Source organism: Xiphophorus couchianus, chromosome 21, assembly GCF_001444195.1.
Source record: "Xiphophorus couchianus chromosome 21, X_couchianus-1.0, whole genome shotgun sequence".
Lineage (NCBI taxonomy): Eukaryota > Metazoa > Chordata > Actinopteri > Cyprinodontiformes > Poeciliidae > Xiphophorus > Xiphophorus couchianus.
In genome coordinates this window covers 10,767,899-10,835,050 of record NC_040248.1, presented here as the reverse complement: position 1 = coordinate 10,835,050, position 67,152 = coordinate 10,767,899, and the positions used below count along the sequence as shown (strand labels likewise).

Below are 67,152 nucleotides of genomic sequence, written 5' to 3'. Positions count from 1 at the left end.
GTGAAGGTTCATTTCTGCAGTTTTTGAACCCAGATTTTCCATTCCAAAAACAAGTTTGTTCATAAAATGAATTATGCACAGAACAGCAACTACATTACTTTAGTTGTTGACGAACTGTTTCCTGTCTTACTATATATTTTGGGGTATCATAAAATGTGTTTATGTGGGTCTGAATATGATAAAATGAAAGGCTTGGGATGGAACATCAGGTTTTGTCATCCCTGTGAAGTTTGTGCGCTGATGATGCACTCTTGTTCTGAACAATGCATGTGTATCAGGATCAAAGGTGTGGATTTTACTGTTCTGCTGCGTCAGGATAGCGTATGTTACTTTTGCTGTAATGTCACCCTATCAGGGTTTTTTGTTGTTATTTTTGTTTTAATCCCCTGAAGAATCAGTTGTCCAGCTCGGGATGAGTTGAAAGCTCTAAACATAGCCTGAGGTTTTCCAAGTTATTAAATATATGTATAAATAGGATTAATTTAAAAGTAGTAACATTTTATTCTGCAAACAGTTGAAGCCACTTCAATCATTCGGTACGCTAACGTGATTGAATCTTATGAGTTTGTATAGAATGTCAGAATAATATAGCATGAGACCAATAAAAGTTAATGTCAGATAGTTGCTGCATAATTGTGTATGTGCAGCAATTTTGCATATGTGCAATATTAATATATGGACTTTCAGAGTTGTGACACTTAAGTCCAGAAATGTTTCAACACGTCCAAAAAAAATCCATCGCAGCTTGGATCAGAGATCAAATCCTGCATGCTACAGTATCAGATGCTTAGACAAACAAAACCAGAGTGTTTTTTTCTTTCTTTTTTTTCCCCATCTACAATACCAGCTCCTCCTACGTCAATAAAATGCAAGCCTATCTGGAGCTACATAAAGGTGAGGCTATATGGAGCTTAGCCAATTTTCACCTTTGCGTAAGCTTTCCAGTTGCTTTAGTTAGCAGGTTTGAGTGGCATTGAGCAAATCATAAGACTGAAAGCTTTAAGTGGAATAAGAATTAACCCCATAAAATTTCAGTGTCATAATTGGCAAGTGTCTGAGTTCAGTTAGTGCACTCCTACTCACTTTATCTATATGCTGTAGTCTTAGTGTTGCTTCCCCCTGTATGTACTGTTCAGATGTGGACGTACATGGTTTTTCTTTTTTTATGTTTACACAGAGAGAGCTGAATGTGTTTTCAGGTCGGTACGACGGAAAGACAATTTTTTAATGTTTTCTGCCTGTGTTAATTTTTAAAAAATTCAAAAACAAAACTGAGTCCTTTTGGTAAAATATCACATCAGCCCAAGATTTGTGTCTTTCATAAGCCAACATGAGGAACATATTTGGACATTATCTAAATAATGGTACTTTTTGAAAATCTTCCTACATACTCATCCATTTTTTTGTTGGTTTTTTGCATTTTGATTTATTTATTTTGTACAGGGTCTAGTCTAAGATTGCCCCTTGAAAATTAGAGCGTCCATATTGTAATTTAACTCAAATTATATTCTGGCTGTAATAAGATCCAGTTCAACCTTAGTGGACAATTAGCTTGAATTTTGCAAAAAGGCAAAACATCTATCAGTTTAAAAGTTGAAATGAACTTTCCTGTCTTTGAAGATAATTAGAAATAGAAAAAAAAAAGTTTTCTTCTTAAAACTAAAAGTCACTTAAAATGTCTATATTCATGTCGACTACCAAGCATTCAGTAGGAAAATAAATTGCATAAGCTTTAGAGTTATACATCTTAATATGTACTGTGTCTTGTAAAAGTATCCATAGTCCATGGGCCTATATTTATTTTGTCATGTTACAACCACGGACTTCTGCATTTAAATAGGAATTTACTTTGCTAATAGATCGACATGTAAGCCAAAAACTTCAAATTCAGTCACAACTGACTTTAGCACCTTGTTTCATGTTCACTGCTTTCATGGCATGTGACGAGCTGCAAACTGAACTGTTTATGGCTTTCTTTCAGCAATGTTTATTCTTGCTCATCAGACTGGTGAAGTGCATGACTAGTGCTGTCAATAGATTCCTCAAACTGAGCTGTCGATCTCTGCAGCTTCACCACGGTTACCATGGGTCTTCTCTGATTAATACTTTAATCACAGAAAAGCTTTATTTATATTACGGTAAAATTGGTTGAACTGGATTTTGTCTAGAGGTTTCAGAATAAAGGGGTCAGATTGCAAATACACACACCACACTATGACATAAAATCAAAATAAAGGTATTGAAGTTTTTGGTTGTAACATGACAAAATGTGAAAAATATTTGGAGTTTATACGAATGCGGAGCAGCATTTTGTGGCCTCTGACTGTTAAGAACTGGTTCTCTGTTGTTGCTGTTTATTACATCACAATCTGTCTGCAGATTTTACTAAGATCTTCTGAAAGCTGAGAGCATTCTCTTGTTTCTGCTATAGAAGCACTATCGCAAGAGACATTACTGACATTACTGTTTGTGTATTTGCCTTACAAATGGTGGGATTTCCACGATTTTTGTGTTAAGCATAGGAGCTATAGCTGACAGATATATTGTGATGAACACTACTGATTTATGCACTTTGAATTCCTTTGCCATACTTGCCAACAAAGGGGGCATGTATGCAGACACAGGGTGAAAACAAGTTGCAGAAATTTGTAAAGATGGAAATACGTACATCCTTTGTAGTTTTTTTTTTTTAAAGTGTAGATACTTTTGATTTCTAAATGCACAAATGATAAATTGACACAAATGAGTATTAAAGCCTCAAAAATCACAAACAATTGTATGTTACTTGTTGGAGTGTTATGCCTAGTTTAATATTTGTGATGTTGCCATCCAACAAGGTAAAAAGTAAGAAGAGTTCAGTTCAGTTAAGATGATTGGTTAGTTTATTTTTATTATCAATGAAAATAACCTGATAAGATAATACCTTAAGATAAAAAAAAGCCTAAACATGAGTTTATTTTTATGTAAGTTGCCTAATTGAGTAATGGGAATTATATTAATTCTAACAGCACTTTATTTTCTTCTTCAGCTCCATAGAGTTTTAAAGCTGACATAGTAGCACTTATTCCACATAAAAAAAGCTGATACAGTGTGTGTGTGCGTGCACATATGTGTCTGTATACCAAAAGATTATAGGAAATAAGAAAAATTCTTCTTGAATTAAATGTGTCCTTGGCAGGTTCCTCAGACACTACATTTTAACAAAACTGGTTTTGAAGTACATCCCACTATACTTACATGGAATGGGATCATAAAATGAGATCGGAGTAATTAAAAACCTCTTGAAATAATATAAATCCATCAAACTGCATTCTATCTTTCATGTTGTAAGTGAATGATATAATGTGAGAGCAGTTTTATGGCCTAGTTGGAAAATGTGTTGGGAAAACTGTGGAGAAAGGCTAAAATGTCTTTTTTTTAATATTTTAATCTCGTCCTGGACAGAGTGAGCAAATTATATTGCTGTAGACGACAACATTTGTTGGTTATTTTTATTTCTTGTTAATTTAAGAAGCTACTCTTCCCTAAAGCCATTTAGGGAAGAGTATCTGTTAAAAATTGAAGTAATCATTTACGCAATTCTATCTGTTCCTTATTCTCTACTTGTAACCTATGATGAAGATTTCCAAAGTATGAAGGAAAACGAAATATTTTCATATTTTAGATTTTTTTTTTAAGTCGTCACCTTTTGCTTTGATGACATTTTTTCACACTGCAATTTCTCAATTCATTAAGTATTCTCCTGAACTGGTTTTATATCAGAAATCATTCAACTAAGTAAAGAGAAACTATTGTCCGTCGCTACTTGAAGACACGAACGTCAGAAAATCGGAAAAATGTCAAGTATTGTTGCACAGACCATCAAACACTGATGAAACTTGTTCTCAAAAGAAATCCTTGTGAGGAATGGAAGATAAATAGTTGCCTTTATCCAGGGGTTGACTCCTATATGCATGGTTTACACTGTAAACCATCATGGTGGAGGAGATACTGTGATGGCTGGGGTGCTTTACTGGTAATTTATTTAAAATCCAAAAGCAGATTTATTAGGATACCGTTCCATCCCATCTGGTTTCTGTTTAGTTGGACCATTGCTAGTTTTTCAAAGAAAAGAAGAAAGACCAAAGACACCTCCAGCCAATAGAAGGGCTATTCGGGGTTCCTATGCAGTCGGAAAAGTACAGAATTGGATTCCAATAATTGGCAAAAGCAAATATGGCTGCTAAAGACTGAGAAATCGGAAAAGTTGAGTGTGGAAAAGTCTGAAATTGTTGCATAGACCCTCACCCACAAAAAGAGTGGTTGATTCCAGGTACTTTTACAATAAGTTACTTACAAATGAATATACATTAATATCAAAGCTAAAAGCCAATAAGATCTCAGCACCTTTAGAAACAGCCCCAAGACTGTTGGAAAATCATCCCAGGTACCACAGGAAGCTGATTAAGAAAACACCAAACGTGTACAAACTGCTCATCAAAATCTAAAATAGAAAACACTTTGTTCACTACACAGATTTTCCTTCATAGTTTGGATCCTTTCTGTATTAATCCACAATGTAAAAAAAAAAGTGAGGAAGAACTATTTTGCTGGTTGTATGTTATCCTAGATATCTACTATTCTGCTGGTTTTAGATGCAACAATTGTCCAACACACCTGAATCAAATTAACGGCTCATTACCAGGTCACTGCTAAACATGATGACATGCTTAAGAGGTAATTTAAGAATTCGATTTAGGTGTTTGAGCAGGATTGCATCTAAAAAATACCGGATGGTCGAGCTCAAGGTTTAGGGTTGGAGACCCCTTTCCTAGAGCCATCAACTATGGAAAAGAAATCAAACAAATACTTCTTGCTCTTTTACTGTTTGTTCTTTTAGTGGTTCAACATTAGTTCAAAACAACCTGTGATATAAATGCATCATCGAACTTGATGTGTTTGCAGTTTACTTTTGATATTTCTCTCACAAGAACATTAAAAGCAAACACAAATGCCAAAAATGTTTAGGAAATATTACGCAACTGTTACATCCTTTGTCAGAATGCAGGGTTTTTGCGTCCATTTATTTTTTGGGGGTGAATGCTGGGTTGAAGAGAAAAGGAGGCACATCTTAAATGTGTTTTAGGAAGGAGTTTGTCTTGTTTTGTGTTAAAACTACCCATGAAATGGGCTTTTTCTATGTGTTTTGGATTTTGCAGATCTGGGTCATTTTCCCCTTCCACTGATTTGTTCCTCCATTTTGTATGGTTTCCTATTTTCTGCCTGTAAACAAATTTGTTTGTACTCATGCACCTATACATCTCAGTTTATTTCTATGGGTATTTTAAAGAATTATGGAGGTAATTAGTCATAAAAATGTTTCACAGCACATTTTCGTAACATTTTGTTTTATATCCCATTTTACTGAATTTGATTCTGACCCGCAGATGGCCAAGGTAATGCCAATAAAATATGAAAAATAAAGACCAAAATAATTATGATTAACCTCTTAATGATGGATATTTTTCCTAGTAAATTCAAAAAATATCTTCTTCTTACATTAGACCGTAGAAAGAATTTAGAAAATGTTACCAAAGTTAATACAGGAACAAAATATCACCCCAGAGGATATAAATGCACATGGTTGGTATGATAGATCTCATGGCAGAGATAACACGTAACCCAGAAAATATGAACAAACAAAACTACTAAGCAACAAAGGGGAAAATGACCAGTGCCTTGGTCAGCTGCTAGAAATGTGTCCAAAAATATTTTGATTTTGTGGCCTTTCCTCTATTGCTTGGAAAAGGGCCACATCTAAAGTCATTACGAAAACTCTTGTTGGATGTTGAAGAAAAAGTATTGTATGAAAGAATTTAGTGGTATATTGTGGTCTGTTTCTGTCTTCTTTTCTTCTGTGTTTATCCCCATTTTTTGTTATTTTTTAAATGACCATTTCCTCCATATTTGTTCAAATATTTGGAGCCTCAAAACTGACTAAACTGAGTTGGCTATTGAATTAAGAAAGAGAACATAATTTGTATGTTTGCTGTTGGTATTTGTCTTTAGACCTTTTTATCTGCCTTAACCTATCATATTTACAGTTCTTATGTATAATCTAGAAATTAATCTTGTATTATAATTAAAATTATACTATTCAATTATAGTAGAAGAATGACTTCTATTATAATAAAATACATTTGGAAATAGATCAGTTAAGAGGCAAAATTATACATATTAAAATTACTTTAATACTACATGATAATGTAGATTAAAAGGGAAAAAATATGCAAAAATATTCGATTTCACATCATTTAGAATCACAATCAAAATTTGCTAATTATAATACATGTAATTTCTGTTGTAATTTCCTGACGATTGGTAGAAAAAAAGCTAAAATTAAGTAAATGGCAAAGTAATAAAAACAAAGCCTTAGTTTGAATGTGATTGTGCACTTAAATCTAGCTAAACACTCCTGAATGTCAGCAGTGGTAAATGCTAATTTTGTTCATTAGCTTGTTAGCTGAAATATTGCCAGCAATGCTAATGTTAGCACTGAGGCAGTCCAGAAGGATACAGCTGGACAGTACTTGTAGTATTTTAATAGCTTTTTATACTTTTATGACTTGTCATTAATTAGCTAGGACAAGATGAGACACTTTCATACTTTTTAATAGGCCTGACCAACCTCAAAATGCATGGCGGCATGATTTGGGGGATCATGTTCAAAAAGAGAGAAGAGATTTAGTTTTGTCAGCTTTGGAGCTCCTTTGACAACTACAATTTTTTTGTATGTTTTTAAAAAAAAAATGAGAACCTTTGATTAGCTGCTTTAAGATTGTATATCTCATCCAAACCCCTCATTGCCCCTCAGCCAATACCACCATATTTAAATCTATATATACCTTCAAGTGTATTTCCAGCACTTATTGCTACCACAGCATTGAGAAATCATGAAATGTATTATTAATCGCTGATTCTCTGCTCTATAATGGTAACAGTACAATATGTATTGGGTGATTCTGGTATTCACAACCCATGTGTAGACAGTAGTTGTCCCATTCAGCTATAATAACACAAAAACAGTACAAGGACATTAGAGTCTAGAGGTGCTAAAGACAGTAGGGTGTATTTTTTTGTTCTTTTTATTGTAATATTGACAAGTGTTAACTGTCTGTAACACAATAGAGCATTATGAAATCATTTCAATATTAAACAATATAGATATTATCTGCATGTCTTGTGTTTGTTTCTATGCATACTCTTCTGTTTGTGCATTGTGTTTTATAGCTTGTTGAAAGAAGCAGGGATTTTGACTTTGCTGCCCTCTATTGGGCAGTAAACATATGTGTAAAAGAAGGCTTTAGCTTGGTTTCATAATTTTATTCAGTTCAGTGAAACAATGTAGATTCTGTAGATATAAATGTTCAAATCACCGTCCATTACTTGCAGAAACGCATACAAAAATTTTATTGCAGAAAAAAAAAATCATTTTTATACCACAGTGCTAATTAGAAAAGCCCCAACTCTGTGTGAAAATCAAATGAACATGTTATTACCAATCTTTCATTAAATCCTAATGTCTTTGATAATTAATGTGCCCTGGAAAAGTGTAAAAATGGTGCAATTATTTCCAAGTCAATTTCCATTGAGATACAGGAAGTGTGCAGAGCTTCACATCTTGGTGAGACGCAGGGTGTTCAAGCGGACCCCCAGTACTGTGGCCCCAGAGGCATACTGAATTTCTCTGAGAATCCCGTTCCACTTCCTCTCCGTCTCATTATACCTGCGAAGGTTTTATAGAAGAGTCAAGTTGGGTTGAGTGACATCCTTAATTGCTTTTTTTTGGCTAAACAGTATCAGAACATACTTCTGATACTGTGCTCATCTTAGTTTCCAGATTTAATTTAAAGGCAGTTCTCAACTATTTTTGCAGGACAGAATAATTTAAGGAATTATACATTGAGAAAAGTTGTACCTCCAAATGTCATTCGTCTCTTTGGGAAGGATTTCATCACTGTCTTCTAAAGGCATCATGGCAAAACCTCCCACAGCGTAGAGAGAACCAGCCAAAGAGACAAGACTTGGAGAGCTTCGCTCCTGAGGAAATGGCTCGAAATCTGACCACCTGACCATTGAAAATAACAGGCATACATAAATAAACTCACAGTTAAAATGGCTGTTTTAGAAAGAAAAAACAGCTGTGATGAAATTGTTTTAGGTCAAATTGACTTAGAAGCTTTATATGTTTCCCCTTTGTTTTGGTGAAAATAGTCAGTTTATATTGAATCATATCTGCCACATTTCATACAGAAATATGTACTTAAGGTGGTGCCCATTAAAACTGATATAAGTTTTTATACAGAATCTTTTACAACTAATTTCAAGCCATTGATAAAATGTTTGTTTCTTTGTTTTCTCTAGATAAATGATTGAGTGAATGTGTGAATGGATAAATGACAGATTGTAGTGTAAATCACTTTAGAGTCCTCAGACTTGATAAGGCGCTAGCTGTACAAGTGTAGGCCATTTACCATAAGGACCCTTGCTAAACCAACATGCATACATAAATATTAATAATTTTGTCTTATTTGTTATCTTTAAGCAAAATTTAATTCAACATATTTTATAAACAGATATTTTATTTGTTTAAAGAGAAATAGGGCTGAAGTTCTCAAAATTATTAGTCTGCTGAAAATGAACCAATGGTCTATTTTAAATATCTGAATTGCAACCTGAAGAAATAAAAAAAAAAAAACAGGTTTCAAATAATGACTGCATCAGTCATTATTTGAAGGAGTTCTCCAAACCAATCTGGCCATCATGTAATTGGTCCCTAAGGTTACTCATCAGTACTGCCACCCATGGCAGCAGCAGCTGTCAACAATGTTTTATATTTTTATCATAAATTGTCTGCTTAAGGCTATCCAGCCGTTTCTTAGTTGGAAATTTGGACTCTGTGCAGAACTCACGTATTGGTAGCGATGTCGTACACCTCCACTGTGTCTGTCAGGCCGTCGTCGGTCACGCCTCCTGCTACATATATTTTGTCTTGATGAAGAGTGGCTCCGAATAAGGAGCGTGCCGTCTTCATTGGAGCAAGCTCTTTCCATTCAAACCTCTTGACATCATATGAACACATCCTCTTCAGGCAGTTCCTTTTTTTAACATATAATGGCACAGTAACTTTTAGGGTTTACTGTGTTACTTTTATATGGTGTGATTGTAACGTGCCGATTGCAACATATACTCACTTGTTGTCTCCCTTTCCTCCTATCACATACACAACATCTTTGTGTGATACGGCTGAATGTCCATAAACTGGGTAAGGAATTGACTCGGACTCACCCCATTTGAATGATCTGTGAATAATCAATCACAGAAGCAAGTGAAAACAGGTTGTTTTGAAAAATCAGAGCAAGAAATTATTTTAATTGTAACTTACTGCCTGTCATAGACCAAAACCGTGTCCAGTGTGCCCTCCTTGTCTTTCAGTTCCTTCCCTCCCAGAACGAAGATGGAGTTCTCACCTTCGGCCATCCCAAACAAGAACCTTGGAGTCGGGAGGGGAGGCATCCCGAGCCAGTCGGTACTGACAGGGTCATACTGCAGTCACAGAAATATTTACAAATTAGCTCTGTAGTTAAAGGTAGAAGTTGGTTGTTTTGCTTCTTGGCCACCTTGTACATTTCCTTTCCTTTCGATTGTTTTGTACTCAACTTTTTCTACTCTTATGCGACTCTAATAAATAACATCCACTATCAGGACCTCCGTCAGTTAGTTTGGTTTCATGTGGACTCAAAGTTTTTCATATTTCATGAGTCCTATTCCTCAAACAGACATCAGAAATAAAATAAAAATTGGATTTAATACAAAATTCTTAGAAAGTAAAAAACTTAAATTATACATGGGATTTGGGGATTTTTATAGATATTTATTTCCATAACTCATGAAAATACTTAGCTGCAAAGGTTAGTGAACTAATAATTTAAATGGATAGGAGTGAAAGAATTTGTTTACTGGTACAAAATGGAGGAGCCGCTAAAGGTGTAAACTGTAAACAAGCTTGTCTGCAGCATGTCTTGCATTTTATATGTAAACCTCTGAATTTTAAGTAGTAAAACTCTCATTGTTTTCCTAAAGAATAGAAATAACTTTAGCAATCCGAACTAATCTCTTACTGTCTTTTTATATTGTGTATGTTAATATCTGGTCTCAACTTTATGCTAAACCTCCATAATTTTATGATAACATTATTTAACGGTAAGATTTAAAATGTTTTTGTAATAGTAAAATAGTTTTTTTTTCTCAAATTAATCAGATTCCAGATGTTACCTACAGTATTTAGTAACTTTATAATGTCTCATATATTTTTAGAACAACTTTCATACCTGCAGGAAATAGGAGCACAGAGGGTCCTCCTTGTTCTCTTCATCAACAAATAATCCTCCAATCACAAAGATCTGGTTCTCCTTGGTGACCAGGCTGACATGGTTCTTGGGAACTTGCGTGGAAACCGACGCCATGAAGCAGTCGTTGCCTGACGGGTCGTACCCCACAGTGTCAGTGTCGTTCACCATCAGTATTAGGTCCTTGACAAACATCCCAAATCGCAGGTTGTCATTTAGAATAGCCGGTAGAAGATTTTCTTCATCCTCTTTGTCTTCAGTTTCTCCATCTTTCGCTGCCCCTCCCTCTTCCTTTTTGCTTTTTTTAATCTCCGGCATTTTCCCTCCTCGAGCGTCCTTGACCAGCTTCAGCTTCAGATGAAGCTCTGGATTAGCAGAGATGAGTTGGTGTTTCTCCACCTTTTCTTTCAGGTAATCGTCTGTGACAAGACGCAAACGAACGCAGTCCAGCAAATCTGGGAGTTCTTTCTCTCTGCTCTCGGTGTCCCGGCACACCCATCGCATCAGAGCCTCGAAAACAACCTCCTCCGTCTCCACGTTCAAGTTGTCATTCGTCAAAATGGCTGCCACCTCGGTCGCGTTAAGCTGGAGGAAGTCTTCGTCTTTGGAGATGAGCTGGAAACGCTCGCAGGCATAGTTCCGGGCGGAGACAGCCAGCCTGGGGCAGTCCAGCATCAAACCGAGCCTGAAGATAGCCAGGCAATTGCTGAGGCTGAGGCGCTTTTGTAAGAAAGACACGCAAACAGTGAAAATTGAAGGAATCTGGTACATGTTGGCAACGGCAAAGATGTCCTGGACGTTCTGCTCTGTGACATTGATCTTGGAGGTGTACAGGTACTTGAGGATCAGACCGATGACACCGGGCTCAACGTCCTCCAGCACGATTTCTCTCTTTTTGCTTTCATCCAGGTCAGACAAAAAAATGGACCGGAAGTATGAGCTGCAGGCACACAGCACCAGGCGGTGACAAGGAAACTCCTTGTCTTTGATCTTCAGGACACAGTCCACCAGCTTGTCGTTCTCCAGCAAATCATACAGGCCATCCTGGAGGAGAGTCTGCTGGTACACCCTGGGCTCATCCATGGGATTTATAGGCACAGCCATCTGAGAAGTCTTTAAGATGACACAGATAAAGTAGAATCAGATCCTCTTTATTGCACAGAATTTGGCTTTCCAGTCCAGAGTGGCTTTAGATGAACAGCGACCCTGCTCACCGGCTGAATCCTGGGACGGCTCGCTTTCTCAGCTGTCATGACCCTTCAACTGAGCTCCAACTGGAGGGTTATTTTTAGAGTGCTTGCTTGCTTTAGAGCTATGGGGGCTTTATTCTGGAACATTGCTGGAAATGCAATAACCCTGTCTCTGTCCGGCTTTCTTACCTCCCACTCACCCGCTCCCCTGGATAATCCGCCCACTCTCAAACAGCTGAGGCATATCTCATTGGAAGCATTTCCAATATAGCAAACCGTGATACTTCATGAGGCCTCTGTGACCAATTCAACCTAGCCATGTCGTCATTGAGGTTGAATCTTATCCCAGCTATCTCAACTGTGGTTGAAATTTAAGGCTAGATTTAAGTTGCCAAGAACAACAATTTAAGGGAAGGAAAGGTACCTTCTAAAGCTGCGTCCAAATTCAGAACTCTTGACGTCTTCAGTCCAAAGCTGATCTCTTGACAAATTAAATATTGTAAAACGAGTCCAGCAAACAAAATGTTCTGTATGTCAGACTTTATTCAGGTCATCTTTAATGATGCTGAAACTGGACCTGAACAACTGAAACGACCCCAGGTTTTACAAGGTCGCAAAAGATTTGGGACCTTGTCCCAGCATACCAGTCATTCTTGTACCAGAATGACTGGTATGAATTGGTGGAAGAGATCACCAATTCATCTCTATGCTCTCTTCCCTAAAATTCTGGAGAGTCTTGTGATTTTTGTTGGTTTTAGTTATCCGGAAAGGTTTTTTTCTGGAGTCACAGGAAGAGTCTACATTGCTTTAAGATGCCACTCATGGCATCTGTTATCACCTTAAAAAATAATTCATCCACTTACGTTTTGTGTTTGTTGTAGGATCTTTTTCAAATCAAATGCTATTTTTTTTATACCGCTAGTCCATTTTTGGTTTATGTTCTATAGAAGCCCAGAACCCTTGTCCCAGTCTCAATCTTTAACAGTCTTTACCTATGTGTGTGTTTCATTTAGCCGTTTCTATGGGCGTTGGTGGCAATGGCAGTATAGCAGTTCGTCCCATAACCGGGTGTTGCTGGTTTGAGCTTTGTCCGTCTCTGTGTCGTTGGACAAGACACTTCACTCGCTTTGCCTGCCTGGTAGTGGTCACAGAATGCTTTACCTCTGCCAGACTGCTACAGGGCAGCTGTGGCTGCAATGCAGAAGCTGTCACTATGGTGGGTGCTTTGGGGTCCTCTAGACTTTACAAAGTACTTTGCAAGTACATGCTACTTACCATTTCACATTTATATGAAACGTACTATTCTGCTGAACCTTTGCCCCAGTCTCAACTCTCTTAAAGCTTCCAGCACGTTTGTGTTTTGCATAAAGGCCAAAACATTTGATTTTGGTCTCATCTCACCTGAGCACCTTCTTACACATTTTTGCTGGATCCTCTACATGTCTTATGGCTAAATGGCGACTACAGAAGGTTTTTGTAGTCTGTACTTTTAATGTCAATGTCATTTTTGCTGCTTCACCTTATAACTCAGTTTCATGAAGTGCACAAATACATGTTGAAAATATTCTTCATGATCTGTGGATATCTGTTGCTCCCCCAGAAGCTTTCGGCCACTTCTCTGATTATTGCTCTGGCTCTGGCTAGTTTTCTTACTGACAAGGTATTGCAAAGTCAATGTGATTTCCTGAGTAGAAGTGAGGGTCGTTTGTGCAAAATCAGTTCAGTCTATAGTGAATTTTAGTAAAAGATGGTGATGTCAGCAGCATATGTTGAAAAACACAACCTCTTGCAAAAAAATCATTTTTTGTTATTAAAGAAACAACTTTTTAAAGGCCAGTAAAAGCATCGGATGTCACTGGTTTGTTGAAGCGTTTCCATCAAGTGCTTACGTATAAGAGTCATGTGGGATTAAAAAGAGTTTTATTAACTGGTACTCATTACAAGAAAAATCTTTTCATGTAGACATACAGTCACATATCACTTTTTTCATACAGTAAAGTAGTAATTATGAGTGTCAGGGAAGTCAGTGCTTTGTTAGTCAGTCAATTTTTATATCTCCAGGACTGTACAATATGTTACAATAAATATGACCTAATGTTTTCCACTATGTATAACCCCTGCCATATAAATACTCAATCTTATTTACAGCCTGTGACTTCCTAGAATCATTAAAGATTCATTTTACAAAAGCTAATTAGGACATAATGAAGCTTCCAATATTCTCGACTAGATGGTCTGTTAGTCTCTGAACCTTTTAGCCGAATGCCAAATTTCTACTCTGCTTTTTCTTTGCTGGAATCAGCAGCTGCCTGTGGAGCAGCAGTGGGAGGACAGGTGGGGGTGGCAGCATTAAGAGGGGGGGCAGGAGGAAGTGGATCAGGGTCATCGATGAGGGCCTGTCTTCTCTCTCGCTCCTTGATCACTTGAATTAGACAGTAGGTCACAAACATGACAATGACGGTAGTTATAGGGAAGCCTGGAGAAATGAGAAGTTATAAATTCAAAACCATACACAAAAAAAAATCACAACAATCTTTATGTTGCTAAAAGAAGAGATGGACCAAGAAATGAGCTGGTTAGTGAAATTGGCCTGAATGTCCTTAAATCACCTCTGATCAGGAAGTGACTATCAGAAAATCTAACAGGGAACACATAGCTAAGAAATATCAGATTGCATTGATTATGGATGTTGTTACTGCTGAACTCAAAGTTTTGCAGTCAAGCGTTTGAAAGTAAAGTCAGAGGAAACAAAGATTTAGGAAGTTTTTTTAAAGGAACATTTTTACTCTTTGGAGGCTTATTAGCCATTTATTCAGACTGGTACCAAAGAGCAAGATGTCAGAAAGTGCCGGTCAATTTGATCCTTTGCCATTTTGTGATTTTAGGCCTTTTTACCTATTTGTGAACAACCACTGTCAAATCAGCCTTTGACAAGAATTTCTGACTCAAAAATCAAACATTTTACCAAATTTGTGAATGTACCGTACCAGGTATACCAGTAGCACGCTTCTGTGTGGAAGTTATAACTGCTGGAAGAAGACTCATAGAGAGACATATTTTAGGATTAGTGGGATATTTAAAAAATGAAGACAGAGGAAACAGAAAATATGTAAGTGGACTCAACTCATCTTTTACCTAATGAATGCTGGAAATAGACAACTCTATGACTCTGTAAAGACACATATTTATGCTAGCAGCAGAGAGCAAGACTTTAAAAGGTGTTAGTTATTTTGCTCCTTTGATGCTTAATACTTTTGTTGTAATTTTGAAAATACCGTATATATCTCTGCTGTTATGAACAAAAGCAATACGCCTTAGGAAGTATTTTTACTCAGCTTGCAGATGCGCCATAAAAATTGCAAACTGACCTGGAGTTAATTTCCACAGATAGGATGGCAACAAAATTACAGGCTCTGGTTGTCATAAATCATGCCAGATTTGTAAAATGGGCAGCCATATTTTGTTTTTCCCCAAAAATGTATATTCTTGGGGAATAAAGGTTGTCATTTTACATTTAGTGAAGCTAATCAATCAAATATGGTGTAAATAGAAGTTTAAAATTCCCTAATCATAATCATTTTTGTCTTATTTTTGAAGCACTAAAGAATAAAGAATGTAGGAAAAATATATTAGGATGCTATCAATTATAGTTTTTATAGAGAAATTGGTATATGCTAATCCTTATTGACAGTTTAAAGCTTTACAAAAACTGGAAATTTGAAATCGGGCCTGAGCGGTGCATCTCCAAGTAAAACTCAAATTACCTTTCAGAAGCAGTCGCTTGGTGACCAACTTGACAAAATCCAAACTGTTCAGAGCCATAAGGTTGTACAGCACAATGCACCAAAAGTTGAACGTATTGAAGATTGCTCTGATGCGGCGGGACATTGCTTCTGACATAGCAGCCTGTCAAAAAAAAAAAAAGACATCAACACCTTCATATCTAAAAACAAGCAAACAAAAATATAGAATAAAACTGCAACAACACACCTCAAAGGATGCAAATGGCTCCATGGAGAAGACCTTAGCGGTCCACAGCTCAAAGTTGAGACCAAAACAGTTGAAGAAAGCCCAGAACAGGACGACCTCACAAGGGCCCAACCAGAGGATGGTGACGCCATAGGTGCAAAGCGTAGCCACCAGCTCCTCCACCACATTCTCATGCTTTCCACCAAGGTAATTATAAACATACCTGAGGACAAAAAAACCATCAGAACCTCCTGCATCGAGCTGGACTAACAAAATGAATATTCAATAAATCTTACTTGCACAACCAGTCATTAATTCCTCTGTCAAAATGCCTACAAAAAAGAAAACAAAGTTTTATGCCATCCGGTTTTCAGTTTTAACCAAAAGGAGGCGAGCTTTGTATGCAGAACTTACGTTTCAGAGAACACATAGAGCATAGTGATGCACTTTGGTGGTTTTGGTGGGTCCAGGTGATCCAGTGTGGACACTGTGTTGATGACTCCGAACATGACAGCTGCTTTTATCCAATCGTAGACGAGGTTGACGTAAGCCAGACCCACTGGAAACGTGCAGGTATATTAGTTTTGTTGCATTTTTGGGCGTGCAGAAAAATGTCTCCCCTCCATGATAGTAGATAAAGCTTTAACAATCACACAAATACTGTGGCACATACCCAAAGCCCAGTCAGAGAGGTGTTTCAGGAGCTTTATGTCAGTGGGGATGGTGAGGATGTACATGAAGTGGAAGAGGACATCCACTATGATAATGACTCCCAAATGGATCAAACCCTGCAGGCTGATGTTCCACATTTCCCTTTCTTTTCTGGTCAGGTCAGACTTATTGGCCTGCAGAGGGCAGCAAAGACATGACACCACTAGTCTTGTACAATACTGTAGATCAGATGTCCCGAACTCTGGTCCTCAGACACCACTGTCCTGCAAGTGTTTTTCTGCTGCTGCACATCCTTAAATGAATAGGCGATTAACAGATTTAACAGATTAACAGGTAATGCAATCATGTAAGTCAGCTTTGCTGGAGCAGGGGGACATCGAAAACATGTAGGACAGTGGGCTCTGAGGACCAGGGTGTGGGACCACTGAGATAGATGATTCTGACTCATGAAGTTAGTTGGATGCAGTGGATATTAGTTGTGTAAGTGAAAAAGGGGATGAATACTATTGCATGTCACGCTTTCTGATTTTTATTTTAAAACATAAGGAAGTCATGAGGCCATTTTTCCACTTTGCAATACTCTTTGCAGGACACTGTAAAAGTCTGAAAATACGATAGATAATATTCACTATAAACAAAAATATTAGTATGCTACGGAGCCCTCTAGGGGACATGGGGAATTTTTTTTCTTTTGCGTTACCTCGCAATACTTTTGCGTTACCTCGCAAAACTTTTGCGTTCCCTCGCAATACTTTTGCGTTACCTCGCAAAACTTTTGCGTTACCTCGCAATACTTTTGCGTTACCTCGCAAAACTTTTGCGTTACCTCGCAAAACTTTTGCGTTCCCTCGCAATACTGTACTGGTCAGTTATGCAGCATAATTGAATACTGCAAGCCTTTCCTACGGTGGGCGCCGTACTTTATGCTTTAATATAAGGTTATGTGAGGTTTTTCCATGAATGTTAGTATCTTTTTGTGAAATATCTGAAGTTTTATATCTTTCTTTAGGATAGAAAGGCACCACAAACCTACGATATAAACAGAAACCTTCCGTAAGTAGGAAAGAAATAAAAATACATTATAATTTGGACTATTTCTGAGTTATTATCGCGGGTAATAAATCATCTGACAGTTTTGATTGTGTCTCTGTTGTGTTAGTAACCTGAATGGTTTAAAGAGCTGCTTTCAGTGCCGCTCCATCTCAGCCTTAACAGACATAAACATGCAGTAATAAATCGATTTTCAATCAGTGTTTTGCACCAAACAGTTAATAATAATAAACAAGTTTTCACTGAGGCTCTGTAAGAGCCATATGAATGAAATAAGTAATTATTGATATGACAGGAGCAGGCGACTTTGACACTTGTGTGGTGGGTGTGTCGATGTGGGCGTGACGTCACCAGGTATGAATGGGAAGGATACTGGCTTTGTGTGTATTAGGAAGCGGTGAGCGGGGCGGTCAGTCCTTGCAAAGTTTGGAACCTGATCATCAAAATGGAATAAATCGATAATTGTGACAGAACAAAGAAAAGGTTTGGAGTTGATTGATAAACGGACAGATGAGATTCCCAGAGTTAACCCAGTGCGGTCCTTTACCATCATTAGTTTGTCGTGTTTTTAATAATAAAAACTTGTTAACAGTAAAAACTGTTTGGTGCAAAACACTGATTGAAAATCGATTTATTACTGCATGTTTATGTCTGTTAAGGCTGAGATGGAGCGGCACTGAAAGCAGCTCTTTAAACCATTCAGACTAGAACACAACGGAGACACAATCAAAACTGTCAGATGATTTATTACCCGCGATAATAACTCAGAAATAGTCCAAATTATAATGTATTTTTATTTCTTTCCTACTTACGGAAGGTTTCTGTTTATATCGTAGGTTTGTGGTGCCTTTCTATCCTAAAGAAAGATATAAAACTTCAGATATTTCACAAAAAGATATTAACATTCATGGAAAAACCTCACATAACCTTATATTAAAGCATAAAGTATGGCGCCCACCGTAAGAAAGGCTGGCAGTATTCAATTATACTGCATAACTGACCAGTACAGTTTTGCGAGGGAACGCAAAAGTTTTGCGAGGGAACGCAAAAGAAAAAAAATTCCCCATGTCCCCTAGAGGGCTCCGTAGTATGCAACCTGGACACAAAGAAGAAAAGAAACTGGTGCCATCTAGTGCATGAAAAAGGAAATCCTGAAATCCTTAAACAGTTGAATGATCAATGGTCAATTAAAAGAAACTCACTTGCACATAAAATTTATCAAATGTCATGATGGGTCCAAAGTAGAAGAAAGGGAGGTAAAAGTTGTACTTGAGCAGCTCCAGGATACTGTAGTTCCCATCTTTCCGTTCACAGTTTTCCAAAGCAAAACTCAAGCAGCGCATGATCGTGAACCCACAGCCTCCATAGAAGAGGACATGCCGCAGCTCAAAGTCTCCTTCCACAAAACCTGCCTGTGCGGAAAACTTACAGTGATTCTGCACACCGATAATCAAATGAGGGACTCAAAGTTTGCCAGCTGCTTCACCTGCCAGGACACAAAAGGTTCGCACTTGAACGTGGCGAGGGTGCAGAGACCAGCGACGAAGCAGAGCCAGCGGATTTTCACTAAGGAGATGCTGTAGAGCAGGATGCAGTGGGACAGCATGAGGGAGACATAGGTCCAACTCATGCTAGTCCATACCGCCAGCAGACCATACACCATATAAACCAAGGACCTGAACTGTAAGAGACATATTACACAGAAAGGCTAATTTGCATTGAAAAGGAGTAAATTTTAAGTCTACTTTCTGCTTCTTTTTCTTATTTAAAACTCACCAAATACAGGTTGAGATTAACTAATTAACATCACATCAAGACATCAATCAGTTTTCTTATCCTCTTAGCATTCATGCAGTTGTGATCTGCAGATGCTAACAGATTAAGAATGATCTAAAAAATAAAGTATGATTTATGGTAAAGTTTAAGCAACCTGAGGAGCCAGCATAGAGCAGATCTTTGCAAAGAGCACGTGACCAGAGAGGGCGAACAGGATGTGCTCTCTGAAGGTGGAAAACCACATCATCCACTCAAAATCTGCAGTGTCCTGTGGATAACAACGCAAATAATTAATACTATTCCAATGGTGTTAAATATCACATCATCACTTACCATTTTTCTCCCAAAGTATCCTGGTTTCACACTGGCTTTAAATGTCTTTCTGTTTACATTGGCTGAGAAGCATGGCAGCAGGATGGAAGTGAGAATAAAATATGTTAGTAATGACAAAAATAATGAATAATTGCAAATTTATAATTTAATGTCACAGAACTTGGGTTTATCAGGACAAATATATGTTCCAGTTGTTTTGAATCTATATGTGCTCTTATTAGACTTAAACAAAGGGTTCAACACAGAACAGTTTTCTTTTTGTCCTCTGTGGTATTAATAGCGACACCCGATCTACTGAGCATGCTCAGCATAACTCTGACTCTTTAGCGTCACACTGAAAAACTAACATATGGGTATACTGCAGATTCTGTTTTGTTTATATGTAAAGTTACTCCCCCATATTTAAAATTGACTTATTTTTGTATCATTTTTCGGAAGAAAAAAAATATATATATATTGTATTCAAAATCCCAAATTCTTTTTTTTTTTTCAAAACATTTATAATTTTCATCTTTTATATTATATGCTCATTCTATCTAATTTCAACATGCAACATATGTTATATGCATCATGAGAATATATTTTCAACTACTCAATTTCTTAAGTTCTTTATTATAGATTTCCTACCATTTTATCTTTACTATGTTTTAAACAGTGTTGGGCTTTTGGCCTAATTTTTTCCCTTTACCTTTAAAAGGGAAAACAAAAACAAAGCTGATAAAAAAAGTAAATAAATAGTCCAGTTAGTCCAGCTAGTTTATATTACATCAGCAGCAGTTTATGTCATTTGTTAAGCAAATATTAAGATTTGATTTCATAATATGTGAGAATTAAATACTAAAATAATCTAAAATTAGCACTGATTGGTGTGTATGTGCTTCCAGTTGTAGAAGAGCAAGAATGGCAAATAACATTCCGCTGTGTGGGAAATAATACCAGGATGTAACCTTTCAGTGCATTTTCAAAAAGGTACAAGTGTCACTTTTCATATTTTTGTAGTCCTTGATGTCTTTGCAAATAAAACCTAGCACCAGTTTCATTTAAAGTTTATAGTAATTAATAAGATGTGCCAATTAAATGTTAAATAAATATGTGCCAGTAAACACCAATAATATACTGGTGAGTTTTTACATTTTTGTGAAATTAAATGACCATATGCACAATTTTGACGCTTGTAACCACTGTGTGGGTCAGCATAGGATATCCTTCTCATTCTATCCTGTCTTTTGTTGGGTTATAAGAGCTCAGCAGCGTACTTACAGCTCGACACTTCAGAGATCCAGCTGGCTGCCCAGAACATGGCCAGACACAGCACGGTGTTGTAGAAGTAGATCTCGTACTTAGGAAGTGCAGCTTTGATCCCCATGATGACAATGAGTTTTGAAGGCTAATGAGAACAAGTCACAATCAATGCAGTGTGTTACATGTTTAGCTAAACATTATCTCAATTAATGATATACACAGAACCACGGGGTTTCCCCCAGTTGCCAAAACTGAAAAATAAAGGAATGACTACCAATCACTGCAGAGCTTTTAACAATTTCTTCTGCTTTCAAGCTTGTATGCCTGAACTAAATGTTTCAGATCAGTCAACAAATTTCTATAGTAGAGAAAGATTACCTGAGAAAATTTTAAAGAGCAGTTTTCTAATGCTCATTTTATGCATTAAAGAAGGGAAAGGGTATCCAAATCAAAATGGCCCCATGTGGAAAAATAACTGCACTCCCATGACTTCACAGTGTTTTTTGTTAGACTTCACTAACCACACCCGGGTCGAATTATTGCCAGACCTTTAAAATCATAATAACCTGAAAGGAACCTGTCAGACAGAATGAAGTAGGTCAAAAAGCTCGAAAACGCTGTATATTCCCTGATTGATCGCGGAATAACCACACACCCGACTTTGCAGTGCTTCAATCTGCCTATTTCACTGCAGACATTTTTGGGTAAATCAACAGGGAAATGCAAGTTGTGATAACCAGGGTTGAATTCCAGTTGCATGATTTTCAAGTTTTTCCACACGGTAACGACCGACCAGCACACAAGAGTGGAAGGGCTTTCTGCAGGTTCAAATGGAAAAACTGGTTTTATTCTGTTTTTGATTTACTCTGTAAGCAAAACTGTTTGTCCCAATAGACTAATATTTGTGTTTAATGTGGGAGCAAAGGTTCAACACACCTGAATCAAATGACTGAATCACCTCCTCAGTATGCAGTTAAGCTCTCCAGAGTTCTAACGACCTCATTATTTAACTCAGGTGTTTTGAAGCAGGGCCACATCTAAAGGTGGCAGGAGACCAGATATGGAGGCCTCGGTTTGAAGATCCCTGTTTAAATGTGTTTTCTCAAGACAAAAGTCAGAAAATGTTCATGCTTCCTCTTTGTGACAAACGTTATGAAGATGTTGGTGTCATTGTCCAGCAGAAATTGGCAATTGCTCCGACAAAGAATCTAGGAAGATGAGGGAAGTCAGACCCAACAATCCAGGCGAGCTGAAGACTTCCAATAAAGTAATTTGATAGAAGTTACTTTAACAGAGTAACTTCTATAGAGTAAGTTTTGGATTTAGTTAGCTGCAAGCCAACATTAGCATAAATATGTAATAAATCAACAATGTAAGCTTTTGGCTTTGAAATTACTCAAATAAATTAACTGCAGGGATTTTGTTATGTGCTATAGAGTTGCAGGAAATGTATTAATATTTTTTTTTTCTAAAAGTAGCACGAGGATAACATGGACTGAATACAATAGGGAGAGTGTAATGTGTCAACAAAGTGCAGCTGTCTGCTATTTTTAGCCAGACAACTCTACAGTTAATTCATGCACTCCAGCAGCAATATATGCTGGACAAAATGACACACTAAACTCATGCTTTGTATTAACCTGGACTTTCAGTTTTGATTTTCAGTGTCACAAAACATAAATGTAAAGTTAACCCTCTCCCCAGTTCAGTCCCCACATTGTCCTGTTAGACAGCCTGCTGTTCAAATGCCACACGGTCACACAGTTCAGTTTGTCCTCAGCACCTGTTGTGATACTGACCTTGAACGCAGCAGTCCCAAGAGGTTTCCCACCAGAGTTTAAGTTTGGACAGATGGATGAAAACTCGAGATAAAACGTGAAGAGAAAGAAAATGAAAGAAATGTCAACTTTGTGTGGTGGTCATCCACAGAGCGCAGGGTGGACAGTGGGTCCCTCTGGCTCCCTGAGAGGGAGCTGCCGCTGGTTAAAGGTGACATGATGTATTTATACTTTGACTATTGACAGCAGGGGCGGGACAAGACTTCTAAATCAGTGTAATAGACTGTAGGCCATGTGATAATACAAGACGGTTTGTCAACTGAGCAACAGATATTCAGCATTTCTCCATTTCTTGTATGTATGCAATTTGAGAAACTTATGTAGAAGGTCACCAAAATCATCTGGAGCATAACTGAAGCAGTGCACACTGTCAAAACTGTCTACAGTTATTGCATTAAATGAAAATGCATGTTTTCCATTTCCCTCACTGCCAAATCTGCTTTAGGAAGGTTTAACCCTGCTGCAATTTTGAGTTTCAGTCTCGATATGCATGTCTCAGATTCTGAAACTGTGAGCCTGTTATCCAGCAGGCAGTGCCGACTAGTGAGGTTTGGTGGTTTTAAGTACTGCAAAAGTATTCATTTTTTCCCCATAAACTTTAACATATCTTATTAGGATTTTCTGTGACCGATCAGCACACAGACATGTTCACTAAAGTATTGTGTAGATTTGTATTCGGTGTATTTAGTTCTGTATCCTGCTGACCCAGACCTGCAGACAGTTTAGGCTCAGGAGTTAAACTGATTAGGGTGTGACACCATGACTTTCCTGTATTTTATTTTTAGATGTACCAGTATTTAAAAATCTTACCAAAGTCAAATCTCATTTTCAATGTAGATACTTGTAGATAATATGCAAATATCTGATATTACTGATTTTATAAAAGGCTCTTATTAATCTGGGACCTTCTTGGTTTCAATTCACTTTATATTTACAGTTCTATGGGAGGGGGGGGGGGGGGGGGGGTTAATTGCAGAACTAACATTAAAACTTATGACTCCTAACTTTTAAACAACTTTACAGAAAACCCTTAAACCACAGGTGTCCAGGAAGTGCTGGCTGCTTTTAATTCAACTTGTTAAATATCGATCCATTCTGGCTGAAAAAGTGAGCAGTGAAAGTCTTCCACTGATACCCTGATTACATTTTTTTTCCCTTTTTAAAGAACAAACGGTCAAATACAGATGCAAAGTTGTTCACTGACGACGTCCTGTGTAGGTGTTGCCTCAACTCTTAGATAAACATTTTAGTGATTGAAGTGGGATTGGTCCACCTGTGTGGTTCATCACAACATAACTGCAGGATTCTTCTTGGTGGTGCGTTTGCATCGAGTCCGAAATATTTATGGGGATGCTTGCAAAGGAAATGCAAGCTCTACTCCTCAATTGTCTCCTTTTTACTCGTCTCCTGTCCCTCAAAGATGGGATACTCGCTTTCCACTTCTGCCCAGGTCAGGGTGCCGTTGGCCAAATCGCGAACAATAACCGGCAACTTGTTAACCTGAAGAGGAATGGGGGAGAAAGGCATTAATAGATAAAGCTATAATGATTTTGTAGGAAGTGTGTAGATCATATAGATGACAAAGATAATTTGAGCAATTACAAAAAAAGCAGTTTTCAAATGAACTACTTTGTAATGGGTGGAAAAACTATATAAACCCACATGATCTAACATGGTAACTAACCACCCCTAACTGCTTACCCAATGGTGCTATTGCTTTACACCAAATGTATTATGAACCAATTGAAGCTGAAGTTGACAGAAAAAAAAAAAAGGGAGCGGTTGCTGTACCTCAGCCCTGATCTGCCTCATTGAATCACGGTCCCTCAGTGTGGCCGTGTGAGGCGTCTTGTTCACCGTGTCAAAGTCAATGGTGATGCCGAATGCCACGCCGATCTCGTCTGTCCTAGCATAGCGCCTCCCGATGGATCCGGAGGAGTCGTCCACCTTGTGTGACACGCCGTTTTTGGTCATGGCCTCGGCTAATGTGGAAGAACATAGGAACAGTGGGTAAATATCCTGAAATACGTCAGTTCTTTAAGGGTGAAAATTAAAATAGTGGAAGGAACTTACATAGCTCCTTCACGAAAGGCATGAACTCTTGGTTTTGGCTCAGAGGTAAGACAGAACATTTGTATGGAGCTACAGTCGCAGGGAAGCTAAAGTACTATAAAAAAGAAACATATGATAAACACAAACAGAAAAGGCTCTGACTTTAAAGAACACATTTAAATATATAGTAAATATAGGTTTAAAAAAATAAATGCAATATTAGCCATTGAAAAATCCATGGTTGAAGAATGTATTTAACTGCTTCAAGAGTCCAAAAACTCACTTAAATGTTGTTTTAGCAAACCATTCCACAAACTCCACTGGAAGCCATAGTGAAACGCATAAAATAAGAATAATAAAAGCTTCTCAACTAGATCAGGGGTGTCCAAAGTCGGTCCTCGAGGGCCGGCATCCTGCATGCTTTAGTTCTCTCCCTGGTGGTAGTAACAACCTTTTCAGTTTGTCAATGTTCTTCTTAGGCCTTCTAACGAGCCATTATTGGATCCAGGTGCGTTAAACCGGGAAGAGAACTAAAACATGAAGGATGCCGGCCCTCGAGGACCCACTTTGGGCACCCCTGAACTAGATTGTTGTAGTCTGACAGCAGTATTTAAAACTAATGGAGAAATTAAAGTGTTACACAATTCCCCCACTCTGGTAACTTAACTAAACCTACCGTTCTCTGCTCATCGCCTTCTCTGATGTGGAATGTGTGTTCAAAGATGGTGTACATGATTCTACCGATTCCAAAGGAGGGTTCAATGACACTGGGAACAACTTCCTCCACTGCAGTTGAAGGGAAATGCAAGCTACAACATTTGATGACTGGTAAATAATCCTTTTTATTCCTCAAAAGACAATCTCACCATGCAAGGTCTTCTGGAATCTCTTTACTCCGACCATTTCCTTTGTGAGTTTAAAGGTCTTCCCTTCAGTCTCGATTGTGAACTCTCTGTAGAGCAGAAATACATTATTGAAACTATGTGAAAACTAATGTTCAACAGTCCTATAAACGTAAGAAATTCACTAACCCATTATCATTCAGCAGCTGTTCCTGCTCTGCAATGAAGCATTCGTCACACACCGCCAGATATTCCATTGCTAACTTAGCATCCTTTTTATAAGCCTTCCCAATTGCTCCTTTGTTGGGCTCAAACTGGACGACATTAACAGTTTTGTGCAGAGAGGTTAAAGGCAAATACAATTAACAGGACAAATACTAATACTAGTAGTATGTAAACCAGTAGTTTAAAGGATATAGGCTCTTTCAGAGGTTTCTCGGCAATTAGCGGGACCTTTGTGGCTCTTGCATGACACTTCAGATCGTAACAAGACCGGTCAGCACAGCCCACGATCTCAATCCAACCCTACAAAAAATTATATTTTAAGCAGCAGAACTAGAAAAACTTCATTAGTCTGAAGTTTGCGCTGTATTAGTGCTTACGTAGGAGGTCTTGGTTTCAGCATCCCAACAGTCACAGGCATAGTGAGCCATCTCGTTGTCCATGTGCTGTCGGAAACGCAGCTTATCTTTGGCAACACCAACTTTCGTAAGGTAGAGGTAAATCCTCCCAATAAAATATCCTAGGACAGAGTTATTAATCACTCCCTGAAGAAAACGATAAAAAAATTAATCAGTTTCCATTTTAGATTGCAAGTAATATCACGCTTCTACAACTGGGTAAGAATCACAGATATTTACTTGCTCCACAGCGTCTCCCAGCCTCATGATATGGGCTGACTGGCCACTTGTCTGTGCTTTGGATGAGTATAACATGATGTCCAGGTCTGCCACACTGGAGAATTTAGGATGGACCTTCTCATTTGGATCCACAAAGTGCTCGATCTCAGCCATGGTGAACTCCCTACACAGACAGGGTAGCAGGTACATTCCAGTTTGTTCTCTCCATCCAAATGCACAACCAACAGTGTTACCATGTTAAAATTTTATAGAGATCCAGACATAGGCCTAAGACAGATAGATAAATGCAACTTTTAAATAAGAGTGGATTAAAAATTGCCTGGAAATTAAGTTGTTTACTCTTGTCTTCTTTCATCATTATCCAGACCTGCAAAGATGCTTAAATCCAATTCCAGACTTTATTTTTTCCCCATCATACAACCCCAAAGAGGAATTCTGAGGACTGCTCACCTAACCCGAATGAGTCCAGAGCGAGGAGAGATTTCGTTCCTGAAAGAGTTTCCAATCTGAGCAGCAGCAAAGGGAAGTTTCCCCTGGTTGAACTCTAGGAGCCGCTTAAAGTTGAGGAAGATTCCCTGAGCAGTTTCAGGCCTCAGATAGCTGGAAATGTACGTCAGATTCAGAGATTTTACAAAAGAACAAAAAACATTACAAACTGTCCCCACAGTTTAAATGCTTTAACACACCCTGGCATATTCCCTCCTGGTCCGATGGATGTCTGAAACATCAGATTGAAGGAGATGGGAGCGGTGAGCTCATTTCCTGTGGTGGGAGACTTGACGTTGTATTTCACAAAAAGGTCCGTCAGCTCTTGTTGGGAGTAGTTGTCCAACTAAAAATGGTTTTAATAACATTAATAATCTGGTCAGAAACCATTTGCTCACCGAGAAAATTATATCTTTTTGTGGAACTGACCTGAGTGATGACACTGTCCATCTCTGCCTTTTTCTCAGCTGCACATTTCTTATCAGACATGAGCTTCTGGAGATGAGCTGCAGGTGAACAAATAAAGCAGTAAAGTTATGATTAAAGACAACTATTACTGACCAGTTTACAAGATGAAAAATGTTAAGCACAGTCAGTAAACCATTAAAAGAAGAATCTATAAGTTTTAATTCCTAATGAGTCAAGAGTCCACTTTTAAAAACTCATCTCTTAACCTTAAGTAGTGTTTTTACCTTTCAGAAGGTGGTCAGCCCTGAAGCATTCACCATTTTTCACATCTTTCACCATATAGTCTGCAAACTTTTCCACATGTCCAGATGTCCTGGAACAAAACACAGCAAGAATGAGCTTCAAGGAGGAAATTTAAACCAAAGTCAAATGTATCTGCAACCGGGCTATGGAGCGCTGCTGTAGCTGCAGGTTCCATGCATAAAATCGCAGAAGTTTGTATGCGCCCGTCAATAAAAACCTACAGCTCAGCACTTTTAGCCGACTCTAGGAACCACAAGGCGCCTTCAGCAGAGGCAGTGATTGAGTACAAAACAATAACATTTTCTGGCTTTAGTCACAGAAAAAAAGTCAAATAACCGATTTGGCTTTTTCAGTAGATTACATCAAGGGATAAGAGACGAAATGTTCGAATTTAAAATGATATATCTACACTTCAATTGAGCTTATTGAGACACATAAGTCAGATAGATGTGCAGACGTAATCGAAAACATTTCTGTTGCATGAACAAGGCTTCCAGCACTGCATCAGTGCACCTACTTGAGGACAGGCTCAGGAGTCAGCATGGTGCAATCGATCTCCAGGATCTGCTCCTCCTGGATGAAGTGCTGCCTCCACACCTGCAGGATGTTGTTCTTCAGGGCACAGCCAACAGGGCCAAAGTCATACAGGCCGCTCACACCTGAGGAACGGTTACCAATCAGAAACACAAATATAATCCTTTTTTGACCAGCTAACACCATTTCACTGAATTCTTTAACATTTAATTAGAAAATGTAACAGATTTCTAGACAAATTTTGTTTATTTTGTTTTATTTTTAGTTTGTTTATCTTCACTTAAAAATACAAACATCTCTAAGAATTTCTGCAGGCTAGCTTAGATTGAAAAACCAGCAAAAGCCAGACACTAACTGAAGGACACAAGGTATTGAAAGGAAGGACAGCATCAGTTAAAAGAAAGATCTCAAGGAAAAGAACGAAAAGTATGCAAACATCATTTAAAATCTTTCATCCCAATAAATGACAATTCTTATAATAATGATAAAAAAAAATCTCACAACTGCCCACTCTACTGGTAGTAGCTATGTAACACGTTACCTCCATAGATGGCAAAGGCCTGATCATAGAAGAACCGCCTCTTCAGGGTGTCCTCCATCTTGGTTCTGTCAACAATATCATCTTTGGGTTGCAGCGACAGCTCCTGTGAATGTTACATCACCTTTTCATGTCAGAGTGTTGCACACGTACAAATGCTAGGATGCAAGCTAGCTGCTTAGTAAAACAAAATGGATCAAAACAGTTTATATGTGAACCTAAAGTAGAATCAGTGTAAGACCAGGTCAAGCAACATGTTGCAGAAATCAGATGGCTGTTTAATAACTACTGTTTGGATCGTAGGCGATTCTATAAGAAACGTCTCTGGACTGACATTTGTGGTGAACTGGTTATAATTTCATATTTGAGCAAAGTGGAGATGATCATCCAGGTTTACTGAACGCACACTCAAAAGCCCAAAACTATTCATACTGTGCAACAGATTGCATGAGATTTGAAAGTGAATTTGTGAACATGGGAGTAATTCTGTTGAGTGCATTCTGATCAAAATCAAATGAAGATCACAAGTGATTTACCTTGGCCTCTAAAGTCCTCTTCCTTGCTTTCAATTCTGCGACGGCTTTGGTGACATCTACATCAGGAGCTCCTTCCTGTTTCATTTTGCGTACCAGGTCCCCCTGAGGAAAATAATTAGAGCAAACCCTTGAGACAACTACAGGCGCCACTGGGCTCCAGTTTGGGCCTGGTTTACAAAGCTAAAGGCCGATTATAGATGTGGAGTTTTGGCACCAGCAGATCAGCCTCCTTTCTGCACCCCACCCTGCAGCTAACCACTGTCTGAAGCTGCAGAAGCGGCTCAACGTGGCATACAGCACATGATTGTCAGCTAGCAGCAGCTAGCTTCTTGTGCACTGACAGTTTGTATCAGGCGGTATACACACAAGTGTTTTATTGTTAAAACTGAACCGTATGGGGCCCATTCTGTTAACTAATAGCGAATAAAAGCAAATAGATCAGCTGTACCTGTTCTTTGACTGCCTGCCTCAAAGGGGCGAGAATCTCCTCAAAGTTGCCGTCCCCCATGGTTTGTCCTTCCGTGAGCTGCAGCCAGAGGCTCCTCTGCTTCTTACTACACACAGAAACCGACGCTGAAAAAGGCCTTCTTCCGGGGGGATGGCGGAGCGACAACCGGACGAAGCGGGCAGTGACTAGCGGACAGAGGGAGGGAATCTCAGTGGTGGTCCTCAGCAGAGCTGATGCAGCGATGCGGAGAAGAAGCATGGACCGGTGAACTGCAACCACAGGAGAATGATGAAATCTCTGGAAACAAGTAAACACCGCCTGCAGCACGGGCTCGGCACTTTCGCTACAAATCACACCCAATAATAAGGAATCTATCTGCAGATTCGTTGAAAACTGGAATACTTTTTAAAATTATTATTATTTCTACTAAAATTACGGGGGAAAAAAATCTAGTAAAAATTAAATAAAAGTCTTCGGGGTTCAAGTCCAAAACCGATTGTGGAGTAACATGCATAAAAGTAACATGCTTAAAAGTAACATGCATAACAATATCAAAAATGTTTTGTAACAGGTGGAACCACCAGGTGTCGCACCCTCCACAGCCTGAGCTTCCATAAAAGGGAAGCTGGAAAGGTGGTGGCCGAGTGTCAATTTTCTGTGTGTGACCAGGTGTGTGTTGGACCCACGCGTTCCACTGTTTGCTGGCTGCGGCAGGTTTGGAGGAAAACTGTTTTAAATCGATGCTCTTAAATAAGTATGTGCTGACATGGTGTTTTATACAGGGCCACACTGTTAATGACGTTTCGGTGGTAGCGTTACCTGGGCGTGTGGTTGGTCGACGGCCCAGGTGTGTGGTTTGGCGAACTGGAGAGCTGATGGGTCACCCGGTTGGACAACTGTTTCACCCGCTACTGGTGCGTTCACACCAGTGATGTAATGATGACAAAACCGTCATGCAAACACGGTGTTTTAATACCGTCGATATCGGTATTCAGCTGTTCTTAGGTCGGCTGCAGGCATTTATCCGTCTTTCACATTTTTGCAGACTCCAGTTTTGAAAATGGAATAAAGTCCATTCCGCCATCTAAATGCTCTGTGTAAAGCTGCCTTCTGCATGTTCCCCACTGACAACCAAGGGCGTAGGAAGGAGTCTGTCGTTGTGGGTCGGGGGTGGGACCCATATCGGAAACCTGACAGATCAGTAAATAACTTGAGCAGAAATGTCATAAACAAGTGTGCCATCAACACGTCAGTAACGCGTTACTCTAATCTGACCCCTTGTTTCAGTAACAAGTAATGTTACTCCCCTCCCCCCCTTCTCCTCCCGGTTCCTACGACTATGCTGACAACTTTTAACATATTTTTTTTCCAGATTATATTCCACCAAATCTCTATGATTGCAGTGTATTTAATAGCAAACAATCATCAAATCTAGCCAGACCGCAGCGCATGGTAGACCCCAAAACCTTGTCCTCCAGGTAAGGGGTGTTTACTATTTACTTTGGGACAAATTGTGACAAACCCACTGAATTGATTGACAGGTGCCATCATATCAATTGAACAAGTGCGCACGCCTGACATTCAAAGTGCGTAACAGAGGTGACGAAACACCCAATGGTCCCCCCACCTCAAAAATGAAACACCGGCGCCTCTGTTTCCAGGTTATTTTGAAAACATGTTTTTGTGTAGGATATGCAGTAATTGCATTCAGTCACTAGAGGCCACTGAAAACAAACTCTGTGCTCAGGCTCACAGATCTGTAATAACAGCCTTTCCTGTCAGCGCTGCTGTAGACTTTTGAGGTGAAAGTTGAACTCGTACATTGCAATTTCTGGTGAAGTTTGGAGTAAAGTGAAGTAGAAATACTGAAAATTACTGGATCAAATTTACGGATTTAACTGGTTCGAATCCCAGACTCAAACTTGAAATGTACAATGCCTTCAAAGTACTATCTTCTCAAGTTACCTAATGAGTATATCGACTCCATCTGTTTGTAATTTGATCTTTTTTGATTTTTATACTTTTAAAAACCACCGTTATGTTCTGTTTGTGTAAGTCTATCACATCAAATCACTGTAAAATACATATTTATGTTATTGTTGTAACAAACTAAATGAGGAAAAGTACAAAATACATGAAATCTTGTCCAAGGACTCGTCAGTTTATCATTTCCAGTAAAAGTAATCTAATAACTTAAAATTATTTTCAAATGTAAGCAGAATATCTACGTTGTAGTTCTAGTAGTTCTTTACGTACCACTTTTCACAATAAAATAGTTGAATACCATCAGTGTGCGGTGCAATGCGGTGGTGCGGTGTTTACCTGATTATAAAATCTCAAACATTTCATTCCTTATTTATTGTGTCTGCAACCTGCATCATGCGGTGAAGTATGTCATCAGATTTCAATTATCTGTCTGGTCTGGGCAGACTCGGTAACCTGAGCTGGATGGAACGTGATTGTGCAAAGTAGCTGTGAGAGCTGTGTCGTGGTGTCAGTTGTACACATACGCCGTTGTGGGCCACCAGGACACAGCCACTGACCCACATTGAGAGCAACATGTCGGCAAGGAGATTACACACTAATTATGAGCAGCATCAGCAGATGACGGTCCGCACCTACCACTGTTTCCCTTCTGTCTGTACGCCATCATCAGACACTCATTTCCCAGGTGGGGTCCTATGAGGCGATGTGTTCCTGGGCTCCATTAAAGGGAACAGCTGATGTGACTAGGGAAGGCTTGTGAATGCGTCACCACTGGCAGTGGACCAGAAAACCACTTTATGTCCCCTGCTGTTATTCTACAGCCCATTGAGGCTGAAGCTGTGCGAGTCCTGCTTGTTTCATAGGGGATTAACAGGGTAAAGGTCTTAACATTGATTAACACTGATGTTGTACACTAATTTAGGAATAATTTCTGTTTGAAGACATGTTAGGAGGGTCTTTAATTTGAAACAGCATAGAAGCAAAAGACCAACGTCCAAAGAAATGCCAGTGATCAAAATTGATGGCTGCACACGCAAATCAAAAATCAAGTCTAGCATTCAGAATAAAACGGTATTTAGAATCTTATTTGAGGTCCAAGATAATGTGTGAGAAAAATAATTGCCTTTGAACAGATTTCTTATATTTCTACTATTTTCTTACACTTGACTGTTTCAGATCATAACGTAAAATCAAGGATCAGTATTTATGAAATGCAGTTTTAAAATTTATAATTTCATTTACTGATAAAGCAAGCTGTCCAACCTAATCTGACTCTATGTGAAAAAGTAATCACTCCCTCATCATGATAATTGAATGGGTCGCGCTGGGGGGTGAGAACTGGTTGCTCTAACCGTAAATAAACTTTTCATGCTTTGGGGACATTTTTGCCTTTTTCTTCTTTGCAGAAATGTTTTAATTCAGCCACTTAAGAGCAATTCATTGTTCCACTAATGACGGCAATTTATCATGTTTGACTGTGCCATAATGTTTTACAAAACTTCTGTTTCTTTTAAGTCATACGTAACAAGACACTTTTCTTTAGATGATGTCTTATTTCTTAAGACCTGTTAGCCTACTTAATGTTGTCAGACAGGTTCTCTAACTATTTTATCTTTCAGATCAGTCAGTAATCAGGTATGTGTGCGACAATTGAAATTGAATTAAGTTTTTAAAATAATGCAGACAATTCTTTAAGCTATGATTTAACAAGGAGTGATTACTTTTTTTTCACGAGGCTTGGTTGGTCCGGATAGCTCAGTTAAACTAATTTACACCGTCAATTTAGCTTTGGTTAATGTTTTTTTGTTTGTTTGTTTCTGGGGTTGAAATAATTTTAATTACATTGGTTCAGTAGTTATTTACCATCTTAAACAACTTCAAGGTTTTATGAATAATTTATTTTTTTGCCCTTCAGAGGGTTGTATGCGTGCATTTTTCAAAATTTTGCTTAAAATTCATTTGTGCTCATTTACAGAGCAGTTGAAGGAGAAAAAATATTTGTAGATTGTCCTGTTTGGTTATGCACTGTAATGTGAAATCCCTCAGACACTACAGTTAAACATCTGCAGTTTCAAAACCTCTTGAGACTCCAACAGGTTTTCTTCCTGGATGCTCTTTTCCAATAATTGTGCCCATCAAATCTGACCACCCTGTGGCTGCTGAAGAAACTTATTTGCTGATTGTATTTAGTTAAACTGCAAACAGAACTTATACCTTACTCCCACTGTTCCAAAAAGACTAGTTTTGTTGGGTAATTATAATTCCTGTATCAGCAATTAGGTGAACTCTGAAGGCAGCTGATCACAATAGATTCTGCTTATGCAGAGTAAAAGGTGGTAAATACAAATGCACGCCGCACTTTTCAGCTTTACATTTGTTAAAATAAATTAAAATATGAAAAACCTAGTAAAATTTCCCGTTTTCACCATTATACACTACTTTGTGTTAGTCTTTCACTTGCAGGAAAGCTCCAGTATACAATGAAGCTTCATGTTGTGCCTTGAAATGTTTGAGAAACCTCAGTGGTTATGGATACTTTTGAAGGGCACTGGAAGTATCTAAACATTATCTTTAAATATAAATGAATTAAAGTATTTATTATCTCTTTTTTTTTTGTCAAAAAATGTCACATTAAAAAAAGAGGGAAGTCGGACAAACGGGCTGTTATTCAGCATGCACTTTCCTGTATCATAGCCACGCTGGAGGCGCGTTGTTGTGGAGCGCAAGCCTGTGGCAGGCAGGAGGACGGTCGCCATCTCTGGGTAAACACTGTAACCATATTACGCAGTTGATATTGTAGTGTGTGGACTGAAGCCGGAGCGCACAGTAGCAGCAGCAGCAGCTACAGCCGCGGCAGAAGGCGGGGGCTATGCTGCCCGCAGCAGCAGCGACCACAGAGGACACATACGGCGGCTTCAGAGCAGGACTGACGCTTTTGTTTGTCTCCTGCACGTCGGAGCTGTCACTTCACGTCTGAAAGCGATCCTTGGTGCGCTTTCATCTTCCCGAACTGTTTTTTTTCCTCCCCCTCCAATGTTTTTGAGCGGATGGGACTTGCACGGTTCCAGTGAAATGGGATTTTAATGGTGCACGTAGCAGTAGCCTGTGCACAGCCGGGGGACCGTAGTTGTAGCAGCGCGCGGGGTGATGATCGCCGAAGAATAAAGCGGTGCAGCCCAAAGGTGCGCAACATCTCGTTTCCATGGACAACACGTCCATAATAACACAGGTTGCAAATCCGAAAGAGGAGGAGAGCATCTCATCGAGTCAAGATAAAGGTAAGCCCGTGCAGAAATGTTCATTGACACAATCTGTTCCTTTTTTTTGTTTGTTTTTATGGCGTTTGGTTATTTATTTCTGGATTCTGCTGTTTGCACGGCGACAATCGGTGCAGATCTGTTGCCCTCCGTGCAAAGAGGAATCTCCGGACCGCAATAGCAAAACAGTATCGACGTAAAATCCTCCATTGTTTGGGTGAAGCAGGGAAACATTACCAACCAAAACCTGCCTGTTTACCCCCAATTCGGCTGGGAGTGCGCTGTAACTTTGTGATGGCTTTATTTCGTTGCCACCACGCACACATTTAATTTAACTCAATTAAATCATGTGTATTTTTTTCCCCTCAAGTGTGAGAGTTTACTACAGGGGGGCGGGTACAACATTACCTTCTACTTTACACTGCTCACAAATAGATGCCAGCATCAACAGGAGCACAGATCTGCCACTACTATTGGGGAAACTAAGGCAATGAATTGATCGAAATTCACGGGAACATATTGTGCTATGCTACGCCTGTAACCAGGGACGCCCCTAGAAACCTTTCTAAGGGGTGGCCAGATGGTGACCGCTGATAATCTTGAGGCAGCATTGCAAAAGTCATGACAGATGCTATTTATTTATTTATTTTTAAATAAACCGTAGCTAAATGTGTGCAAATAGGCAAGTGTGGCAAACCATTAAAAACTTAACAGATATTACAGTAAATTCATGAAACATAAATAAGATAAATTGTGCAGCAAGCTGAAATACATCATGAACACCAATAGAGAATTAAATTAATAAGACAGTGCATGTTCAAATATTTACCATCTGCTGCAGCAAAAAAAGAACATAAGCATCATCAGTTCTCTTATAATATACTCCATAAGGAACAGTCTCTGTATAAACGTCAACCTCCACCTGCATAAAAAACAGCTGAGCAGCTTCTGTGCAGACAACAGAAGCTGAGGGACAGCACTTTTTTTTTCTTCTCCTGTGCAACAATTGTTGTAAAGAGACTGATGGCAGATCCTCCTCATTAGTCAGGGGGTTTCATTAACATTTCAAGTGCATTTATTAGCCAATGGTCATAACAAAACAGTTTTCGAGTAACACAGGTTTACTTAGTGGCCGATATTCCCTCATTAGCACCCATCCCAGCGAGCCACAGGGTGCTGGGAGGCCAGAGGGACCACAGTGTCCTGCTGCACTCACTGCTCTCCTTGGAGAAAAAGGTCACCTTTTGGTCTCATCCAACCTCTGAGCAGCTCTGACATACAGCATTCTGAATCACTGTAACCCCCACTAATTAAGACGACATCTCCTTTATGGATCGTAAAGATAAACCCATCAGAATTTTGTGGCCAATTTGAGATAATGGTTTATGCAGCGTTTGTTCTGTGGATCTTTGGAGTATTCTGTTTTAGACACAAAAAAATTAAAAAATATAATACGAGACGATTTAAGAGCGCACACAGACACACCACATCCATATACACATATATATTTATGTATTTATGTACACACATCACTTACTTCACTGAATGAAACACAGATCACACAGAGAAGGATTTTATGACACTTTTACTTCTGCTAACTATATTGGCATATTATATTTAAGATTAGAATATTACATCAGACCAATAAAAACATTTTTTTAATAGAGAAATGCATGCTTAGTGAAAAAGTTATTTTCAAAAGTGCTTTTGATTTGATAAAATGGCCTCTTCGGGTCACGTATCCCAATTTGCTGAGATGTGCTTATGTGTAACAGATGGAAGATATGAAACAAAGCCTTGCTCTCTCTCACTGTCTTCCAGCATGAGTGACATGTAACAGTATGTTGTAGAAAATACAGTGTCTCTTTAAAATATATGTATATTTGTGCTTATTATGGCTTCATTATAAAAAAAAACTTTACTGGTTTTAAAAACAGCTAATTTGATGGGGGGTGTACTAACAATGTTCTCACTAAAACGTGCTGCTGTTTCCTGGTAGTGCTGAGATAAAATGTGTTCACTGACTGGAAAAATTAGGATTTTGGGTCTATTGACCAGTTGGTCCAATGAAAAACACTTTTTATTCCAATCAAAAGCCATGTTCATGGATTGTTTTACTTGAGTAAATACATTTAAAACTAAATCTAATTTGGCAAAGTTTTTTTTGTGTAATCTTTATTCTATTCACAAAATGTTTATTTAGATCTCCAAAAGTCTTGATTTGCTTGCTACCCCATTGTTTCCATTTTTCTTCTCCAAGGAGCTCAATGTAATTAATGTAAATCCACCTAAAACAAATGCCAACAGAGAATGGAGAAGTTTGTGCTATTAAAATGTTTTTTTTTCTTCTCTTTTTTAGCTTGTTTAAATTTTTTTTAGCTTATTTTAATTCAGAATTCCCACACTTTGTTCAGAGCATTTGCTCGTTTTGAACAGTGAATCCCAGATGGCATGTGAAATCTGATAATTAATCTGGAGGGATCAAAAACCGGGTTCAGCCGCTGACCAGAGACGACTTAAAACACTGACACACACTGTGCCTACTCGAACGACTGCTATTTCAGATACACATTAATAGCTTCATGATGACTTTCAATCATGTTGCTGTGCAGAACAAAATGAAAGCCAATTACAAAGATGTGTTTAAAGTTGAGTAATACTAACACCATTAGCAAAAAATAAGAGAAAGATTTAAAAAATGAGAACAATATTAAATACCCTCAAAATAAAAAATAACAAAAATGCATTAAAATCCTGACAAATATGAGTCTTTCATTTTAACTAAAAATTAAGTAAATACTGGTTACTTCATTACTTACTTACAGGTTAATATTTGAAAGGAAACTGTTGGTGTATGACATTAAAGCACACCTCAACCTTAAGTTACGTTCAACTACAAACACTCATCTTTGTTCTTATGTCAACTTTAAGACACTGTTGACTCATATAATTCCTAAGGCTTACAGTCAGAACTGTCATACCTCGTTTTAACACACTCCATCTAATACTTAAGTCTATAATTAAGGTGTCCACTGAGGAATGGTGTTATGTAATAACTGGTTGTGTTATGGTACCATGTAATTATACCAAAACATTCAGGTACAGACCTTTTAATTTGGCTTGTGCGTCCCGAACGAACACAGCTTTTAAAAAAAACCAAAAACATAATACATACCTTGTGGCCTAGCAATGATGTCATTGCCCAATGTGCATGCTCTCCACTTTGTTTATTTGCATATTGGTACGGTAGTATTGCAGTGCCAAATACATTTGGTGAAAACATTTCACAAATTGATGCCATATTTATGAAGAAATAAAAACAAACAAACTTTGATTTGGAAAATTGAAATCATTCTGCAATTGTTTTGGAAGTTGGTCCCCTTTGCGGTTTGCCCACTTGTATGTATGAAATGTACTAGTCCAATACTGGATATGTTGTGCAACAAGTCATTCTGTAAACTCATTTAGAACATTTGTACTCACTATGATAAACACTGATTTAAAGTAATTTTACTATATTCTGCACATCATTCTATCGAATTAAATGTGGTTTCATGACTTGGATAATCAATATCTGTCAACAAGAGTTGTTCAGTTATATTAGGATGTTCAGATGTGTTAATCTCTCATATATTACCAGAGCAAATTGACTCAAATAGGGAGCAAATCTAAAATAATTGTCAAAGGTTTGTCATACTAAGTTTTCAGTAATTAATATACATTTACGTTATAAATGACGCTTGAGATTTTTGTCTATTTGTTTCTCATGATTTGTGAAAGTACTAAACTGCAATAGTTTAAACTGACTCAACATGAAGGTAGGAAATGGGGGGTATAAATTGGCAAAGGGGGAAACGGACCCATATTTACAATGTCCCTCAAGCTTTTAGCATCCTGTCAGCTTCTGGTGCCCACAACTATCTGAAAACAAACAAACACACCCTCAGTCAATCAGTATAACCGAGGGGAGTTTAGCCAGGGGGCTTCAGGGATGGAGTCCCTGCCCTTCACTTCCCAGCTCTGCCAAAGCTGACGGCAAACAGCACTCGTTCTGCAGGTTTTCTCTTTGACCTGCCTGCCGTGAGGCCGCAAATGAATACACGCTATCACACGTTGAATATTTCAGAGCATTATACGGCTATTTTTGCTCGACGAATGTGCTACTCATTGGAAGAAGTCATGCCAAATAAGACCCACGTTTGAGTTTCTTCTAAACATTTTATTAGATGCAGATTCAACTTTTCTGTTAAACAGATTTACTTAATCACAAGTGCTTGTGTGGCGCTTGTGGTGAAGCAGTACTTTCCGTCAAAACCATTTATGCATTTCTCCATATTGATCAAATCTACAATGGGACCCAAAATTAGATTGTACTTGAGTCTAAAATAGCTAACTTTATCATAATTTAGCAAACACTCTTCTCAGTGTGCTCACATTTTAAGCATAGATTTCAGTGAATCTATGTTCACTGAAATACTGTAGGTAGCCACAGTTTTCATAGTATGATGCAATGAGATGTAATTGCTGGACTAACAAAAAGGGGAGGGGGAGTCATGAGGCGGCTGGCCTCACTCTCACTTAGTAATTCACTCTGGTTTTTCCTAATCTAGCAGTCAAGGCAGGTGTCAATGGACAAGCTATTTACCTTAATCAGATTAGATTAAATCTGACTTTAGCTCTTCACGTTTTAAGGTGTGATATACTGTATGTCAGGCAGGCCGCACAGCGATTTTGAAAACAGACTAATGGAGCCATTGCATATTGATCTATTTATTGATGATCTTTTTGAATTTTCTTTAATATTTGTTGCTTACCTGAGAAGACTAAGTCTAATCTGGAGTCTCATGAACAGAAAGCTTCAATCCCACTGTTGTGGCTCTTTGTTATTTGTGAGTTTACTCAGGAGTCTGTGGGAAAAACATTATCCTGGAAATTAAAGCAAAAGCAAATGACTTTCTGAATGGGAAAGTGTAAATTATCCTAAACTGAAATGGTCATTTTACCCTGGGGTTACACCAGCTGCAGATACAGGGTAATATTTTAAATACCAAATAGAATAAAAACCAGTTGTTTACATGGTTAAACGATATATACCGTTTCTTCTCATTGTTCGATATAAAACTGAAGAAAACATTTTCTGTTTTACTATGCCTTTAAACAATTTGGGAAGACTTGGATAATTCCATGGCTTTCCATGTTTTTGTTAGCTTAATTCACAAAATTTTAATTCAGTGGAAGCGTGCCTGGATAGATTTTAAGGCAAAACATTCCACATATTGTAAGTCTTCCTTGTGTGAAAATGGAATACTGAAAAAAATCATCAATTAGGAAAAAAAATCAATCAATATATGAAGAAGATAATTGTCAACCTCAACATGTCTGGTTCCTCTTTGAATAAAATTTTCTGATGTCCGAAGGTGCCACATTTATCTTCAATCAAAGTGTGTGCAGGTGTTGTATCAGAAGAGAACACGCTTTGGTGCAAAAATAAGCATATCAGCCTGAAAGCAAAAGTTAACAAAGTTAAGATTCTGCCTGAATCTGGATGGAGTATCATTATCCATGGGGAAAGGTATCTTGGGATGAAAGAGCAACTAATCAATGGAGAAAGCATTCATTCAAAAGCAGCATTAAAAGCCAGATTATCATTTGAAAATGCACTCAGAGAAAAAGATCCTAATTTTTGAGAACATGTCCTGTGACCTGAGGAACTAAAGGCTGAAGTGTTTGGCCACAAACACTTTGGGTTAAACTTACAATGCTGAGAACACCATCCCAGCTTTGAAGTACGGAGGTGGCAACATAGTTTTATTTCTTGAGACATTGATTGAAAATTGGCAGAAATTAATCACAAAGGAGTTTAAGGACAATAAAGCATATGTATTAGCATGGCAATAAAGCCCTGACCTCAACCCCTGTCTATATATATAGACATATACATATGCTTTTTAGTTTTAAGAAAATAATTTTTAAAAATCCTCTGTCATTATTATTATATATTATTTAGCAAATGCAAATATTTGTTACAACCTTAACTAAATTAAAACAGGAAATGTTTAGTCCGATTTAATAACACACAGTGATATTTAAAGGTTGCATCTTTTTATACAGTGTACGTAAATATGTAGTTTCAACTGAGTGCTCAAAAAAGCTCCTTCTTATTTGCTATGAGCCTATATGAGCGAGAAACATGTATGTAACTGGAGAAGAAGCATGGAGGAGCAGCAGATGCTGGGATTTCTGCACACTAATAGCATGTTAAACAGTATTATTCCCTCTGACTGTTGGTTAGAAACTATTTACATTCCCTGGAGAAACAAGGAAAGAAAAACACTGAAGCTGTAATTATATATTAATCTTGAAAAAGCCTCTGATTTCATGCGCAATTGGTTTTTGAGGTTATTCCTGGAACCCAATGCTGCACATTACTAAAGTGTTTATGATGAGGGGACCACACCTGCAGAAGAGTGAGCAGCTCTGCTAAGTGGGGAGAGTTACTGTGAGTTTTGGCTGTCTCTGAATCTCTGGCACAACTTGGCAGTCTCCTGTGTACTGCACTCTGCGGCCACGGCCAGCCTCAAAGTGTTGGGGAGCTTGTGCTTGGTTAGAGGCTTCGCCATCCTCTGGGAATCGGATTGGACTGTGGTGTGCATACAGTAAAGTCATTATTCAGTGCAGCATTTTGAATGAGGGGACGAGGAGAAAAAAAAGTTGAACTCGGTACCCTGAGGTTCAGGTCCTTATTACCAATTTATAAACTCCTTTCATCCAGAGCAGCTCAGAAAAGCTGATTATATTTACCTCTAGGGAAGAGTTTTAGAGTGGTAGACATTTCCTGACTTTATTTCTCTAGTCCAGTTCCAATTTGGGCAGCTCAGTGTAACCAGTTGCACTCAGGTACTAACTTCTTATAGACAACCAATCAATTAATCTGAAAATGGAAACCAAGCCATGGCTATCCAAAATCCTGACTTGGCAAAAGGGAGTATTAGTCAGTGAAGTTGCTGAGAGGCCAACAGTAACTCTAGAGGAGCAGGAAAGATCCACAGCTCAGGTGTGAGAATCTCTTGACATTTGTCATCCACTCAACAAATCTGACCGCTATGGATGACACAGAAGGAGACAAGAGAGTTGTGTTGTACAACATTGTAACATTGTATACTTATTTAAAGGAAATGTATTATTATTATTATTATCATTATTTTTATTAATATTATATCCCTAGCATAATGGCTTTCTACTTTATCTTTTTATGTATAGCCACTCTGATCCGACACTCTCTATGATGGCAACCAGTACCCCACTTACTGTGTGTATATATATATATATTTTTTTGCTCATTCAATTTAACGCTGCTTATTTGGAATCTTTGTAGTTAAAGCCCATTGTGTAGAAACACATTTGGGGGTGGAGGATTTCCTGTCAGACTGTGGGGTCCCAGAAACGACACATAAAAATACTTGTAAAAAGCGCACCCTGGGCCTGTGTGACCCTAACAGTGTGACCCCATCTCTTACAACTGTGGGAGAGTTAAAGACCGGCAAATATGGTTTTGCAAATTTTCCTGCACAATTTATTTTCTGGTCTACCCCATAGAATCCCGATAAAATGCATTGACGTTTGTGTAAGGCATAAAAGTATTTGTAGGACACTTGAAGATTTGAGTTATCTCTTTTGGGTCTATTTAGTGTAACTTCTTCAGTGTGCCTAATATTTTTGCTTTGTAAAGCACAATTACAAGTTAAGCTGGAGTTTATCTAATGTATTTTCATTCTTCCATCTGAAACTGATAATTATATAAAAAGGCAAGGAGTTATAATTAGCTGTGTTAGGACAGAATGCATTAGAAATACGTAAGATACATGATTACATCTGCTCACAATAAATATTCAGGAAAGCAGTTAATATGAGGCATCCTTTATATCTAAAACTTGTCAGACTTTGCAAAGAAGCAGCTACTCTCCAACTCATCCTGTAAAAATCCGCTGGGGAAAACAGTGTGGGCCGTATCTTTCCTCACTCCTACACTGGATGACTATTAAGACTTAAACCATATGCTACAGGAAGTCCACATGGTCTTGCTCACAAGTTCCAGGCTAGCTTCCAGTTTAGAGCGCAATTTCATAAATATTGTCTTGTTGAGATCCTGTATCCACGTCAACCAGAGCCTGATAATCCAGACGCTCCATGTGCAACAGAAATGTAAATGGACCTGGACATAGCCTATGAAATATAGAAATGAAAATTAAAACACAGATTTAGAAAAGTGGTGTGTGCATTTGCATTTATTGATACTCTGAAGCAGCTAATTGATACCCAGTGAAATTAGTTGGCTTCAGAAGCCGACTTACTGTTGAAAGAAAGTCTAAAAAGTAATTTTTTACAGTTTGCCCCAAGCATTTTTTTTTTCTGTGAAAAATGTAAAATATTTATTCTTTGTTTTCCATTTCAAAGTCATTTGTGTTGGTACATCACATAAAGTCTTAAGAAGATACATTGAATTTTGTGGTTTTATTTTACAAAATACTCTTAAAATGTGTTGAACTCAATATTTCTTTGTAGCGTCTATTCTTGGACGTTTTTCTGCAGGACAGGGTTTGGGGGTTTTACCGGGTCTATTTTTTATGTCCGTTTAGAGGTGGGGGACATGGAGTCTGAGTGGACCGTGTTCCGTGCCTCCATTGTCGAGGCGGCCGATTGGAGCTGTGGCCGCAAGGTTGTCGGTGCCTGTCGCGGCGGCAACCCTCGAACCCGTTGGTGGACACCTTCGGTGAGGGATGCCGTCAGGCTGAAGAAGGAGTCCTATCGAGCCTTTTTGGCCTGTGGGACTCCGGAAGCAGCTGATGGGTATTGGATATGATTATTTGACAGCATTATTGGCCAATTTCATGATTGAATTGGGCCCCCAGTGCAGCAAAAATACTGATATTGTTTGTTTTGAGGAAAAATTCTTGCAAATGAGAATTACTGATGATTTCAACTCCATAATAACATTTGGCTTTATATAAATACTTGTGCTGACAGATATAGTTGCTTTTGATCCATCAAAATTCAGACTTCTCATTAACTCTGACATTCTTGTTCTGCTAGAGCATGCTTGTGATGCCTTTATTTAAATGCCTGATATTGTTGTTGACTTGCATCATACTCCGTTTGGAGCCAAGGAACCGTCTGCTGCAGGCTGCTTTTCTCCACTTCAAAGATTGTTTATCGCCACAAGCTCCTCTTAATTTGGCATCCGTTCAGCCAAACGAACGTAGTCATAACAGATCAATACAGTCGGAAAAGGAGGCAGAGGTCAAGAGTGAGGATGCGTGTGAATGTCAAGAAGAAAGAGCAGGAGAAAGTGCTTGGGTTTCTGTGACATGGGAACGGTTTTTCTGCATATTTTGCCCTCTACTGCTTGGCATTTATCATCACTAATTGGCTATCCTAAACAAAGATCGTGTTTTCTTCTCAACGATTTTCCGTCACACCTCCTGAATTATGCGGCATAGCAGTTTGTGTAATATTTGACAGAAGAGCATGACATTTTTTGAACAATACAATAACTAGACATTTGCATGCAGGACTGGGGGTTATAACATATACAAGGAAGACCTCTTCTCATCCTCCAGAGGTAAAGGTGAACTCTGTTTAACTGTGAATCTCAGGGGCCCCTAAGTAGGACATGGCTGTGTGTGAAAATGAAGAGATGAATGCCTTTCAGAAAGAAGAGGCATGGGAAAAATGCTCACGCCAACACTCACACACAGACACAAATAGATGACCTACTTGTTTACTTCCCTTCCATCCATAACAAGCAGGCATTTAATGTGCAAAAAAGGAAAGAAATTTACAGCAAGAAATGCAATTTGACGTTTCAGTGCCTACTCAATCATGAGTGGGCTTTCCTGAGAACAAAACTGAAAGCTGTTCGGGTTTCAGAAGAGCAAGGCTTAGCAACATTTAATCAGTTCGTAATGACTTGTCCCTGCAGAGGAGCTTCCAAAAGTTGGAAAAAAGAACGCTGATGACGTCTTAGTGTTATCGGATCGAGCTTGGTCTGAAGATTCAGCATTTTCTCCTCAATTAGATCCTTCTTGTTTAAACACAAAGACAGCTGTGAATGAAAAGTCAATTTTCCTCTGAGCAGCAGACACAGTTCCAACATCAGGACTACATAGAGCCCTCATCTAGACCTGGATATGTCCAGCAAGTTTCATCCTTTTACCTAATTTTACTAAATAATGCAAACTCCTGAAAAAATTTCAAATACTCACTGTTCAAAAAGATGCAACTTTCTTTTTAGAGCCTGTCTAATAATTAGTGTGAATAAAATTTCTGTTCAAATAAAATAAAAATCCTACCTTCTAAATGAGATGACATTAGATTAGAATGAGTATAAAGATTGTCTAAAAGGGCAGCTTAAAAAAGTGCCACTTTAAGCTCCCTTCAGTCCATTACCTGTGTTCATTACTGATGTTAAAGTTGCATCATAAACTCGCTTGAACATGCATGAGGCCTGAAGATGTGGCTTTATTCACATCTGACATTATTTTTACTTCTGCTTGTTGTTTATCATCATATAGGCAAAGGGGATTTCCCGTTAGTCACTAAGCATTTGGCTTCTAGAGAACAGCTGTTGAGGTGAATATTAAAAATAGATAAATAACAAGCTTCAGACAGTCCTCTCATACAGCGCGAGCAGTGATTGGGACTACTGAGACTATTCTGTTGTGCAGCGCTTACAGAATAGTCAAATCTTCCTCATTATTTTTCCCCCCTCAGCTCTCTCTGACTTTGTCCCTGCCGTTTTTTGTCATCTTCATCAGCAGACAGAGAGAAAGGCAGCAGAGCTCATCCTCCAGGAGCTGCAGGCAGGCTGGCTCTGTCACTGCTGCTCCTACAGATGGAAAACCAGGGGCAGACCCACCTGCATCTGCTCCGAAGCCCAACTAAATCATTTATATGTTGAAGTCACAGCAAACCACCATATTCAAATTGTTTATGGCGTAATGTGACTTGCATAAGGGAGTGTGGGATGAATATATATATATATACCGTATATATATATATATATATATGACTCTTCCTGGGTAAGTTTGGAAGTAAATCCAGAAGGCCAGTTGAGGGTCAGTGAGTTTGACAGAAAAAGGCATGTGGACAGAGTGTACCTCCACACACTGTAATTTCCAGCCTCAGCTGTCTGTGTGGGAAAGTACAGAGGCTTATTGGGAGTTAATTTTATCATACTGAGCTATTATTGCCTTGATGGCCTCGTACATATCCCACTGTGGACTCTGGTGAGAACACACAGTGTGACACAAACAACTGTCACTCAGCTTTTTTGTGTGTGTCCGCTGCGTTTCTGTGTGTGTTTAAGTGCATTGTGAAGCAGCTGCTGTTTGGAGTAAATATTGTTTCATAAGCAGAGCAATTATAACTGTCGTCACCCCTCTTGGCGGGAATTTCTCTCCGGTAAAATAAACAAGATTTTTTTTTTTTTTTTAACAATCAACAGCAGAGCTTGCTTTAATGAGGTTCTTGAGAAGAACTGTAACAGTTTGTTGAGTATTGAGGCAGAAATTCACATTCTCTTTTTAATTTACATGTAGATTGCTGCCAAGCATGTTTTTTATTATTATTTGACAGGCAAAAGAAGATCCTAGAAACAATTCTGCCACCTCTGAAGATTAATTCACTTCTTGGATCTGTTTAAAAGATTGTAGAAGAATCTACTGAACTAATTTCAGGAACATTTGGCAGAGAGTTGGAAAATGACTGGAGCCCAGTCAACCCTTATTACCGTGTACAGATGAATGGACATTTGTGAAAGAAATTCAAGTTAAATATAAATTGTGGAAAATCTTAGATATTGTCATTTTTGTTCCCATCAGAGGCAATGGCACTTCCATTCCAATCACACTGTCACCAATATATTGTGTCAAAAATAACAGCAGTGAATGGCAGTAGTTAAAAGTCGCACTTTTCTATTCACAATCAGCAAGGTGTTTTCCTGTCTTGTGATCACTTTAGCTTGGGCAGTGTTTATGTTTAAAGGAAAAATAACATGATGTTGGAGCCATTTTTGACTTTCCCATAAGATGGTGTTGTGGCACAGTGATTTTGTATCTAGACAGTCCGGTATTTATCCCAAGTGTCACTTTAAGAGGCTGAGAGTTTCTTTTATCCATATGACTTTGTGTGATAAAGTGACTGAAATGATATTTAGTTTGGATGTTTTGGAACAATACATTGCTTGGCATATTCAATTTAAGTTGTTTTTGGGGGATTTTTATTGCTTACTGGGCCAAGAACACAAGAAGACAAAGTGTAATAAAGTTAGGTGCTTATCCACATGGCACTCAGTTTATCTTTATCTCTGCTTGTACAGAGCAGTGGCAGTGATTGGAAACAGCTAAGCGTAAAGGCCAAGACCCACCATGTCCGCTTTGGCATAGGATCCGACAGACAATTTGGTTGGATGATGTACACAGCAATTGCAACACATTAAAGTTAATGGGGCTTCGCAGGCCGCAAGCGACTCCCTGCGACTGCGTCTCCGATTGTCCGACCAAGACAGACCTCGGGTCTATTTTGGTCATAACTCTGCACCAATTTGACCCTGTATGATCGAACGCAAACAGTGTACCTAAACTCTCACTTTGCTTCCCACAATCACTCTGTGTTTTTTATTGTGAAGGTTCAACTGTGCTGAAGAAATGTGAAAAACATTATGCTCACAAACAACACTTGTACTTGTACTGCTGACTCCTCTAGTGCTACCTGTCCTGACCGTGGCATAAACTTCATTGTGTGCTTGTCACTCAGCCTAGGATTTTTCTGTTGAAGTCAAGATTGAAGCTAATTGTTTAGCAATGTAAAAGACTGTTTGAAGTGGAGGAGAAATCCTTCGTCTTCATCTAACAGAAAGGTTAGCAAGCACTTTGGGGATAGTCAAGGCGCTCACTCTGTCCTTTTCTGTGTTCCCAGTTCTAACACATCCTTTTAGCATATTTTCCAGCAAAAACATTTTCAGTTTAAAACCATAGGCATTCACAACACATCTTGTTTCATACATGGTAATACACTTTTAGAGTTGCATGGCTCCAACGGCTCTTTTTGCATGAGAAAAGGTTTGCTTAGTAGTACTTCTGATACTAAGGATTGTGATATATTTATTCTTTAAAAAAAGTATGAATTTTTAAATTATATATATATATATATATATATATATATATATATATACTACAATTTGCATTTAAAAAACAAAACTTTGCTAGATTTTTTTGTAAAACACTCACAAAAATTATACACTCCATGAAATATTTAGTGAAGTTGAAAAATTATTAAGGCAGCACTTTTTCAGGCAGCATTTTTTTTTTAAATCGCCAGGATATGTATGTTGCAATACAGTGTAACTCCTGCAAATTCTGAGATATAAACTACTTATTATCCTTCTCCAGTATGTAGATATTGTATCCCTGTCAAGGTTCCATCTGTGGTATTACTCTGCTGACAACTTGCACAGAGGAGTTTCCTCTTTTAGGTAATGGCAGCCAGAGAAGGAAACAACTTCATCTTCTCACACTGTCTCCATTGTCAGCCCAATACATTAGATAAAGTAAAAGCAAATGGTGAACAACCTGTATATCTACGTGTGTGTGTTTGTAGTGTGTTGGGTCTGTTGTTGCTGTCGAATAAGTATTTTATCTCGGACGTTCTTACGTAAGATGTAGACAGCTGGTTCCACTTTCAAAGCAAAGGAGGGAGGCGCCAGATATCCTGTGAAATCGCGCCCACCGCCTTTGATGATGGCAGAGTTTCATCATGTCGTTTTAAGTTTTGTGGTTGTTGAATTCATAATCTGAAGGTGTTTTGTGAGTTAAACAGAGAGACAGCACAGAAATCCCTCTGGCTTGTTTTATCTCACTGTAAGCAGGACTTTGCTGTGCCATTTAAAACCAGTCTGTTTTTCCACTTGAATTATTAAAGATGCATGTTCACATAGACAGTTCTCATGTTTACCTTCATACCCCCTCAGGACCTGTAGTCTTTATCCACCTGGATGATCTCTAAGGGCTATTAGAGGATTGCTTAAGGTCTGACATATACGCCAATGTGTTTAAGCAAGAATAAATCTGCCTGCAATAAACACTTTTTGTCATTTTTGTTTTGTCAGGGTTTTCTATTTTACAATATCAAAAGTTAGACTTTGATTTGTCGTTAGATTTGAATGGTTTGTAGTCGAAGTAAAACCTAAAGTTTAATTATGATTACATTTTAAATCTAAAGAGCTGAACGGAATGTTTTTGGGTGAAACAAGACAGCATGTTAAGATGAATAGATATTTAATTTAATTTATTTAAACCTGAAATAAGTTGTTGTTGTTTTAAAAAATGTTGTCAGAGCTCCGATAAGTGCCAGGAAATTATTTTAAAGTAACTAGATAAAAAAAAAAGTAGTTATAATCACTTTTAAGATTGGAAAAGCTTAAAGATTTTCAAAAACATTTGTTCTGGTAACCAAAACTAAGTAAAAGTAAAGTAACAGCTCCGAACTGCAAAGACTTCGCAAGATTATTGTTTGGCTAAAATGCTTTTCATTGAGTTTTTCATTATGCCACCAAAAAAAAGATTGTGTCCACACTAAATTTGATGCTGCTTTCCCTTTGTGTTGCACAACGATAAAAAGTCTGTTCAGTAAGTTGCTTGCGTTGTCATCTTTGAACAACTTTTTCAACTTTTCAGCTTTTAACGGAGGATCCAGTTATTTTATGGTGAATTTGTCATATATAATGCCTATGGTTAGCTGATTAATGATAAATACCATGTTCGATGTTTTCAAATGCAAAGCGTTGTAAGGTTGAAGAGCAAAACACGCAGAAAAGGCCGATAAGATCAGTAGCTATAGATCAAGTTCAGCTTTGAGAAAAGCTTCTAAAGCTGTCAGGCGTTGAGTGAGTTACCATCTGTATTTCCGTGCATTTAAAGCAGGATGAGTGGATTCCACCTTTTAAAGTCTTGAGTGAAGCGTCGGATCTTATTCTTGGAGTCTGGCAATATTCCACACTGTGGGTCATGGGGTGATTATCTCTTCCTGTCAGGAATGCTGAGAATTTCCTGCGTTTTCTCCCTCTTCCGGCCTTGTTACTGACTGCGCCTGAACATGTGACAGAAAGCCCGGGCCCTGCACACTTTGATTGACTAGTGCACTTTCTGTTGTTGTTACCTGATCTTCAGCAGTAGCATTGATACACACGCCGGCTCTTAAAGCACTTTACACAGCTCTTACATCAAGAGAGGAGGCATTGAGGGTCATGACGTTTACTCAGTGGACAAATACAATAATACGCACCTGCTCTAAAGATCTCTACATCTGCGGACATAAAAAGTATTTTCATGCACTGGCCTTTCAGTGTTACTAGCCGTACCTGTTGTCAACAGAACAATGAACCACACAGTTATTCCTAGAAGTATGAGTGCTCTTTTAGTTCTTTTCTTTGAACTGGCTCAGAGTCGTTTTTGTTGTTATAGTCTGTTCAATGCCTCTGCACTTTATGGCAAATGGAAAACCTTTAACTCTCTGCAGTTATTTTCAGACCTCATGAAAGCGGACCTAGCTTCAGACACATTTTTGGCCATTGAAAGAAACATTTCTGTCATAAATCAGTCTTTGTAGTATGCGGTTTGTTGACCATCCATACGGTTTTCCCGATGCATGCATCTGTGTGCCTTGACTCAGTCGCCAGAAGCAGTCAACTCTCAGCTATGTTGTTTGTGTCCCTAGGAGAAAGGAGAGCTGTGTTTGCGTAGGATGGTGGTTTGGGAGGGGGGTGGAGTAAGAATCAGACCCAAGTATAGGCTACTTCACCACAGTTATTCTCCCCTCCCATCTTGCACCCTTCGGTCCCCCTCTCTGCCTCCCTCTTTGCTCTTTTCCCCTTTTTTCACTCCCACCTGTTTTGTTCAGGCAGTTGGTCTGGGCAACAGAACTGGGAGAGAAAACTGTCCCAAAATAGAGAATAAACCAATGACGCAAAACACTGCGATCATAGTTTTAGAATCAGGGCTGATGCGTAGTTTAATCTAGTGTTTTGCTCATGTTTGCAGTGTTAGCATTGGTGTTTTGCCAACCTTACAAATCTGGACATCACAGATCATCCACATAGCTCTAATAGATCTGGTCCTGAATACTTGAAATGTAACCTCCCTCCATATTTAATGAAGCTTTACCGGTGATTGACCACATTTTTCAGTTTAATTTACATTAAACTGTATGTTCTTGACTGTAAACATAAGCAGTGTCTGCATTTGTCCATGTCTATATTCCTATGACTTTATTTCATGCCTCATCCATTAAAAGCTCTGTTCTTTATACGAAAGTCATTCTACCTTCATTTTATCATTGCTAGGCTACCAAAGTGCCACTTGATTGGGACTTTAATGAGGATTGAAGAAGAGCTGGAGTGAGTTTGGACTACAAAGACAGAGAGAACAAAGAAAATGAACTGCAGACAGCCCGTCAGATCCAGTAGGAGTAGCCTTAGGACAGTTTTAGGCATCGTTCTGCAGCCACAGCATGCACAGTTAACTGTGCTGCGTGTGACACACAGATGCATTAATAAGACAGCAGCAAACATGGATGCTGAGTGATGGCAGCTTTAAGGCACAGAAATGACTCCTGCTTTACTCAGTCAGTCCTCACTTCACAGACCTACCTCCGGATTTCCATTTCTACAGCCGGTGTCTTGCATAAGTTGTCCTTCAGAGACACAATACTAGAAAGAAATTATTGCAAAATGATGGGCAGATGATTTCTGTAATAACACACAAGGACAGTGATCATTGGAGAATTTTTTAAAGTACATATTTACAAACTAGATTGAAATAGCTGTGCATTTCCATTTATGGACTAAAACTGTGAATATTTTTTGTTTAGATCATGCTGTAAAAAAAAAGAATAGTAAGTAAATGCATTACAGTAATTCTATTTGAAAAAGATTTGCTATGTAGTTGTTAGTTTTGCAAATCCATTTGATTTGGTATGGCCATCTGTATTTACTCAGTTGTATTGTAATATGAGAGGGGCCAGTTACATAATAGCTGTTTTTCTTGTCTCTGCTCCCTTTTTACTCATGAAATGTAGTTTTTTGCTTCAATTCAAATTTTGGGGGTGAATATCAGTAGATATGCACTAAAATGAAATGAGTGATACAAACTGAAATATATTTCTTAACAATTTCACAAACAGATAACATTTGCATTAGATTGCATCCAGATACACGTTTATTCTTATTGCAAATTTGAACAGGTTCACAGATCTTTCCAGTCTGTTTCTGCTCAGGGTAAAAATAGGCTGTGGGCTTTGGAGACAGAGGTGGAGGAGATGAACCCACAACTATGTATGTATCATATTCAGTAAATTAAAATATGAACAGTATTTCCAATGAGGCTTGTTTGTCTTGTTTCATCAACCATAAGTAAAAAACAAAACATCATTATTAACAGAAATAAAGGCTTAAAAAGATCCGTCTCAGCTAAAAAGAATTAAGAGCAGATGAGAAACAGTTACTGCCCTTTATCAGTCTGGAAATGATAACAAAGCAATTTCTTAGGTTCTGGGAATCCAGCAAACTAAACTAAGAACATTTATTGGAAAAACTAAGAAAACATGGGTCAGAAACTTTCCTAAGAGAGGTTAGTCAACAACAAATTACTCCTACAGTAAATCAACTACTCATCCAAGAAGTTCTAAAAGAAAAGTTATAAAGTGTTAGACCTCACTTTCCTCAGTTTAGATCAGAGTTCATGGTTCAAAAGTTGGAAAGAGACTAGGCAGAAATGGTAAATTCCAAGGTGAAAAATCATTTCTGACCAAACATACTTCAAATCCCTTTTCACATTCATCAAATGAAGCTTTGGGATAATCCCCATGTCCTTTCGGCAAATATTCTGTTGACTGACAAGTAATTTTTTGTGGAACGTGTTCAGTGGGTGTTGCTGAAAACGAACATCATTCTTACAGACAAACATGATAGCTGGTAGTATGCTTTGTGTTGACAGTAGGAAGAGGACAAATACTTTTTCACATTACTGTAGAGTGGACAGAAAGGTTAGAAAATATTTATACCACATTGTTTCTAGACTAAACTGATCAAACTATGTTCTGACTGTTTTTCCAGTGTTCTTACATAGTACATACTTCATTCTTTCTCAATTGTCCCAGATAAACTGTATGTAGCGTGATAGCGGTCTGATTAACAGTGTTGTTTCTCTCTGTGGTTGTCTCCTCCAGTCTCCCAGTCCAACAGCAGCCTAAAGAAGCACCGAAGTAGGAGCATTTTTAGTCCTTTCTTTTGCTGCTTCCGCAACTACAATGACTACCATGTGGAGCCACCGCCCGCCAACAACAAGACACTTTCTCTGCCCCCTCCTCCAGAGGAGAATGGCAGTCCTCCTAAGGTAAAGCTCATGTTTTGCTTTTATTGTTGGCCAGTGTCCAAATTACATACCATTAACATTCAGAAGACCAAACAGACCTTCAGAGAGTTAGTTAATGTTTTATGACAGGAGTCTGAGTTTAACTGTAGAGCCAAATAACTTTTGTTTGGTTTCGTTACAAAAAGTTTGTTGGAATTTGCCTTCTCTTGCTGGGGCCTTGAGCAGAGGCGCTGTACTGCCTCTCTGAGCTCTCTCTCCGCAAATTTTTCCAGCTGCTGCAAACCCATTGAACCCAGAGGTTGTTTACCGTCCGCTGCTTAAAAAATACGGGCTACTTTCCCATCATGCATTCTTCGATATCTGCCTGAACACCCAATCGCGCACAAAATAACACACACAGAGCACTGAGCACACTTAGAACCCCCTAAAAACACATACACTTGCTCACTCTTGGTTGGGCATCAGGGAGCAGCACGTCCTACCACGGCAACACACGTGTGCACATAGACATGCAATCACACCAGAGCCTCTCTAATGCCCATAAAGTTGGCCTTGTGCACGTCTGGTATGATGGATTGCTTGGCACCAGCGCCTCCCTCTCTCCTCTTGTACACTCCGACCAGTGTAGTGACAAAGTGTGAAGAGAAACTCTCTGGCTGTGGAAAAAGGCGCCAAACACTGAAGCTCCTCTACAAACAGTCTTCTGCTGCCAAACGCAGGTACATCGGGCTAAAAATGGAATCAGAATCATCACACGTTCGTTCTTGTTTGTCTGTAAATGTCTCACACTGAGGGAAGAAATCTGTTGTCCTTTACAGGTCACTATTGATGTTGTCAAAGCTAACCTGCTCCAGGTCACTGTGTAATAAATCTGTTCCCATTGATTTAGCGTGATCTTAGAGATCTTTCCCCCAAAACATTGTTTTAGAGACTGATTTTCAAACTGGGTCTGCTCCCACAGTTCCCTCCCAGTAGTGTAGTGTTGCTGGATTTCTAACCAGACGAATCTTGTTACTATGGCAGCTCTGTTTGTTTTTCTTTTTTGTGTGTTTTTTTTTCTGTAAGTTGTTTTCACTTTCCACAATGTTTGTGCTCCACGTCCACCTCCTCTGTCTTTCCCAACTTTTCCATTCGCTGGTTATTGTATTGCTGTAGACTTGTGCTTTCGGCTGTTTTTCATTTCCTTTCATATTCTTCTTTTTTTATGTTTTTTTCCACGCCATCTCTCTCAGTGTCTGTTTTATTCTTCCTCCACTTATATTCTCCAGTATGACGAGGTCCGGGTCCTCCCAATACTCAGTGTACGTATGATTGTATTTCATTTTTTCTCCATCACGCTTCATCACACTAACCTTCTCCCTATGCTTGAGGTGCTTCATCATTCAGGTTTCATGCAACTGCTGACATAAAGGTGATTTTTCATTCGATGAAATATTCTCGATTTTCCACAGTTCATGAGGTTATGTGCCTTACAATTCTTTTGTGCTTTTAACTCTCCAGTCATTAATATTTTAAAATAATTTTTCAGATTCACTAATTATCCCTTCAGGCAACACTATATAATATAGACTCTACTTCCCTAGAATTTCGTGGTTATTTTCCAGAACCTACCATGAACTTTCACAGAAGAGTTCACTAGTTTTCCAGAACTTAAAGCTTATTTTGCAAAATATTTCTGGAAACTTTGTGTAACTTACAAGGTACTTTCCTAGAACTATCATAACTCTTACTGCTTACTTTTCTGGAAATTATTGGGTGCTTTACTCAAACTTAGATATTACTTTCAGGAATTTATCTTAACTTTCAGTTAACTTTTATGGAACTTACTGGTTACTTTATTGAAACTTACAAGTGTTTCCCCTGAACTTAGAAGTTACTTCACAGAAATTATGGAAATTTCTCGCTCTTATCAGATACTTTCCTGGGTCTGACATATTACTTTCTTGGACCTTATCAGGAGTTTCACCAGAATGTAGAGGTAACTTGAAAACATATCTTACCTGGTGCTTGCCAGAACTGACCAGGTGCTTTCTTGGAACTTTCATGTAACTTACTGGTTACTTTACTGGAGCTTGAAATGCATTTTCCTGGATCTAATTGATAGGTTTACATTTTTTAAAATTTTAAGTTACCAAGTTTCTTCTGGAACATTTTTTTGGTACTTACTAGTTACTTTCCTGAAACATAACAGGTTTTCTGCAACATACAGGAACAGTGTGGAAGTTCAGGACAAAAACTCCAATTTTCAGTAAGTAAATGGTAAGTTCTGGGAATGTGTTGGCAAAGTTCTTTAAAGTTTCATGAAAGTACTTTCTAGGTTCAGGAAAGTGAGTAACCCCTTCCTTGAAGAGTGACTAGTAAATACTGTAGTTCAGGATAGTACGAGATACATTCCAGAAAGTAACCTTTGAGTACTGGACAAGTAACCAGTGAGCGCTATGAAACTTCCAATAAGTTCCAAAGTCTTTTAAAATTAGGCAAAGTAACTGCTAAAATCCAGAAAAATGCTATTTATGTGTGGTGTTACCTTGCATGCCATTGTCAACTTTTCAATTCCTTTGTGCAACCTGTGTTTTTAAGAGAGTGAGTCAACAAATAGATGCCTCCACCTTGTTTAGATTGGGTATTGGAAGTCGGTGCTGATGCTGCATTTGATTTAGCTATTTTGGAATGTGTTAGATTCCTGTGGTTTATTGTAATTTCGAATATTCACACTCACAGCATCCCAATGTCTGCAGCCAAGCTTTGAATTGCACCACCCAGCAGACGGCTCCCTTCAATAGCAGGAAATGCATATGGTGTTGAGGGCTGCTCTTTGTATTGCCAGGAGGATGAGAGCAGAGTCAACTATTCTGAGCGGTGACTTATATAACTCAAGCCTGGGTAGACAAGTCATGTCTGCGTCAAAAGTCGCTATAACTTTATGTGCAATTTGAGACCACTCTCCCAAGGCTTCAAACAGGCTAGTTGTACAAAAATGTTCCTCTGGCATTTCAAAGCATATATTTCTTTAATTATTTTAAAATTCAATCCCATCTGGCACTGCTTAACTAAATGATAACTGATGATTAAAGTTCATTTTGCTGATTTATTTTTGCTTCCATAAAAAATGCAAAATAACTAGCCAGCAGTAATTTTAGCCTTTTTATTAGTCTCATAGTTTATGTGACAAGCCTTTTGATGAGTGTCATATGATGACTGTCAGATCTCACAGGATGAGATCTGATACCGTGGCATATTCTGACATCATGTTTTAACACTTATTCTGTGTTAAAATAAAAAATAAAATGTAAAGATGCATATTTAAACTGTTGTTATTAAATAAATACTACAAACTGCTGGTAAAATGATATGGCTTGTTTATCATTAATTTCCTGTATAGCTGATAACAATTTATTTATAATAGTAATGGTTTTAATTTCTATATCGATTCTATTGTTGCAATATAAGTGTCAGCTTTAGATGTTTTAAGTTTGAAGGTTCAAATTTCTGTCAAGTTGCCAATAAATTTAAGTATCGATTTTGAATGCAATGGTAGTTGTTAGGTATTTTTACTGAGCGCACATATTTTTATCTCTTTTTTTTGCCTTTCTGCTCTTTTTAAAGTAAAATTATGAGGCTGGAGGCAAGATGATGTTAGCTAATAAATCAGATGTGTTAAATACCCAGGTACCAAGCCTGCAGCAGTGTCTAAAAGGCTGGACTAACTCCAAAAGTGATAGATAGGGGAATATTTCTTATTTTGCCATCATGCACAACGGACTGACAACATACTGCTACTATATGTTGATACAGTCATAAAAACTAAGCAAAATTTTCTTAAATGTGTATGTGCTTTAAAACTGGTAACCAGAACAAATCATATGTAAATGTTGTTTGAAAGCACCATGAGACACATTGTTATTTCATTTATACATTTACATGCTTATAAAAAGGGTCTGTTTTGCTCTTATTTATTATCAGGTGTTTCCATCCAGTCAGCATGTTGTGATTTGGTCATCACTGCATCTTCTGGCTTGATCTTGTGGAAAAGATTATGTCGTTTGCCTGGTGAAAATGTGAAGTCGGTCTTTCTTAACTTAAGCAGCTCAGCTGGCAAGAGTAAATGTAATAAATCACTGGCATACTGGGTGTCATTCAGTGTCCTTGCTCAGAGGGAATTCTTCCTGCAATACATCCTGTGATAAGACATGATTAACACAGTCTGCCATGGAAAAGCACGCTTAAACACAGGGACATGCAGGAAATGCCTGGCACAATGAGTGGCAGCTCACTTGTGGGAACGTGTTTGTGGATTGAAAGAGTCCTTGATCTTCACCTCTGTACAGTCTTGTGTGTGTGTGGGTGTGGGTGTGTGTAGTTTGTGTGAATAAGAGCACTGATGTGAGTGTGTGCCCCCTGTGGCTGAACCATCTGCCTCATGCCTGTGTGTAACCCCAGGCTTTGGCAAAGGACACAATCATTTCTCCCTTCCCCTGACCCTGAACGCAGCACCAGGAGTCGTTCTTGAGAAGAGCGATATGAATCCCCACTCCGGTCGCTATGCTACCATGGGGCCACAAAGGTTTGCATGTTCAGTCAGAGAGAAGTGGGCACCTTCCCGTTGTTTTGCACAGTTTAAGTACTGTAAGAAAATAAGGGTAGGATTAGTGGGCTGACGTCGCTTCTGGCTAAACACACTGAAGTCGGCCTGCTGCTCTAAATTAAAGGGCTAATTATCTGTATTAATAATTCCAACTGAGTATTTAGACAGACAAAACCTGACCTGGATAACACCACACTAAAAATGATCATAAAATGCATTTTTAAATGAATGATACTTTCTTTATTTGTGTGACAACACTGAAGATTGAATTTTAATTTCTTATTTTGACAGTATGTCCTCCTAACATTAAGACAATTCAAACAGCACTGAAATTATTTACAGTGTTGATGAAACCTTTGACTGACCTCAGTCAGTGTAAAGTAATACCAGGCGCACTCAAGCCATGGAGGCACAGTCTATAAAATAATTTCTGATCGATTTGTTGCCAAAACAGCGGTAAGTAATCATGTATCATATCAAGGTTGTTACTGTATTTTTAATCTAAAGCTCCTACTAATAAGCAAATAAGTAAAAATAAAGCTGTTCTTATGTTTATTAAAATAGGTCTTTTATTTACCGAAAGAATCACAATCTTTTCCAACTTTAATTGTGAAAATGTTTGAGCTGGTATTACATCTCGTGACAGTTTGTCCTACCCTTGACCACAAAATATAGTATACATGCCAATGTAACCTGTCTGTGTTTTCTCTGCAGCCTCCAGCCAAGTTCCTCCTGCCTGAGGTCAGTATAGCCGACTATGGCAAGAACTGTGTGGTGATCGACCTGGATGAAACCCTTGTACACAGCTCCTTTAAGGTACACCATCTATCCATCCTTCCGTCCTTTATGCCAGTGGAATAGCTGTTTAAAAGTTAGTCAAGGAAAAATACATAATACTCTCATGTGTATAAAATTGCACTTTTACACAGTAGCTGACAGTTAGATTTTTTATTTATTTATTTTTTTTCACATAAACAGACTTCTTAAATTACTTTTTGTTCATTTCTAATTGTAAATAAAATATCTTCCAGCTATTTTTGGTTCTCGCTATCCAAAGGTTTTCTGTAACCTAACAGTTACATTTATTTAGTATCTAATTAGGCTTAATTCTAATGTAAACTTCTGAATCAGGCGTTTATTTTTTGATCATTTTTTTCATCTCAAAGTAAAATAATAATAAAAAAAAATGTTTATTTTTAAATATAATTTGAATCACTTGGTTTTTTTTATAAATCCTTCACACCGTACAGCCTTTTTATGTTGTAGTAGTTTATATTTGAAGCCCAATGTTATTTGATATTGTAGCAATTTGTAGATGGTCCCTAAACGCTCATGTCATTTTTGCTGTTAGGTTGTCTGTTGCTTCACACACTCACTGAAGGCACATCACAACACAACACCTGCTGCATAAAAGGCAAGCATATGTGATACAACAATTTTGTATGAGCTCTGTTTTCTTTATACTGCTTGGCCTTGCAGGACTCTGTATCTGAGTGACTGATAGTGTGCAAGAGTAGAAAAGTGATTTTAGTGCATCATAAATCTGGTGCGATGTCCCTGTAGACCTTGAGTAGAGGATCAGGCTGTCAGATATGATATATAGATTAATATATATTATCTGTTAAATATTTAGACACCCCTCTTCAGTGAGAACCTTTGTGTAATCCTTTTTGTTGCTCATATCATTAGATAGGTGCGCAGACGGTTTTAGTTCTCAAGTGTAGGCTGTACATTAGAATAAATAGATTTCTATTCACCCACCAGAATGATCCTGCTTTTTAGCATCCAGTTTGAAGCTCCTTCCTTTCTGCATTAAAGCTGCTTTACACACCTGGCCAACCTGGTGACCTATTTCAGCATCGCTCTGCCTCAGTCTGTTCTTATTATACCTGGTTATATTTTCTTTTAACATAAAAATCCCTATAGTCAAAGACAGTAGATTTGAAGGCAACTAAATAGCCCCAGGTGACGACTCTTTGTTGTAGTTTCATTCAGAAGTGAAGAAGTTAACTCGTTTTTATTCGGACAAATACGTTTTTTTATGTAACTACAAGCTGAGTTCCACACTTGCTGTGAAATGTAAAAGAAAATATGCGCACACACCCATGGCGATCATATGCCACAAACACATGTGCTCTCTCAGACACAAGGGTGTGTCCTGTACAGTGTACTGTTGCATTGAATGGCTGTGGCATGGATTTCCCAGAAATCCAGTGCAAGTTTGAATAAATTTTCTTCGTCTTTGTCAAAACAAGTCACACGCTCACATTCTCAAGAGCTGGGATCCATGGAAAATTAGATTGCTTTAGAGATTAGTATGCCATATGTGCTAGGAGCAGACAGGGCAGTGGATGGAAATCAGTTGATTGTGAGGAAACAGAACAACACAGAAACGACACATTCGCAGCATTTTCAGTTCCGTTCTGGGCCTGTGCAGGATTTCCCCCAGGTTTCCTGTTCAGATGTGATAATGATTTGAAATATTATGCGCATTCTTTCTCTGGAAGCTCTGGAACTGAACAATGAATGCAGGAAAAAGAAAACAACAGGGACACAGATAATGCACAGATGGACATAGATTAAAAAAGCAACATTACGCAACACTCTGCAGTTTCTGCTTTATCCTGCATGTTATGGATGAGGGGATAATTCCCAGGCCGGTTCCCGGATTAGATAAAGTGTGTGCTAGACAGGTCAAAACAGCAGAAAGGATTATTTACATAATAACAAATAACATTTATTCTACTTATTTGAACATGTGCTGCTATTTTTTTAGTTTGTGGCAAAAGTTGGTTGTTTTTATGCAGTAATCGATTTCATGTGGTAATAAAACCAAACTTGCAAGTTATGTTTTAATGTGATTAACTGCATGAAATTAAAGGGACTAAAATGTTCTTGGCTGGCTAAGGTACAATCAGAGTTTTGACTGTTTTCAGTGTGTTGATTGTTTTCAGTCAACACACCGACTGAAAACAAATTCTCATTTGGATTTAGGTTTTGATTATCACTATATAAATGTGTGCGTGTGTGTATTTAAAATCTTTGATGGAAAGATTTCAGACAGATGAAGGTCAGATCTTGCCCTTCCTGTGATGCAGCCTAATCAATCCTGAGCATGTCTTCCTAACATTTATTTTCCGATATGAAATATGTCAAAAACCATAAAACCTTCCACTCTAAACTCTTTTAAGGTTGAGTTATTTAAGCACTCTCCTTTCTCCGTTATTTAATCTAGACCTACTTTCTGTCTTACGCACACTTCAACCTTCTCCTTCATGCATCTCAGCCTCTTATCCATGACAAAGCAGGGCGATGAGCAGCTGTTGAATGCGCAGTCTTCCGATGATGGAGCAATTCAGCAGAAGAGCAATAACCAAAGGAGCGGAGAGAAGTTTGTTTTTGTGACCCACCTTTCTTTGTTTTCCTTTTTAAAGATTGAAGTCATAGAAACTGTATTTTAGTTGATATTAAAGCCTATTAGCTCTGCTCACAGCTTGTCTGAATGTTTTTTATGATGTATTTAAATTTATGATGTGAGAAGTTAAAGAGTGCTTATCATTTCTGAAGCAAACACCCCCTCTGCTGGATGGCATGTAACTGTTGCTTCTAACCTGACATTTCTTATGCCTGAAGGCCAGAGCCAATAAAGATACCAACTTTATAAAGTCTGAGGATACATTCAGGCCTTGGCGTTTCTTTAGTGTTCAACAAAAGTTGTCAAAATGCTTTACCAGAAAAACCTGAGAATGACATGGATGCCAGATGGATATACAAGCAATTAACAGGAAATAAGTAATTGTTGTAAAGCACTGTGGCTTTGCAGTGCTTGTGTACGAGTCTTACCTGAAGCATTGTAAAGAAACTTATTTTCACGACATTTTCTTTCTACTCTTTCTGTTTTATTTTTCACTTTGCCGAGGTCCAAATAGGGTGAAAGATCAAAGGAGTACTCTTGTTTCTTTCATAATGCCAGCAGCTCACATGACACTTTATGTTCACTGCCTACCAGAAGTCCTGAAAAGGGAGAAAAGCATTAATCTGTCCTCGCGCTAAGTAATTAATGAAAGAGATAATGCTGCAAAACTTAATGTTTAGGATATTTGTGGGAAATTTCTGACATTAAAATCATGTGTATGAACAATTTTTACTGTCTTCCAACAACATTGAGATGGCCATCATCAGTCGTTTCAGTTGAAAGTTTAAGCTAGCTGGTATGTTTCACCATATGTGGTCAAAGCTGGCTGCTATAAAGATGCTGGCAAGTTAGCTCATGCTAAAGCAACAAATTTGTTTTCTAGATTCGTAATTCAGATTTCTTACTTAGGTGTATTCAGTTGTACCCTGGTATGATGCTATAGCAATTTATCCTTACAATATAACTTCTTATTAAGTGTTTAACCAATAGGTGACAGCTACAGCTCTTCTCCCCTGAGTACATGCAGAAATGTATTTTTTACCTGTCACCTAGTTCTTTTTTTCTTCTTACCAAAATGACTGTGCCTCCTACCTAATCCTTTCATCCTTGTCTTTACATCCTCCGCTCATCTTCCACCCACGCCCCCTCTGGTATCTGTCTTCCTCTGCCTTCTGCACCTTCTCCTCTTCCTTCTCCCGCTTTTCAAAATGACACAAGACACACAGAGAAAACAGCAGCTCTTCCTTTCGCCTTCATATCTGTCATCTTTCCTCAGCTCCCAAGTTCCTCTCCAGAGCACTGGTTTTTATTTAACACTCGCAGAGTGCTGGAGCAAAGGGAGCCACATGATGACTAGAGTCATCACTTGCCTGAGGCATATTGCCGGGCTATTTTACTTCTTTTCTTCCATAAAACAAGATGTGGGTGTGTGGCTGGGTGTCTTTTCTTGTGCTAAGATGAGCAAAACAAGTGACAAGTTTTGAATCCTCTTGTTGCTTTTATGTCTTCCCGCAGCCCATCAGTAATGCAGACTTTATCGTCCCGGTGGAGATTGACGGCACTGTTCATCAGGTAATGCCGCTGTGATGTGGAGGACCTCTGTACGTAGGCGTAAACATAATAACTTTATACTGCCTGTTTTAATTTGTGAGGCTTCCCTTGGGAAACTTGTTTCATTCGTCTCTATATTTATTATTCTCTGTTATCCCACAGCTACCGTGCATCAAAGTCCAACCACTTCAAACATCTTAGTAGTTTTTGCTTTTTTTCTCTCCTTGCTCACTGTAATGGAAAATGGATTCTGTCTTGGCCTTTTTAACTTTACATGTCCCCGGACCTGTTGAAGACACTATTGAAAATGCAGGATTTTTTTTCACACAATAAAAGCAATTGGGTGAAGTGAACAACGAGACTCCTTTTGCGCCATCCATTGACTTCAGAGGGAAGAACAAGATTCAGGACTGTAGCAGCAACCTCGTTCAAGTAATCCAGGATAGGCTTTGTGGATCTACTTCAGCCCATCCTTGATTACTTGCACTTGGCAGCAGCAACTAACCCACAAAGACTTCCTCAGGAGAACAGCAGAGCAGACAAATATGGGCTACCAAGTTTGTTTTATGCTGTATAAATGTAAAATGTCATGCAATGCACTCTTGATTTGCGAGAGGGAATGCCGTGATAACAAAGGGATCACAATCTGAAATATGTGTCTCACCTTATCCCTAACAACTGTGCTTTCTTATTTGAAAAGTTTGTTTACCAAATCAATGCCGGTTTTGTTATAATTTTAGCACAGTGTATTTTATTTACATTACATTTACAAAAATTACTGGAATTTTATTAAATTGTTTAAAGTGACTTTTAGTTCTTAGTTTTATAAGATTTTTGTTTGGGAATATGACAGTCTTTCAAATAAAACATTTGCAAATTACTACATGAATTGCATTGTAGTTTTATTGTTTGCTTTATTGGTACACTGCTGTTAGTGCAGATGCCAGTGGTAAAACATTGCATGTTAGACGCAGACAAAAAGAACAACAAACACAGGCTGCTTTCGGTTTTTTTGTGAATTGATTGAACAGATGTTTGCTTTTACGCATTAAGAGGTATTATTCACAACCCTCTAACAATAATTCTCTATCATGATTGCATGAAAAAACATCTTTCCTGGCAGATTGAGAACTAGTGTGTAATCGTTGTTATGGGAAAATTGGTTTGATTCTGAGTAATTAGATAATTTAATTGTTGAATAATGACAGTTTTCTTGCTAATGATGAATTTTCTTTTAACCATCACATTTAGGTGTACGTTTTGAAGAGGCCTCATGTGGACGAATTCCTCCAAAAGATGGGGGAGTTGTTTGAATGTGTCCTCTTCACCGCCAGTTTAGCCAAGGTTGGCTCATGTGAGACCTCCACATTAGGCACAGTAGTGCTTTCCATTGCCACGTCAATAATTTCTTTCCTTTTGGGTCTGGTTAGTATGCTGACCCTGTGGCAGACCTGCTGGACCAGTGGGGGGTGTTTCGCGCTCGGCTCTTCAGGGAATCATGTGTTTTCCACAGGGGAAATTACGTCAAAGACCTCAGCCGGCTGGGCCGAGAGCTCCGAAAAGTCATCATTGTAGACAACTCTCCTGCCTCATACATCTTCCATCCTGAAAATGCAGTGAGTCATTATTTTTCGGACAGTCCAACATACTTGAGGTCAAGTTTCAATAGTTCAAAACATTATCTTAGGAAGAATTTCCATCCATCTGTCCACTTTTCATTCTATATTAACTCTATTTAGGGTTGCAGGTGGACTTTCTTTCTGGGGATCTTGAACGTATCTTCAGTCCATCACAGGGCCAAAACAGACACGTACAAGACCAACAAACATTGCAACTGAGTACAGTGTAGAATCCCTAATGGCAATGTGAATTGAAATGCGTTAAACATGCATGTTTTTGCACTGTAGAAGAAAACAGGAGTACCCTGAGAAATACCACACATGCACAGACGCACAGAAAGGCTTCAGGATGGATTTGAACATCTGTCAAACTTGAGAGTATTTTCTTCTTAAAAACTTCTCATTTAAAAAAAATAGCTCAAAATACTAGAGCTCAAACAGAAATAGTTTTCTTCTTTAGTTAAAATACTACAAGTGAGAATGTAAGAGATTCAGTGCTTGTGTTCTTCATCAGTGTTCAGCCTGTTTGTCAAATTTAAGACTTTTCTCCTCCATGGAGAACTTTCTGCAACTCTTCCAGCCTTTGATGTATTTCTCCCCATTAATTATTAACACCAAACTCACACCAGCTCCTCACACATAACGCAAGTCTTTAGAAGCTGTTCTCAGCTTTTTTCCCTTTGCTCACTTTCAAATCAAAGCTTCTCTCTCTTCAGGTTCCGGTGCAGTCCTGGTTTGATGACATGACAGACACAGAGCTGTTGGATTTGATCCCTTTGTTTGAGGGTCTCAGTAAAGAGGAGGACGTTTACAGCCCCTTACAGAGCTTGAGGAACAGGTAGCAGAAAGGACATCACCCCATCTCTGCCACGGTCCTGCAGTCCGGCTCCCGTTCTCCAATCCAAAGGGTGGCCAGTTTGAGCATTTAAAATGAACTGGTTTTAATCTGGAGAAAAGGACTCTGTGGATTCTTGCCATCTGTTGATTCCTGGACTCTTTCTACAGGACTCCGACTGACATAAGATTATATTACTGTATGTATATAGTAAATGTTTCTATGAGTAAGATATACAGAAAATAATTTTTCTATCAGAGAGAGGCAGTTTTACTATTCTATCAAGATTCTGTCAGGTAATATTTTAGTTACTAAAAACAATCAAATTCACAGATCATATTTTGTTTTGTTATTTTGAAGACTGTGTGAGCTTTATTTTCTTTTGTGTCGTTTTCTTTTTTGTCCCAACAACTGTGATTTACCTTCTCCTACAGAATGAAGTGCCTTCATTACTGTGCTTACTTTGTTGTTTCGGGTTATGGGGTTGGAATCTCCAGAGACATTGTTATTTGTAAATCCTAAAACAGAAGCTGAAAATGATTTTGTAAAAAAGAAAAAAAGTCCGGCATTTATCAAGCTAGCCTGGATTACTGTAGGGTGTTTGATATCAGTAGCAGTAAATTGTTCAATTCGCCAAAGACGTTTACAGTTCAATGTGATCTGTGGCTTAACTACAATATTTAATCCTTGACAGTGGCGGTACATTTCTGACCCTGGAACATACAAAAAGCCTGCCTAATTTTTTTGAAAGACAAAAATCAACATTTGTGACCATTTATCAACTGATAAATGTTGCATTTATGATGAAACTTAGAAATTTGAAAAAAAAAAAAATTAGCTTATGTTTTACTGGACTATGTTTACTTAGGCTGAGAGATTTGGATGAATTGTAAAGAAATGCTGTTAAAACTGTACTGTACGACAAAAATAAAGTTGCAAATTTGCACACTGTCAGCTTGTTATCAAAGTGTAAGAACTTTGGCAAAACTCAGCAAAGACCTTCATTTAGATAGACTCAGATGTTATATGGTACATATCAGGTTTGTTACATGGTAGCTATATAGATTTTCATGACTGAAATATGTTTTTAAGTATGTGAGTGAAAAACGCATCACAAGTCAGCTAAACAAGGTTCCTGGCTAGCAAAGAGTGATGATTTTATGTACAGAACATCAAACAAGGCTTCAATGAATAACACAGTGGTCACCCAGAATGAAAATAGTGATAAGACATTTTCCAGTCTAGTGTGGGTTCTTAAGGTGAAGATTTATAAAGACAATATATGCAATCAAGAAAAGGAAGTTGAGAGAAATAATGTCTGAGAAAAGTAGAGGAGAGACCTAACAGACCGGCACTCTACCCAAAGATTCATAATTGATCAGTGGTGAGTCCAGTATTCATGTAATTCCCCAAAATGACAAAACAACTAAAACACTGGCAGTATTCAGATGAACAAAATGTCTGCTTCAGTTCTGAACAGAATCATTATTCTTATGTTAACTAATGTGCCCAAAACATAAAAAAACAACACATCCGTACTTTATAATTAAAAGTCCCTTTAGTGCAAAAAAAAAAAAATATGTATCTTCCAGCTTAAACATGTAAGTTAGAAGGGAGGTTAGAAAACTAATATAGTTTCTGCTACTCATTTGGTCCAGACACTGAGAATGAGACACTGGTCCAGGTAATTATCATGGAATAACTCGCTGGAGGAAAACTTGGAAAAACTGGGTGTTAGTTTCACTCTTAACGGGATCCATAGACTTTATCAAATGTCTTGTTATGACAGAGGTTACAAAAAAAAAGAAAAACTCAGAGTTAACACATTTTCATACCTGAAAAACATTACACTTTCAACAAACTTATTCATTATAATGATGTTACACAAAACTTATTTGGTGATTTTATTTTTAGCTGGTTAGGAGAAAAATGCTCAGTTCACCAATGAAATTTTTCCTGTATAGAAAATCGGTAAGGGAGGTAAGATTGCTCACTACTTCTTCTGTTTGCAATA

At 38.3% G+C, this 67,152-nt stretch overlaps 5 protein-coding genes and 1 non-coding gene across 7 annotated transcripts in view; 2 read left to right on the top strand and 4 right to left on the bottom strand.

Annotated features, from left to right (window-relative positions):
* Positions 1–7,209, top strand: part of zbtb47b (zinc finger and BTB domain containing 47b) — a 29,569-nt gene extending 22,360 nt beyond the window's left edge. The window contains exon 6 of the mRNA XM_028004869.1: positions 1–7,209. This exon is cut by the window's left edge and continues 3,203 nt beyond it. The gene's annotated coding sequence lies outside the window, so the exon portion shown is untranslated.
* klhl40b (kelch-like family member 40b) lies at positions 6,785–12,165 on the bottom strand. The gene is made up of 6 exons (XM_028004870.1): positions 10,371–12,165; positions 9,425–9,585; positions 9,234–9,341; positions 8,952–9,137; positions 7,958–8,107; positions 6,785–7,765 (listed from the first exon to the last, which is right to left on the bottom strand). The coding sequence occupies exons 1-6, from the start codon at positions 11,490–11,492 to the stop codon at positions 7,654–7,656; spliced, it is 1,839 nt and encodes a 612-aa protein (XP_027860671.1). The 5' UTR covers positions 11,493–12,165; the 3' UTR covers positions 6,785–7,653.
* Positions 12,166–13,481: 1,316 nt separating this feature from the next.
* Positions 13,482–22,619, bottom strand: hhatlb (hedgehog acyltransferase like, b). Its single transcript, XM_028004872.1, has 12 exons — positions 22,420–22,619; positions 20,639–20,765; positions 19,379–19,440; positions 19,200–19,313; positions 18,756–18,950; positions 18,472–18,681; positions 16,221–16,392; positions 15,962–16,106; positions 15,844–15,879; positions 15,569–15,770; positions 15,343–15,484; positions 13,482–14,054 (listed from the first exon to the last, which is right to left on the bottom strand). Exons 2-12 carry the CDS (start codon positions 20,742–20,744, stop codon positions 13,852–13,854), a joined length of 1,587 nt encoding a protein of 528 aa, XP_027860673.1. The 5' UTR covers positions 20,745–20,765; positions 22,420–22,619; the 3' UTR covers positions 13,482–13,851.
* An 881-nt stretch (positions 22,620–23,500) lies between these two features.
* gars1 (glycyl-tRNA synthetase 1) lies at positions 23,501–29,771 on the bottom strand. Its single transcript, XM_028004868.1, has 17 exons — positions 29,466–29,771; positions 29,018–29,119; positions 28,485–28,587; positions 27,927–28,068; positions 27,391–27,479; positions 27,128–27,204; positions 26,899–27,044; positions 26,663–26,812; positions 26,213–26,375; positions 25,955–26,119; positions 25,770–25,877; positions 25,542–25,687; positions 25,377–25,462; positions 25,187–25,296; positions 24,532–24,625; positions 24,250–24,440; positions 23,501–23,958 (listed from the first exon to the last, which is right to left on the bottom strand). Exons 1-17 carry the CDS (start codon positions 29,721–29,723, stop codon positions 23,833–23,835), a joined length of 2,256 nt encoding a protein of 751 aa, XP_027860669.1. The 5' UTR covers positions 29,724–29,771; the 3' UTR covers positions 23,501–23,832.
* LOC114137252 (small nucleolar RNA SNORA84) lies at positions 27,534–27,668 on the bottom strand. Its single transcript, XR_003593967.1, has one exon. It is a non-coding gene; the product is annotated as a small nucleolar RNA SNORA84 (small nucleolar RNA).
* A 4,399-nt stretch (positions 29,772–34,170) lies between the features above and the next one.
* On the top strand, positions 34,171–66,865 carry ctdspla (CTD (carboxy-terminal domain, RNA polymerase II, polypeptide A) small phosphatase-like a). 2 transcript variants are annotated; one of them, XM_028004874.1, is made up of 8 exons: positions 34,171–34,729; positions 52,988–53,154; positions 54,402–54,434; positions 58,433–58,534; positions 62,649–62,705; positions 63,936–64,028; positions 64,115–64,300; positions 65,020–66,865. In XM_028004874.1, exons 1-8 carry the CDS (start codon positions 34,654–34,656, stop codon positions 65,143–65,145), a joined length of 840 nt encoding a protein of 279 aa, XP_027860675.1. In that variant the 5' UTR covers positions 34,171–34,653; the 3' UTR covers positions 65,146–66,865. The 2 variants fall into 2 exon arrangements, with proteins under 2 accessions (XP_027860675.1, XP_027860676.1); XM_028004875.1 differs by lacking the exon at positions 54,402–54,434 and having other exon boundaries at positions 34,175–34,729.
* The last annotated feature ends 287 nt before the right edge of the window (positions 66,866–67,152 follow it).

Coding starts and splice junctions, on each gene's coding strand:
- klhl40b (XM_028004870.1), bottom strand. CDS start 11,492: ATGGCTGTGCCTATAAATCCCATGGATGAGCCCAGGGTGTACCAGCAG. Junction 9,586..10,370: donor TGTGCTCCTATTTCCTGCAG/GTATGAAAGTTG, acceptor CTGTGACTGCAG/TATGACCCTGTCAGTACCGA. Junction 9,342..9,424: donor GTTTTGGTCTATGACAGGCA/GTAAGTTACAAT, acceptor GATTATTCACAG/ATCATTCAAATGGGGTGAGT.
- hhatlb (XM_028004872.1), bottom strand. CDS start 20,744: ATGGGGATCAAAGCTGCACTTCCTAAGTACGAGATCTACTTCTACAAC. Junction 19,441..20,638: donor GATCTCTGAAGTGTCGAGCT/GTAAGTACGCTG, acceptor CATGCTTCTCAG/CCAATGTAAACAGAAAGACA. Junction 14,055..15,342: donor CAAGCGACTGCTTCTGAAAG/GTAATTTGAGTT, acceptor TCATTTCTCCAG/GCTTCCCTATAACTACCGTC.
- gars1 (XM_028004868.1), bottom strand. CDS start 29,723: ATGCTTCTTCTCCGCATCGCTGCATCAGCTCTGCTGAGGACCACCACT. Junction 26,376..26,662: donor TCTGGACTCATTCGGGTTAG/GTGAGCAGTCCT, acceptor CTGTCTGTGTAG/GGAGTTCACCATGGCTGAGA. Junction 25,878..25,954: donor CTGAAACCAAGACCTCCTAC/GTAAGCACTAAT, acceptor AATTTTTTGTAG/GGTTGGATTGAGATCGTGGG.
- ctdspla (XM_028004874.1), top strand. CDS start 34,654: ATGGACAACACGTCCATAATAACACAGGTTGCAAATCCGAAAGAGGAG. Junction 34,730..52,987: donor CTCATCGAGTCAAGATAAAG/GTAAGCCCGTGC, acceptor TGTCTCCTCCAG/TCTCCCAGTCCAACAGCAGC. Junction 54,435..58,432: donor GGGTCCTCCCAATACTCAGT/GTACGTATGATT, acceptor TTTTCTCTGCAG/CCTCCAGCCAAGTTCCTCCT.